General features: G+C 33.9%; 8 protein-coding genes and 1 pseudogene across 11 annotated transcripts; 7 read left to right on the top strand and 2 right to left on the bottom strand.

The window, feature by feature from the left end:
- The first annotated feature begins 430 nt into the window (after positions 1 to 430).
- LOC123881607 (putative disease resistance protein At5g47280) lies at positions 431 to 7,919 on the top strand. 2 transcript variants are annotated; one of them, XM_045930332.1, is made up of 6 exons: positions 431 to 674; positions 3,972 to 4,601; positions 5,139 to 5,542; positions 5,819 to 6,180; positions 6,298 to 6,569; positions 6,697 to 7,919. In XM_045930332.1, exons 2-6 carry the CDS (start codon positions 3,989 to 3,991, stop codon positions 7,509 to 7,511), a joined length of 2,466 nt encoding a protein of 821 aa, XP_045786288.1. In that variant the 5' UTR covers positions 431 to 674; positions 3,972 to 3,988; the 3' UTR covers positions 7,512 to 7,919. The 2 variants fall into 2 exon arrangements, with proteins under 2 accessions (XP_045786288.1, XP_045786286.1); XM_045930330.1 differs by having other exon boundaries at positions 501 to 747.
- Positions 7,920 to 10,715: 2,796 nt separating this feature from the next.
- On the top strand, positions 10,716 to 14,986 carry LOC123881608 (probable disease resistance protein At5g66900). The gene is made up of 5 exons (XM_045930333.1): positions 10,716 to 11,521; positions 12,361 to 12,764; positions 13,068 to 13,426; positions 13,550 to 13,812; positions 13,941 to 14,986. The coding sequence occupies exons 1-5, from the start codon at positions 10,936 to 10,938 to the stop codon at positions 14,753 to 14,755; spliced, it is 2,427 nt and encodes an 808-aa protein (XP_045786289.1). The 5' UTR covers positions 10,716 to 10,935; the 3' UTR covers positions 14,756 to 14,986.
- A 982-nt stretch (positions 14,987 to 15,968) lies between these two features.
- Positions 15,969 to 26,444, top strand: LOC123922788 (annotated as a pseudogene).
- On the bottom strand, positions 20,304 to 23,119 carry LOC123881605 (F-box/kelch-repeat protein At3g23880-like). Its single transcript, XM_045930328.1, has one exon. It carries the CDS (start codon positions 22,800 to 22,802, stop codon positions 21,627 to 21,629), a length of 1,176 nt encoding a protein of 391 aa, XP_045786284.1. The 5' UTR covers positions 22,803 to 23,119; the 3' UTR covers positions 20,304 to 21,626.
- Positions 26,445 to 27,442: 998 nt separating the features above from the next.
- Positions 27,443 to 31,372, top strand: LOC123881603 (probable disease resistance protein At5g66900). The gene is made up of 5 exons (XM_045930327.1): positions 27,443 to 28,531; positions 28,762 to 29,177; positions 29,305 to 29,669; positions 30,159 to 30,358; positions 30,451 to 31,372. The coding sequence occupies exons 1-5, from the start codon at positions 27,937 to 27,939 to the stop codon at positions 31,266 to 31,268; spliced, it is 2,394 nt and encodes a 797-aa protein (XP_045786283.1). The 5' UTR covers positions 27,443 to 27,936; the 3' UTR covers positions 31,269 to 31,372.
- A 1,067-nt stretch (positions 31,373 to 32,439) lies between these two features.
- LOC123881606 (serine/threonine-protein kinase SRK2I) lies at positions 32,440 to 37,008 on the bottom strand. The gene is made up of 9 exons (XM_045930329.1): positions 36,232 to 37,008; positions 35,147 to 35,221; positions 34,969 to 35,070; positions 34,804 to 34,857; positions 34,569 to 34,661; positions 34,087 to 34,179; positions 33,530 to 33,634; positions 33,347 to 33,445; positions 32,440 to 33,073 (listed from the first exon to the last, which is right to left on the bottom strand). Exons 1-9 carry the CDS (start codon positions 36,406 to 36,408, stop codon positions 32,780 to 32,782), a joined length of 1,092 nt encoding a protein of 363 aa, XP_045786285.1. The 5' UTR covers positions 36,409 to 37,008; the 3' UTR covers positions 32,440 to 32,779.
- A 5,864-nt stretch (positions 37,009 to 42,872) lies between these two features.
- Positions 42,873 to 46,080, top strand: LOC123881602 (50S ribosomal protein L25). The gene is made up of 3 exons (XM_045930326.1): positions 42,873 to 43,365; positions 43,456 to 43,585; positions 45,461 to 46,080. Exons 1-3 carry the CDS (start codon positions 42,982 to 42,984, stop codon positions 45,685 to 45,687), a joined length of 741 nt encoding a protein of 246 aa, XP_045786282.1. The 5' UTR covers positions 42,873 to 42,981; the 3' UTR covers positions 45,688 to 46,080.
- Positions 46,081 to 47,323: 1,243 nt separating this feature from the next.
- On the top strand, positions 47,324 to 51,547 carry LOC123881601 (peptidyl-prolyl cis-trans isomerase CYP40-like). Its single transcript, XM_045930325.1, has 7 exons — positions 47,324 to 48,169; positions 48,699 to 48,786; positions 48,909 to 48,961; positions 49,632 to 49,733; positions 50,373 to 50,448; positions 51,090 to 51,127; positions 51,222 to 51,547. Exons 1-7 carry the CDS (start codon positions 47,498 to 47,500, stop codon positions 51,273 to 51,275), a joined length of 1,083 nt encoding a protein of 360 aa, XP_045786281.1. The 5' UTR covers positions 47,324 to 47,497; the 3' UTR covers positions 51,276 to 51,547.
- Positions 51,548 to 57,362: 5,815 nt separating this feature from the next.
- On the top strand, positions 57,363 to 59,874 carry LOC123881600 (phosphoglycerate mutase-like protein 4). 3 transcript variants are annotated; one of them, XM_045930323.1, is made up of 8 exons: positions 57,363 to 57,436; positions 57,694 to 57,772; positions 57,894 to 57,944; positions 58,162 to 58,272; positions 58,449 to 58,580; positions 59,221 to 59,296; positions 59,496 to 59,710; positions 59,772 to 59,868. In XM_045930323.1, the coding sequence occupies exons 1-7, from the start codon at positions 57,429 to 57,431 to the stop codon at positions 59,675 to 59,677; spliced, it is 639 nt and encodes a 212-aa protein (XP_045786279.1). In that variant the 5' UTR covers positions 57,363 to 57,428; the 3' UTR covers positions 59,678 to 59,710; positions 59,772 to 59,868. The 3 variants fall into 3 exon arrangements, with proteins under 3 accessions (XP_045786279.1, XP_045786278.1, XP_045786280.1); XM_045930322.1 differs by having other exon boundaries at positions 59,496 to 59,874; XM_045930324.1 differs by lacking the exon at positions 57,363 to 57,436 and having other exon boundaries at positions 57,446 to 57,772; positions 59,496 to 59,855.
- Positions 59,875 to 60,948: the final 1,074 nt, after the last annotated feature.

Below are 60,948 nucleotides of genomic sequence, written 5' to 3'. Positions count from 1 at the left end.
GATAAGTAAATCCATTTAAAAAATTTTAGATAAGTAAATCCAAGTGAATAAAAAAATTTGTTATTTTTGAGCACCCCCTAAAGCCCAACATGTTTTGACGAGTGCTCATTTTGGCAAAATTGTTTAGAACATGGAATCGATTTTAACACGACCACAAGGGAAAAAAGGAAATAAATGATAAAGTTAATGATGAGAGAGAATAACTTTTCACATCATTAAAACATTGAATGCACAATTTACGAGATAAAACTTCTATATTTGTATCCTTAACTAATGCCCCCGGAGGCAGTGTTTAGCATTTTCCTTATAGTAAAAAATGAAATTGCGTTAACTTAAGTATCTTAAAAGTTAAAACAATGATGTATTTAATTAATTAATTTTTTTTTTATCAATTTTTAGTTATATTGTGGTAGTGTGGGAGGGAGCAGATAGAGATAAGAATCATACGGTCAAATATAAAATGACTATGACTACAGCGTGTTCCACATTTAATAAAGAAAGAAAGGTAAAGGTAAATAACAAGAAACTTCTCGCCAAAACAAAACATAGAAGTTTATCAGCAGCAAACCGGAAAGACAGAGGAAGTTCCTTTCCCGCCTAACATAACAATAAATACAGCTTGTCCCGCCCTTCCAAACTTTCAATTCATCATCTTATTACAGCAAGCAATAACTGTAAGTTTCACCTTCTTGCATAGCTAAACAACAAGGATATATACGCAGAAAAAACAGAATAACAAAATCAAAGGTTCGATATGCTACTACTATGTTATCATTGTGTCTCTTTTTCCATGTTCTAATTTTTTAATTCTAGACTAGATACTTGTTGTTTCCATAGACATGCCCACTACTCTAAGATTATAACTATAATCATACTTGTTCTTTGCATAGACATGCCCAATACTTTTAATTCTATGATAATAGCTCAATTGGTAGTGTGTATGAGTTGAACATGTACTTGAACCCAGGGTACGTGGTTCAATTTTTACAGAAGGCAAAAACTCTACTAAAAAGGGGTAGAGAAGATCGTGAGATACAACATTGAAATTACCTACTAAGATTATCTTTGGCCCAACTTATTTTGAATTTTTCTACTCCTTGGGCCAAACAGTTTTTCTTAGAAATACTTGTTAAAAAAAAGCAACTTATTTTATATGTGCAAAATACGCTAATAAGGAATTTTCAATAAAGTTATGGAAATTTTTCTTGGAAAAATCAACTTACTATATTTTTCTAACATAATGATATACTGTATATATCTTGCAAAAAAAAAAAAAAGTTGAAATACTATCCTGCGTAGTAATTGTTTTGTGAATTATCCATTTTTTTTTATAGTTTTTTTTTTTTTTTTTTTTATTCTTTGAAGAAACCAAAATGAATTATATTAATATTAACGGGATCCTCCCTGGCATAAGATGTGCCAGAGAGAATCTCAAAAGTTTACAAACAATATGGAGCCAAAACAAAGATTTAGTCGATGCCCAGACAAATGAGAGGGCTCGACCACCACGTGTGAGAGTTTATGCCAACACGAGCATTATAAGCCTTTATCCACCAAAACGAATTTAATTTAACCTTGTCGAACATTTGGTGAACTGTCGTTTCCTATGTCTCAAAAACTATATTATTCCCTCGTTCCACATTACCCAGATACAATATAACTATATGAGTCGCATAAAAGAGCGGCAGGCTCGTTGCCCTCCAAAAGAGTGGATGAACGGAACAAAGTGATCCTGCAGCAAGCTCAGGTCAACCGATGATATTCCAATCCAAGATATAAGCAAATACCACAACGGGGTAAAAACGGGGAAGGAGAGAAACAAATGGTGAGCTGTCTCCGTACCGCCGCAACTAGTCACACACAGCTGAGAATCGTGAGGAATAATGTTACGCATCGCCAAATTATCTTTCGTTGGGAGCCTATTGCGGAAAAACCTCCACGCGAAAACAGAGACCTTCACGGATACCTGTATGTGCAAAAGAAAGTATCCGCTCCATTACTAACCCGCGTCTCAACACTCTCCTCGAACCACCCCTCCTCCCCAGCCACACTCACGCCATCACGAATTTTCGAGATCTCCCTCCACCACGAAGAACCACCTCGGCCCCCTACCGCCAACCTCCCTGCCTCCTCACCATACCGAGATACCAACACTCTATACCACAACCCTCCTCTATCTACCAATAGCCTCCAACACCACTTCCCTAGTAAAGCAGTATATTGAACTCCCTCAGTTTCCTAACCCCCAAACCACCCTGATCCTTTCCTAAACAAACATTTTTCTAATTGATTCAGGAGATTTTTCTAGAGTCCTCACTCCCTCCAAAAAAAATTAATTTAGTAAAGATTCAATGGAAGAGATTATACTAACAGAGCTTTGAAGAAGGAAAGTGCGTAGACAGGCAGAGAAGTCATGACATACTTAAGCAACCATAAGAGAGAAATCGACTCTTCCAACCAGACAACCTACTACGAACACGATTCAAGACCAGATCCCAAAACGATAACCGACGGGGGTCATCCTAAATGGGTAGGCCCAAATATATGAAAGACACCTTACAACCCCAAACAGATGCCGTCTCCGCCAGCCAAGAATCGACAATATTTACCCCTGCCAACATATTTTTATGGAAGTTCACCTTCAACCCAAACACCACCTCAAACAGGACAAGGACCGCCCGAAGAGCTCGAACATTAGCCCAACTCTTGACACCAAGAAGAAGACTGTCATCCGCGAACTGAAGGTGGAAAACGACTATAGGATTGACTGAGCCAAATCTGTACCCATGAAAATCTGAGACTAAACCATAGTCTGCATCATAACATGCAGGCCTTCTTCTGTTAGTAAAAAGAGAAAAGGAGACAGGGGATCTCCTTGTCTGAGTCCCCTCTCAAAATCGACTTTAAATAATAGGACTGATGCTGTAGCAGTGCACACACATTCTTTGATCCATTTCCGCCATAATGTTGGGAAAGACATTTTGCTCATAACTTCATCCAAATACCCCCAATCCACTGAGTCATAAGCCTTCTTAAAATCGACTTTAAATAATAGTAACTCATTCCGAAGTTTTCTAGCATCATCCACCACCTCATTCACAATCAAGATCCCAGCAAGGATTTGTCTATCTTTGACGGAAGCTGTCTGAGCCTCCGGAATAACACTACCTACAACCAACCGAAGTCTATTTGCGAGAACCTTTGCCAAAATTTTATAAAGGCAGCCCACCAGATAAATAGGCCGAAAATCATTCAATTTGTATAAGAGATATAAAAGTAGAATTGATACCTTTGGCCAGCTTACCATTGTGATGAAACTCCGAGAGAAACCTCATTAAGTCGTCGTTCATCACATCCCAAAACTCTTTCAAAAAACCAAAAGTAATATCATACGGGTCAGGACTCTTGTAACTATCACAGTCTCATACCGTTGTTTTAACTTCTTTTTTATTTATTAACAAAAGAACTACTCATCTTAGTTTTTCTTATTTTATTGTTTATTTTAAATTTTCCACATTCTTATACTATTGTTTATTTTAATTTTTCCACGTTCCTATTTTATATTGTTTTTCCTATCTCAAAATCTGATGGTATGATGTTTTCAAACCATTTTAGATTTTTAACAAATTTATGTGAATAAACTATATGATATAAAATTTTAATCTAATATTTAATTTTGTAAAATTTGAACATCGGTACAATTTGATCTCTTTCTCTCATATCAATTAATTAATTGAATAATTAAGTATTAAAATAGAAATCTAATTAACTTTATCAATTGATTGGAATACTAATCAATCAAGGCTCCAAATAACTGGAATCCATTACTTGTCACTTTCGTAAAAACAATTTGTTCCTATTTGTTTGTCATTTTCAAATTTCAATGCAACATTTATTATTGTTTTGCCAATAATGCCCTTAAGTATTTATATGCCTTTCATAACTTGTGTTCCTTGTTTTGATTAAAACAGAGAAAAGAACCAAATTCATGAACAGCGCCACACAACTTATTGCCCTTACAACATTTCATGATGTCTTGAACAAGATATCGCAAATTGTTGAAAAAGCTCGAAAAAACCGAAGTACAAGGCGATTGTTGAAGTCAGTTTTAAAGGATTTAACTCCTGTGGTTCGAGACATAAAGCAATATAATGAACATTTGAATCATCCCAGAGAAGAAATAAAGACTCTAATCAATGAAAATGTTGCAGAAGAAAGTGCATGCAAATGCTCTTATGAGAATACTTGGTGGAACAAGTGTTTCTCTTGGTTCAGGAATGATTCATATGTTGTTGCTGATGATAAGGAATCTATTACTGTAAAGGATGTTAAAGACACACTTTATAAGGTCAGAGAAATTCTTGTGCTTCTTAACAATGAAAATTTTGAAGAGAAATTCAATGAAGCTGGACCAGCAATATTCAAGGGTCCTTTTGGTGTTCCTGAAAATCCAAAATTCAGTGTTGGGTTGGACATATCTTTTTGCAAGTTGAAAATGGAGCTTCTTAGGGATGATAGTTCCACTCTTGTGTTAACTGGTATGGGAGGTTTGGGAAAAACCACTTTGGCTACAAAGCTTTGTTGGGATGAACATGTTAAGGGTAAGTCATAAATCCTCTTTAGCTCTATCATACATTATAAAATTTGTCTTGAATACTATACCAGCCACCTTCTTTGAATTACGGACACCTTTGGGATTAGGCGTTGTCTCTATGTTTAACACATGTACGTCGGTGTCCAACATAAATACGACATCTGACAGTTCGACAACTCAAATAAGTATCCCAAAATAATGGATGGAAATAAGGACATTACTTAAGGAATATTTTATATAAATTTTTCTGATGTGTAGAGCAGCTTAAAGTCGTGTTCATGTTCACTAAATACAGATAGGTTGTCCTTTGAGAAATTATTATGTTTACAAAGAATTCATTATTCTCCAAATTACATCATTAGGAACTCAATATTGTAGGTATCTTATATTCTCTGCATATGCTGCTTTTACATATTAAAGAAGCATTTTCCTTTAACTTTGGATTTGTTAATTTTCTTTTCTGATATGTGTTCATTTAGTTGAGCATGTTAAATGAACAAAACATCAAATTTTCTGGTCTTACAATTGTCTTTGGTTTTTCTAGGTAAATTCAAGGAAAATATTATATTTGTTACCTTCTCAAAAACACCCATGTTGAAGACTATTGTAGAGAGAATATTTGAACACTGTAGATCTAAAGTGCCCGAGTTTCAAAGTGACGAAGATGCAGTCCATGGATTGGAAGTTTTGCTGAAGAAAGTTGAGGGAAATCCACTATTGTTGGTCCTGGATGATGTTTGGTCAAACTCAGAAACTCTTGTTGAGAAACTTCAATTCCAGATATCATATTTCAAAATTCTGGTGACTTCAAGAATTGCATTCACAAGACTAAGCACAACATGTATCTTACAACCTCTTGTTCATGAAGATGCTGTAAAACTTTTCTATCACTATGCTGATATGGAAAAAAATAGTTCAGATATTATCGACAAAGATCTTGTCGAACAGGTACTTGTTCATACTTTCTTACATATGGAAGCTGTATATTATGTAGCACAAACACTTTGGTGTCAACGTCGTGTAAGGTGTACATTTTTAGGTCTCGGTGTTTCATATACTTGGTTTTTTGTCTGAACTTGTTCATTTGAGATAGATAACACAATTGTACACAATCATTAGGAAATTATTTTTTATTTGACAAATCTATCATTGAACTCACATGAAAATGTACCTAAGTTATAATCCATTTATTTGTTGACCATATTTTCTTGCATTCACATGCAGGTTGTAAGAAGTTGCAAAGGCATACCGCTTACGATTAAAGTAATTGCTACATCACTCAGAAGTCGGCCCTATGACTTATGGCGAAAGATAGTGAAGGAACTGTCACAAGGTCATTCGATACTTGATTCTAATTCTGAATTATTTACTCGCCTCCAAAAGATCTTAGATGTTTTGGAAGATAATCAGATCAACAAGGAGTGCTTCATGGACCTAGCCTTATTTCCCGAAGACCATAGAATTCCTGTTTCTGCTCTCATTGATATGTGGACAGAGTTGTATGAATTAGATGACAATGGAATAGAAGCAATGGAAATCATCAACAAATTAGGATCCATGAATCTGGCAAATGTCATAATAGCAAGGTAGACGACTATTATATTTTCTTCTCGGCAACAAATACATAACAAGAGTGATATTATACAGAAATCTTGTGAGAGAATTTTTTATCTTTAAGCAATTAACCTCTGCTCATTTACTAGGAAATCTGCAAGTGACGCAGACAATTACAACTACAATAACCACTTCATCATCCTTCATGATCTTCTAAGAGATCTTGGAATTTACCAAAGTACCAAAGAATCAATTGAGAAGAGAAAAAGACTGATTATTGACATGAATGAAAACAAGCAAAAACAGTGTTTTGCGGAGAAGCAGCAATGCTTCATGTCCCGTATATTGTCAAAACTTCTGACACCGTGTGTTAAACAACATCCGCAACAGCTCGCTGCTCGTATATTGTCTGTATCAACTGGTTAGTTATATTTGTACCTTCATGTAAATTATATTCACTTACATAAAACTAAAAAATGTTATTAAAATGCTGTAATCTGTCATCCATTCCTTTTCCACGATTGATCTTGTATGTTTCGCGATTGCAGATCAAACTTTTACGTCAGATTGGTCTCAAATGCAACCAGCTCAGGTGGAGGTTCTGATATTAAACCTTCATACCAAGCAGTTCTTATTTTCCGAGTCGATGGAGAAAATGAGTATGCTAAAAGTTCTGATAATCACAAACTACACTTTCCATCCTGCTGAACTGAGCAACTTTGAGCTACTTGACTCTTTACACAACCTGAAAAGAATCAGACTCGAGCGAATTTCTGTTCCTTCCTTCGGCACATTGAAGAATCTGAAAAAACTATCCTTGTACATGTGTAATACAAGACTGGCTTTTGAAAAAGGTAGCATCCTAATTTCAGATGCATTTCCAAATCTAGAAGAATTGAACATTGATTACTGCAAAGATTTAGCGGTATTGCCTACTGGTATCTGTGAAATCACCCCATTGAAGAAGCTCAGTGTTACTAACTGCCACAAACTTTCTTCACTTCCCCAAGATATTGGGAAATTGGAGAATTTGGAACTTCTAAGGCTCAGTTCATGTACTGATTTGGAATTGATACCGAATTCCATTGGAATGCTTTCGAATCTAACAGTTCTTGACATCTCAAACTGCATAAGCCTTTCAAGTTTACCTGACGAATTTGGTAATCTGTGCAATCTAAGGAATCTTTACATGGCAGGCTGTGCAAGTTGTGAACTGCCATTCTCAGTCGTCAATCTTACGAATTTGAAGGTGATAACTTGCGATGAAGAGACGGCTGCTTCATGGGAAGCTTTCCAAGATATGCTTCCCAATATGAAGATAGAGGTTCCTCATGTTGATGTTAACTTAAATTGGCTTCAGTAAATGATAGCCCAAGGCCACTTCATTGAATGGCTTTGTATATAAACCTTCAATAACTTGAAATTTGAATTTAAACCTCCTCCTAGTGTTGTTTCTAAGTAGTATATGTATGTATTGGCGGTGAGTTTGGCGAAATTATGGTTGCATAGTGATTTTGTTGAAGTTCCAAAGTGTTGTTTTGCCAAAACCACAGTGGTATACCATGATTCTACCGAACTCACTGCCTGTCCAAACATGTACCAATATGTGTTTCTATAAGTTTATCTTAAAATAAGTAGGGTCTCTGCACTCTTTTTTCCTTGATAAGGTTTTTAATGAGGCAGAGGGATTCTTACACATTTGGTTTTGGTCTAGTCCCCCAAATTTCTTTGTATCCTTATTTTATGCCTTATATTTAATATTTTTCATTAAGATACTTCTTATGTGGCTTCTTTGAGGTGCCAATATAGTTGAGATATATTAGTTGTCACATTTGTATCCTTTTATCCTTTACAAACAAAAATGTATGTTAGACTATTTATTACTAATATTTAATAAAATAGTTTATAATAGCAGTTATGATAGGGATTGCGCAAGTTATTATGTAGTATGTAGTTATTAAGTTAGTTATGTAGTACTGTATGTGAATAAAAGGGAAACGACATGTTGTAAATTATTATGTAATAAGTTTGAAAGTGATTATTTGGGAGGGAGAGACCAAGCTCAATATGCTTTCCAAGATATGCTTCCCAATAAAAAACAACTATTACTATTAAATCTCTCTGTTTGGTACTGGTTCCTCTCAATATACAAATAAAGTTAGTTGATGATGTCCAATAAATTGTTGAAGTGATTTTTCTTAGTTTATCAACTTTGGATTTTATCTTTCTTCATTCCTATTGTGATTGGGTAATTTGAATCAAATACATTTGACTTTTTGTTTATAATTAAGACCACGAGGGAGTATATGTTATGACATCTTGCTAATTTTCTCTTGAAAAAACTTGCGTCGCAAGAAACTCAGTTCCTCAATTTGGTCTGCACGTTTTCTTTTCTTGCAGTGGTTTGATTTTCTTTGTTTTTTAGCTTTGACATCTTTCTTTACTAAAATTGAAAAAACAAAACTTGTACTGCAAAATACAACATATCTTATGTAAGATAAACATGGTCACTACTCACTACAATTTCATCTGTAATAAATTTGACCCAAAAATCTCAAGAAGGGTGCCATTAGATTGTAAGAAAGATTGTTTCTGGAGCACTACTAATCTGCCTAAGGATCCTTGTTAACCACTAATTTTATCAACAAACACTAGAGCTATATTATAATGTGTTGATTATTTTCATAAGGGTGGGAATCATGTCACAGAGTTCAGTGATGTTATAAAAGAATGTCATCCCGTGTATGATGTAAATTTTGAAAACTCTCTTGTTGAGTTTAATAGGAGACAAGCGAATGAGGTCGCTCACGCACTTGCAAGGGTAGCCACATCGAATTGATGTACCTACATGTATTCAACAATTGCTTATGAATGAAATACTATAAGCGCCATTTAGTATAAAAAATATATATATAAAATACATATAATTTAAATAAAATATTCGAGGATGAAGTCTATGCAGAACAAGGGATAAATTCCGTTCTTATTTCCAAATCTCTTTATTGAGACTTTCTCCTTCATCCCTATCTCGGCAAACCAAAAAAATTAAAATTTCTCCGCGAGCAACTTAGCATTGAATTTACAACATTAACTAATTAATGACTCTTCATTGATTCTAATTATTCATAGTTTGTACAAAGTCATAAGTCATTAGACCGTACGTGTCAAACAATTATTGTCAACTTGTTCATCAATTTTCCGTGTACGAGAATGACTTCCCAACATCTTGGAGCCCGAATATAAAAAGATTTATGACACTAAATTTTTTTTTATCCATATAAAAGCTCAAGTCTGCAACTTCAAACCGACTTAAGCATAATTGCTAGGAAAAATATTTGAAAGATAAAGTAGATGCATAGTAAAACACATTATAACCTCTTTCTGGTTCAACTTATGGAATAAAAAATCATGTGTTTGGCTTTTCCAAAGTGCCAAGTATTTGTAGAAAATGTATCCCCTAAGAATAATACTTCTTCGGTCACTATTATAAGCAAATATTACTTTTAAAATTTATTGTAAAATAGATGTAATCGATCACTATTATAAACAAAAAATCACTTTTTAAATTTATTATAAAAACTGTTGTATGTAGACTATAATATAAACTTTATACATCAGGTTTGCGATGAATTTAAAAAAAAAAAATTATAATAGTGACAAGAAAGAGTATATATTCTTGGTACATGACCAAAAACAATTACTCTTGTAAATAACTCCAGAAATTACTTGCAATTTTTATCTTCGATATTGTAGCAAGACTTGTTACCAAATTTCGGTAACATATCAACCACTCCACCGAACTTATAAGCTAGTCCACTGAGCTAGCTTATTGGACTTACCAAATTAACAAACCCTAAAGCATCTACGAAGGAATAAGGATGAGTTAATTTTTGTTGTTCTTTAAAATGAAGGTTAGTGGATTTGTTGATAAGATAGGGTATTAAGTTATACATTTGAATCAATTATTTTTTGGTTAAACAAAACATTTTTAAATCGGAATGTATCTAGTCTTATTCATATGAATTTTCAGAATGAAATAATATCACAGACGTTATGTAAATATAATAATGAAAAACAACCATGTCTAATAATCTAGATGATTAGATGATTTTTGTTTAAGTTTTCTTCTTATTTTCCTAGACTTAGAGGGAAAGTTTCAAAAAATTTCACAAAAAGAATAAACAAACACTTTTATCTATTTTAATAGAATTATATTCAGCAGTGTTAAATTTTTGAAGAAATTTTTTGCCATTGGGAGTAAATAATATCTAATTCACAAAAATAAATAATATAATTAATAAAAATATTTATTCACATAATAATATTAGAATATCGGAAGTTAATAAGTGTGCGGATGCTTTCGCTAATATCGGATGTTCGTTAAATTATAACATTGTTTTTTATGATAGTTGTCCATCTCAAATTAGGGACATGTATAATTTTGATCTATTGGGGGACTCCACCCCTAGATTGATGTCGATAATTAAGTTTGTCCTGCAAGTAAAAAAGACAGCCAACAGAATCCAATTTCATTTTTAATACCAAGTCGTTTTTGACCAAACAGCTTGCTCAATATTTTAAGCGAAAAAAAAGACAAGGAAACAAAAGCGAACACTACTACGCAATGACAAAGAAAGAGACAAAGAAGAAAACATTGTTATAAATATGTATGCATGTTATTCTACATCAAAGTTTCAATTTCATAAACATATATCATATACTAAGTTTCATTTCTTGCATAGCTAAAGATCACGCACACAATAAAAACAGAGGAATCATATTCATATATGAACAGCACCACACAACTTATTGCCTCAACAACACCATTTCATGATGATGTGTTGAACAAGATATCGCAAATTGTTGAAAAAGCTCGAAAGAATCAGAATACAAGGCGATTGTTGAAGTCAGTTTTAAAGGAATTAACTTCTTTGGTCCAAGATATAAAGCAATACAATGAACATTTGGATCACCCTAGAGAAGAAATTAAGACTCTATTTGACGAAAATTATGCAATAGAAAGTGCATGTGAATGCTCTTGGTTCAGGAATGATTCATATGTTGCTGATGATGATAAGGAATCTATTACTGTAAAGGATGTTAAAGAGACACTTTATAAGGTTAGAGAAATTCTTGTGCTTCTTAGCAATGAAAATTTTGAACAGAAGTTCAATGAAGCTGGACCACCAATATTCAAGGGTCCTTTTGGTGTTCCTGAAAATCCAAAATTCATTGTTGGATTGGATATACCTTTTAGCAAGTTGAAAATGGAGCTTCTTAGAGATGGTAGTTCAACTCTTGTGTTGACTGGTTTAGGAGGCTTGGGAAAAACCACTTTGGCTACAAAGATTTGTTGGGATGAACATCTTAAGGGTAAGTCATAAAATCTTCATTAATTCTCTCATGCATGATATATGTTTATAAAGCAGGGGCAATCCTCACCTTACAAGTCGGGTTTGTAAGGTTGAGTTAGGTCTAACTCTCAATTCTAAGATGGTATCAGAGCCTCATCCATGATCCGTTGGGCCGTCTGCTATCAGGTTTTTGATCGGGTTGTCCACCATTTATATCTGCGCCTCAATCCCATAGCGTTGGGCGCGAGATGGTGTGTTAAAAAATCTCACATCGGTTGCGAGATGGCTTAAATATATGTTTATAAAATAGAGTCAATCCTCAACTTACAAGCTGGTTTTGTATGATTGAGTTAGGCCAACTTTCAATTCTTAGCTAATTGTTTTTCTTAATGCATGATTTCAAATATGCTATTCATGAATTCTCTTGTTTCTATCTCCATTATAAAATACTAGTATGTCTACAAAGGGTCCATTTTTTGTCGATATTACATCAAAGGAACACATTGTAGGCATCTTATTATGATTTTAAAACTGAACTAAACGGGTGAACCTTGAACCAGCATTTACAAAGGTTCAGTTATTTTGGTGGTTCAATTGCGGTTTAGTCCATATTCAAACGGTTTAACGCAGTTGAGTCATGACCAACAAGTCTCACTGGTTCGATGTCTGATTCAATTTTAAAAACATGGCTTTATAACATGTTAAACAAGCATTCTCCTTTGACTTGGATTAATGAATTTTCTTTTCTGATAATCGTTCATTTAATTTAGCATGTTAAATGTAGTAGTAATATAATTTTTTGTGGTAGCACATGAACATCAAGTTCCCTGTTCTCACAATTGTCTTTGGTTTTATTAGGTAAATTCAAGGAAAATATTATATTTGTCACCTTCTCAAAAACACCCATGTTGAAGACTATTGTAGAGAGACTGTTTGAACATTGTGGATATCCAGTTCCTCAGTTTCAAAGTGAAGAAGATGCAGTTAATAGATTGGGACTTTTGTTGAAGAAAGTTGAGGGAGGTCCACTATTATTGGTGCTGGATGATGTTTGGACAAGCTCCGAAACCCTTGTTGAGAAACTTCAATTCCGAATATCAGATTTCAAAATTCTGGTGACTTCAAGGGTTGCATTACCAAGGTTTAGCACAACATGTATCTTAAAACCTCTTGTTCATGAAGATGCAGTAATACTTTTCCAACACTATGCTCAGATGGAAAAAAATAGTTCAGATTTTATCGACCAAGATCTTGTCGAAAAGGTACTTGTTCTTACTTTCTTACAAATGTGTGTTATCTATTACTTAGTATCGATACATTTCAGATTGAACTTAACACATGAGGTTACATTCAATTATTCAATTTTCTCAAATTATTATCGGTATTGATGTGCCGATGTTGCATGTTTGTGTTTTTCTGTCTCAAGTTGTTCATTTGATATAGACACCTACATGATCATTGGGAACTTCTTTTTTGTTTAAAAAAGCTATCATTGAACTCACACAAAAAGTTGCATAAGTTATAATCCTTTGTTACCGATCATGTTTGCTTTCTCTCAAATGCAGGTTGTAACAAGTTGCAAAGGTTTACCTCTTGCGATTAAAGTGATTGCTACATCACTCAGAAATCGACCTTATGACTTGTGGCGAAAGATAGTGAAGGAACTGTCACAAGGTCATTCTATACTTGATTCTGCTAAATTACTTACTTGCCTCCAAAAGATCTTAGATGTTTTGGAAGATAATCCTATAATCAAGGAGTGTTTCATGGACCTAGTCCTATTTCCCGAAGACCATAGAATTCCTGTTGCTGCTCTCATTGATATGTGGACAGAGTCGTATGATCTAGATGACAACGGAATAGAAGCAATGGAAATCCTCAACAAATTAGGATCCATGAATCTGGCTAACGTCTTAATACCAAGGTAAATTTACTACTACATTTTCATGTAGGCTACTAAAATCGTTTAATTATCTAACATGAATGATACTATACAGAAAGGTTTGGAGATTTTTTTTTTATCTTTTATTAACATCTTATTTACCAGGAAAAGTGCAAGTGACACAGATAATTACAACTACAATAACCACTTCGTCGTTCTTCATGATTTTCTAAGAGATCTTGGGATTTACCAAAGTACCAAGGAACCAATTGAGCTGAGAAAAAGACTGATTTTTGACATGAATGAAAATAAGTGTTTCGGGGAAAAGAAGCAAGGCTTGATGCCCCGTATATTGTCAAAACTTCTGACATTGTGTGTTAAACAAAATCCACTACAGCTCGCAACCCGGATATTGTCTGTATCAACTGGTTAGTAATATTTGTACTTGCATCTAAATTATATTCACTTACATAAAACTAAAAAATGCTATTAGAAAACATGTAATCTGTCATTCATTCCTTTTCCACGATTAATGTTGTATGTTTCGTGTTTGCAGATGAAACTTGTGCATCAGATTGGTCTCAAATGCAACCAGATCAAGCTGAGGTTCTGATTTTAAATCTTCATACAAAGCAGTACTTATTTCCCGATTCAATGGAGAAAATGATTATGCTCAAAGTTCTGATAATCACAAACTACGGTTTCCATCCTTCTGAATTGAATAATTTTGTGCTACTTGATTCTTTACACAACCTGAAAAGAATCAGACTCGAGCGAATTTCTGTTCCTTCCTTCGGGACATTGAAGAATCTGAAAAAACTATCGCTCTACATGTGTACTACTAGAATGGCTTTTGAAAACGGCAGCATCCTAATTTCAGACGCATTTCCAAATCTAGAAGAATTGAACATTGATTACTGCAAAGATTTGGTGGTATTGCCTACTGGTATCTGTGATATCACGCCTTTAAAGAAGCTCAGTGTTACTAATTGCCACAAGCTTTCTTCACTTCCCCAAGATATTGGAAAATTGGAGAATTTGGAACTTCTGAGGCTCAGTTCATGTACTGATTTGGAACTGATACCGAAATCCATTGGAAAGCTTTCGAATCTAACACTTCTTGACATCTCAAACTGCATAAGCCTTTCAAGTTTACCTGACGAATTTGGTAATCTGTGCAATCTAAGAAATCTTTACATGGCAGGCTGTGCAAGTTGTGAACTTCCATTCTCAGTCGTCAATCTTAAGAATTTGAAGGTGATAACATGCGATGAAGAGACGGCTGCTTCATGCGAAGCTTTCCAATCTATGCTTCCCAATATGAAGATAGAGGTTCCTCATGTTGATGTTAACTTAAATTGGCTTCATTAAATGATACCCTAAGGCCTCTTCTTTGAATGGTTGTTGTATCACCGGTTGTGTATAGTGTTTGCCAAAACCACGGTGGTATACCGTGATTCTACCAAACTCATTGTCAATCCAAACATTACCAATACATGTTTTCTATAAGTTGATCTTGTAAAATAATTTGCTACTTTGTTGCTTAAAATAAGTAGTAAATTTAGTTTTACCTTTATATAGATTTTATTGTTTATGCTTGAATTTGTTGTTTATGCTTGAATCCTTGTTTGTTATATCTCTCCACTCTTTCTTTTTTTTCATCAAGGTTTTATCCCATTGAATTTTCCTCGGTAAGGTTTTTAATGAGGCAGAGAGATTCTTACACATTTGGTTTGTCTAGTCCCCCTAATTCCTTTGTATCGACTTAATTGTTTTATTTAACATATTTTAGCGTTAATTATGTTTCATTTAATATATTTTAGGGTTCCTTTGGTCTAGGTTCCCTTCATGTTGGTGTAAGTTATTATGTACTAATAAGTTAGAAAGTGGTTATTTTGGAGGGCGAGACCGAGCTTTCAAATTCTTCAGAATTCATCATGTAAATTCTAGTCTATCATCAATAAAACTCAATTATTACTATTAAATTTCTATGTTTTGCTTTACCAAAAAAAAAAAAAAAAATTTCTATGTTTTGTACCCATAAATTTAGAGAATCAATTTGATAGACATATATTTCTAGTCTTTGTTTTTAGAGTATCTTTTGCACGCAACTGCAAAATGTTGGAATTAATCTAAAGATTAATCACATACAAGACATGCTTAGTGCAAATATTAAAATTATAACCATGCTTTAATGAAAAGAAAGAAAAAAAAACAAAATAAACATGTGGTGAGCATGCTACATGCATATAGTAATATAGACATGTTGATTATCAAAGATATTAAGAATACTGGAAGATGAATTATTGGCTGCAGTCTCTCAATTGTAATTCTTAAACAAGGATGACGAACACTCGTTGATATGCGATTCTTCCACAATCGGAACTTCCATATATTACTATATCCTATATATACTTGTTTGTTTTTCTGTATGAAGTTGTTCATTTGATATAGACACCACAAGATATATTCTACATGATCATTTAGAACCTCTTTTTAGTTTAACAAGTCTATCATTGAACTCACACAAAAAGGTACATAAGTTGTAATCCATTGATGGCACCCCATACTTTCTTGCTCTCAAATGCAGGTTGTAAAGGTTTCTGCTTATGATTAAAGTGATTACCACATCACTCAGAAATCGACCTTATAACTTGTGGCGAAAGATAGTGAAGGAACTGTCACAAGGTCATTCTACTGAATTATTTACTCCCCTCCAAAATATCTTAGATGTTTTGGAAAATAATCCTATAATCAAGGAGCATGAGTTATAATCCTTTGATTACTGATCGTATTTGCTTGCTCTCAAAAACAGGTTGTAACAAGTTGCAAAGGTTTACCGCTTTGCAATTAAAGTGATTGCTACATCACTCAGAAATCGACCTTATGACTTGTGGCGAAAGATAGTGAAGGAACTCTCACAAGGTCATTCTATACTTGATTCTACTAAATTACTTACTTGCCTCGAAAAGATCTTAGATGCTTTGGATGATAATCCTATAATCAAGGAGTGCTTCATAGACCTGGCCTTAATTCCCTTAGACTATAAAATTCCTGTTGCTGCTCTCATTGAGATGTGGCTTTTGTATGGCTTTTGTATCAACAGAATAGAAGCAATGGAAATCATCAACAAATTGGCCTCTTCTTTGAATGACTTTTGTATCACTGGTTGTTTATAAAATTAGAATCTAAATCTCCTCTTTGTGTTGTTTCTAAGCAGTATATGTATGTATTGGCAGTGAATTTGGCAAAATCATGTTGGCATTGTGATTTTATTTAAGTTTCAACCATTGCATGAACCTACAAGAAAACAACGGTCGTTTTCAAAACCGTTGAATCTATCTGGTATAACACGGGTTGATGGGTTTTCGAATAATGAATTCAAAGGGTAAGAACAATCGCAATAGGCCAATCGTTGGTGAGTCAGGCTAGGATCCGCAGCTGAGATGAGAAAATGTTTCTTTGCGAAATTGGGATCTGAAATTAGGGTTTTCCATAATTTACACACGCGTCTGAATTGAATGAGAGACCTCGCCGGAAGCCTGAGGAGAATGTCGACGACGAGTTCAGAAGGCAAGAACGACAATCGGTGATTATTGGTGTTGAGTTTGAACACCGGTTGAGTGCAGACGGTGTCGTTTTGAAGGTTGCAGAGATACATAATTGAAAGGACGATGCGAGTTAGTTATTTAGTCTTAGGGTTTTGCAAATGAGTTCAGTTGCTGTTGCTTCAATCTCATCGTAACGTAATCAAAAAAATCTGATCGTAAAATATATATATGATGCACTACTAGTGGATATAAAGTTGTTTTCTCTCCCAAAAATCTCATTTTGACTCTTGCGATTTGAAAAAAATTTGACAACATATTTCGGTTTTTACGAACCGACCAAATAAGACTTCGGTTTATATAAACCACTCGCTAAAATGTTTCGGTTTATGTAAACCGAAGTGATACTTTATATCAGTGACACTCTTGTCACTTCTTATTATTTCATCAACACACAATCAAAAATCCACATCGAAGGTGGATGGTTTTCACACGCATTCAAAGCTTGAAATCAAGATTAGGACATCATCTAAGGATTCAACCCGCATATAAGCTCTAATCCCATGTAAACATCGTTTTTATTTGATTTGTTTTAGGTATCATAGGGCTAGTTTTCGTAGGTGTTCTGGTGTTCTGACAGGAACGACTTCGGTTAAGAGAAACCGAAGTTAGTATAGATGACCTTCGGTTTATACGAACCGAAGTACTAGGAGTTTTAATTTTCCTGCGCAGGCTACTGCATTTGGCTTGACTTGGCTTGCTAGTGACTTATAAATTGTTGTCCAAATTGCATATTACTATTCTATGTGTTTAATTAGTTTTCTACTAGAATTGTAACTATTATATGTGGTTGATTGATTTTTTTTGCATTTGCTTATTTTGTAGTTATGGAAGACGAAGTTGCCGAATTTAAACCAAAACAACCTGTTCTGCTTGGCATTTTTGCAACGGGCAATGTTGAAGCTGAAGCTCAACCAAGTAATCCTCCTATTAAGCCTCCACCGATAGAAATTGACACGGCGTGTCACTTTGCGACTGATAGGAAAGAAAGTGATAGAGATGGATTGATCTAATTGGCTCGAAGCGTGGCAAAAAAGTTAAGGTTCGTCATTATAGTTAGGAGATCCGATTTGGGCGAAAAGAGAAAGGCTGAATTAGTGTTGGAGTCTGAACGTGGTGGTAAATATGTGCCACCCAAAAAGAAGTTGAAATTTGATTCGTCCGGAACGAGAAAATGTGAATGTTCATTCCGACTTCGTGGTTATTACAACAAGGAAACAAAGCTATGGCTTGATTCTACTATGCACCTTATTTAATCAATGATTCAAATTGATGAAATATAAGTTTAGGTCCATGCTATAGGGACCCTATCTTATGTAAGATAAACTTGGTCGCTACAATTTGAAATATGAGAAATTTCGTATATAAAAAGTTTGACCCAAGAATCTAAAGGAGGATGCCATTAGATTGCACTCAACATGATCAAGTTTTACGACCATTTGAAATAGATTCTGCCAAATACTCTTGTGAGAATCCACAATGCAACAAATATATTATTACTTAACCGTAGATGGAGGTCAGGTTGATTAAAGAAAGAATCACTTGACTTTAGGCCGGATAGCAAGGTACAATGACTATTATATTTTCTTTTAGGCCACTAAAATCCTTTAGTATCTAACATGAATGAGATATTCTATAGAAATGTTTTGAGAATTTTTTACATTTAATTAACCTCAGCTTATTTACCAGGAAAAGTGCAAGTGACGCAGACAATTACAACTACAATAACCACTTCGTCGTCCTTCAGGGTCTTCTAAGAGATCTTGGGATTTACCAAAGCACAAAGGAACCAATTGAGCGGAGAAAAAGATTGATTATTGACACGAATGGAAATAAGTGTTTCGAAGAGAAGCAGCAAGGCTTCATGACTTGTATATTGTCAAAACTTCTGAACTTATGTGTTAAACAAAATCTGCAACAGCTCGTTGCCCGTATATTGTCTGTGTCAACTAGTTAGAGTTAGTAATATTTGTACCTGCATCTAAATTATGTTCACTTATTAAAAACATGTTGTAATCTGTCATTCATTCCTTTTCCACGATTAATCTTGTGTGATCTGCGTTTGCAGGCAAAACTTGCGCGTCAGATTGGTCTCAAATGCAGCCAGCTCAGGCCGAGGTTCTGATTTTAAATCTTCATGCAAAGCAGTACTAATTTACTGATTCAATGGAGAAAATGATTATGCTCAAAGTTCTGATAATCACCAACTACGGTCTACGGTTTTCATCCTTCTTAAAAAAATAACTTTGAGCTACTTGACTCTTTACACAACCTGGCTTTTGGAAAGGGCAGCGTCCTAATTTCAGATGCATTTCCAAATCTAGAAGAATTGAACGTCGATTACTGCAAAGATTTGGTGGTATTGCCTATACTGGTATCTGTGATATCACGCCTTTAAAGAAGCTCAGTTCATGTACTGATTTGGAAGTGATACCAAATTCCATTGGAATGCTTTCAAACCTAACAGTTTTTTACATCTCAAACTGCATAAGCCATTCAAGTTTACCCGAGGAATTTGGTGATCTGTGCAATCTAAGGAATCTATACATGGCCTCATTGTGTTGTTTCTAAGCAGTATATGTATGAATTGGCAGTGAATTTGGAGAAATCATGTTGACATCGTGATTTTAGTGAAGTTCAAAGTGTTGTTTTCGTCAAAACCATTGTGGTATACGGGGATTCTACCGAACTCACTACCAAACCAAAGAATAGCCATGACTTGTTTTTGGTTCAAGTAAAGTAACATTCCTAAATGCATTTGGAAAAATGCTGAGTGGATTTTCAGGATTTTTCCACTCGGACTATAAATGATCAACCACCGATTTAATAAAACTTTTTTAAGAAACATAAATTACATTAGAATGAAACCATTTTTTATTTATGCAGCTTTTGGGTATTCTCTACAACTTAAAAACAATGAACACAATATGTAGAAACATAAATTCTACACACAACCAACAATCACTACTACATTGGTTTTGTGGCTCCAAAGCCAAGAAAATGCCATAGCCGATCAGGAGAATATAATGAAACTATCATATAAGAGATAATTGAAAAGGAAAATAAAAGTTATAGTATGGTACAGTTCAATATTACTGATTGTTGTAACTTAGTTTAAAATATTAATTAATATTATATTACTACACAACACACCAACTAGGAGGGCTAATCATATTTGACAGAAACGAATAGCATATATAATTAAATGAAACTAAAATGGTTTCAAAAGAATGAAGCATTTGAGAGGCTTCATGAAATAAAGAATCCTGTGAAGGTTCTTGTGTCTCTCCATGGTATTATCAAGAATCATGGATTCAATAAAAGCATTTTATATTTAGCAGCAATAATATATTATATTCAAAGACCCACCAAAACATAAGGTATGTTAAGGGGCCAAGCAAACAGTACTACAGGGAGAAAACGAAAAATAAGCGAAAGTGCTAGCCAACAGTTATAACATAACAGAAAAACAAAAACCAACCACAGCCGCATAAATCAGTCCCACAAGCACCAAAACGTCGACTGAGGACCTCTGTTAATAAAACTTGAAACCACAGTTGAAATTGACTGCTCACACCAGCCCACTGTCATCTTCTCAAGCAATCAATCGGACTCCACCTCCATTCATACAAAAGACACGGCCCCTTCGCCATTCTCCCAATAAACCATTGCCAAGACACTAACCTAACTTGATTCACCACCCTATTGTTGAAGACACAATCATTCCGCACCTTCCACAAGACCCACATAATCGCATTCCAAATTAAACCCATCCCTGCCTTTTATTTCTTATTTTGCACACTAGAAATCCACATAGCAAACGATATAACAAGACTAGGGGGAATGATCAAATTAAAACCCAGCCACCTTGTTAATTCATACCATACCTTAGCCGCACAGTTGCAATGAAGAAAGAGATGTACTGCTGTTTCCGTCCTCCATCCACACAAAACACGGTGTTATTGGTTCTCTTGTAACATATTGCACTTTCGTGGATTATCCTTAGTTTGGACCCGATCTAGCAACAACTGCCAAGAGAATGCACGAACCTTCAATGGCGCTGCACACTTCCAAAGATTTTAGAATACAAACTCCTCCATAGGTTCCAAAATTAGACGATTAGTCACATGTTCTACAATAAAAGGTAAGCCGATTTAGCTGTAAACCCTTGAATACCATCCAAAGCCACAACCACCTGTCATGATTATCCACTAGGGCAAAAGGAGCAATAATCTCAGCAAACTCACATATTGATCCTCCTCCGACTCAAATCGGTTTCTTCCCCAAGCTAAATCCCACCGCCACCACTAACCCATCAAACAGCCCATATCTTGAATTACCTCATCTTTTTTAATAATAATACCATACAGCCGAGGGAATCTAGTCCTTAGTGATTGATTACCAACCCACACCTCATTCCAAAATGACGTTGAATCACCTCTACCCACCTTCTTCCCTACTGCCGAACTAAACCAACTAAAATCCCTATCTAAATGAATTGAATGTCTAAAACAAAACAAAGCAAATGTTTTCCCTCTTTTGTTAACAAAAACAAAAAAACTCACCACATATTTCTATGTTGTTCTGAGTACAACCAAAACAAGGAAGACTCCACTGTACACAGGTGTGATATATCATTGCGGAGATATTAGATTCTCACGATAAATATGTAGATCACACGCACTCAACTTGTCCATACTTATAAAGGGATGATCCAACACACCACTATTTAAGTTATATAGGAAAAGTTGGGAAGACGCCATTAGAAGAACAACACCATTTTCTGAAATGAACAATAGTTCAATAATAGAATATGTATTTATAGGATTCAAGAAGGTTAACTTCTCACGAGGGGTGTTTATCAATTCAGTCCAGGACTCAACAACTCCATACTCTTCCATCGACCACACAACCAAATGAGTTTTGTTCACAAAACATAAACAAAGATGGTCATTCAAAACGCAAAGTGAAGGTATGCACATGTAGTCGGCGTCAGGAACATTTTGAGGCAGCAACACATCCCGGTAAGTCTCCTTATCCAGATCAAAAGAGATAATAACATATCGTGTTGGGTAACCCCATCTACGAGCAACCCAATTCAGAGTGCCACTCACATATTTTCCGGACATCTGGATAGGAGGAGGATGGGGTAAATCCTGAATTGTCCTCCAAGAATCTTCACCAAAGGTATAAATTTTGGTCAATAATTCACCAACATCTTCATCGTTAATATCGTCACCGCCATTTTCCACAACTGCTAATACCTTATACTTGTCATTAACATGATCATAGCCAAAGCCATTACAAGGCATCCCCCAATTAGGCGAAGGTTTAACTTGGGGAGAACTATTGGATTTCAAATGGATAGAAGGGTTATACATTATTATTTTATTTTGATCTGGATGAGGATCATAAAGACACAAGAAACCGTTGCATGAACCTAAAATAAAATTCTGGTCGTTTTCCAAGCCTTTGAATCTATCTGGTATAGCAAGGGCTGATGGGTTTTCGAATAATGACTTTAAAGGGTAAGAGCGATCCTGATATGCCAATCGGTGATGAGACATGCTTGGATCCGCAATTGAGATGAGAAAATGTTTTTTGGCGAAATTGGGATCTGAAATTAGGGTTTTCCATAATTTACAAACGCACCTGAATTGAAGGAGAATCCTCGCCGGAAGCCTCAGAAGAATCTCGACGATGAGTTCAGAAGGCAAGAACGGGTGATTATTGTTGGTGTTGGGGTCGAACACCGGTTGAGTGCAGACGATGTCGTTTTGACAGTTTCGCTTTGAAGGCTGATTATACATACTTGAAAAGACGGTGCGAGTTATTCAGTATTAGGGTTTTGCAAATGAGTTCAGTTGTTGTTGCCTTCAAACTGATCGTGATGGAGAATTTAGGGTTTCTTTGCGAAGGAGAATGAGAATGTGTTTGTGGATTTTCGTGAGAAGGAAATTTGAATGTATTTTGAAAAATTCACAGAAAAAGAAATTTAGTGGATATATAATGAAATTCTACACTATATTCGCAGAAAAAGAAATTTAGCGGAGATAAAGAAATTACAATGTACTAACAAAACAAAAACAATAAGAAATTACAATGTATTTTGCCTAAAAAAGTTCAACCATTAAAATCTACTACTCCCTCTTTTTTTTATATAGTATCTACTGCTCCCTCTATATATATATATATAGAGTCAGGATCCGTTGACACCAACTAGTTTGACACCAATTGTTACACCTCTAAATAACGTTTTAACCGATATAAATTTTATAAAATCCACCGTTGGATTGAAAGTTTATATCATATAGATCATTTGTGTAAAATTTTAGACAAATCCAAAATCATTTGATATGCTAATGAGACACATAAAGATCAACGGCATTTAAAAAAGAACAAAAACCGTTAATTTTGATGTATCTCATTAGCATATCAAATGATTTTAGATTTGTCTAAAATTTTACACAAATGATCTATATGATATAAACTTTCAATCCAACGGTGGATTTTATAAAATTTATATCGGTTAAAACGTTATTTAGAGGTGTAACAATTGGTGTCAAACTAGTTGGTGTCAACGGATCCTGACTCATATATATATATATATATTAGATTTATGGTAAAATTGTTGTATTTATACTATAATAAATCTAAAAAGTAAAAAATTCTCATATATGAAATTGGAGAGAGTACTATTTTTATTTTTAAAATTAACTTTTTTTTAGAGACATACTACAAAATAATTTTTCTTTAAGCCCCAAAAGATGGAGGTCTGGATGGATAGCATCCACGCTTGCAAAAATTTTTAGATTTGACACCGTCAATTGCTCAATTTGGTCGTCTCATCGTCTTGTTTTGTAGACAAACTTGGTCGCTACTAGGTTTGAGCAATGTTGAATTATCCAAAAAAAAATCGATCAATAATAAATTCACAACCAATTGTTATAGCCGAATATTCAAGCCAATTGTCATAACCGGTTTTGTAACTAGTTATATTTATAGGGTCTTGCTAACGAGTGCCCCCGGGGCACTCTTTAAGCATTCTATTTAAAGAAACTTTTTATTCAAAAAGTTAAACACTACAATTTCCAATGCGTTGACTTTACGCATTCCGATAAAAATTCTATAAAAAGTTTACTATTTATGGGCTTAAAGAGTGCCTCGGGGGCACTATTTAGCATTTGCCATATTTATAACCAGTTTTTTGGTTTATTCGATTTTAGCTTAGTTAGTTTATTTGAAAAGAAAAAAAAAATCATATTTTTAAAATTCTGGAAATAAAATTTCAAATTTTTTTAGAAAAGAAATTTTCCATCATTTTTCTCGGAAAAAAATTTCCAAAATTTTTATGGAAAAACATTCTCAAAAGTTTTGACGAAAAAACAAATTTTGATTTTTTTAAAAAAAAAACACACTTGTCTCTAATAGATTTGGTTTTGTCTATCGGATATGGATATCCAATGTGCGGCCTAGTCTAAATCAGTTTAATTGGTTTATTAGTTCATTAGTGTATTTAAAAATAAATAAATAAAATTATTTAGTTAAATATGTTTATATAAAATAGACTTTTAAACCGACTATCATATTACTCTAAAAAAAAAAACATAAACCTATGATAGACTATATGTCAGAGCATTCACAATGGAGATACTCATTTTTTAGTACTTAACTGGACCCCATTGGTACACATCACTCTTTATAATTTTTTAATAATAGTACCTAATAAGTACTCAATCCCTCCAACCCTACATCTCTTTAAAAGTTCTAAATAGGTTATATCAATAACATATCTCACCAATAAATATACATCTTTATAAATGAGACCCACAAAAACAAAATAAGTACTAATGCTTATAGTAGAACCAGTACCTATTAAGTACTCAAATGGATATTGCTCAGATGGTAATACCTAATAAGTACCATGAGTACCTAATACGTACTACACCATTGGAGACGGTATCCGGACCAACCTTCATTTTTTTGTTGACGTTAGTACCTAGTTACCTACATGGAAACCTACGTGGAAGGAGACACAACCAGTTGTCACGAAATTGAATTTTGGTCGCAGGAATATTCTGACTTGCTTAATATTTACTCGGTTAGGAAAAAGAGCACAACACAGCGTTGAAACACGGTAAAGAATAGCGAAGAACCGAGGAGGGGGACAGTGTTAGTTCCTTAATAACGGTAAATTTCCAAACTCTATATATAATATACATACAAAGACATGTTTAGCACTTCATTCAAACTTTCAATTTCATATCATCGTACGTTCTACAACAATAACTCTTAAGTTTCACCTTCTTGCATAGCTAAACAACACCAACACAGCACAAAATCAAATTCATGATGAGAAGCGTCACACAACTTAATCATGTTTGTTTCGCATTTGCAGACGAAACTTATGCATCAGATATGTCTCAAATGCACTCAACTCAACCTGAGGTTCTCATTCTAAAACTAAATACCAAGCACTACTCATTTCCCGATTCAATCGAGAAAATGAGTCTGCTCAAAGTTCTCATAATCACAAACTACGCTTTCCATCTTTCTGAATTCACTAACTTTGAGCTACTTAACTCTTTACACAACCTGAAAACAATCAGACTAGAGCGAATTTCTGTTCCTTCCTTCGGTACATTGAAGAATCTGAGAAAACTATCGCTCTACATGTGTACTACTAAAATGGCTTGTGAAAAGAGCAGCGTCCTAATTTCAGACGCATTTCCAAATCTAGAAGAATTGAACATTGATTACTGCAAAGATTTGGTGGTATTGCCTACTGGTATATGTGATATCGCGCCTTTAAAGAAGCTCAGTGTTACTAATTGCCACAAGCTTTCTTCACTTCCCCAAGATATTGGAAAATTGGAGAATTTGGAACTTCTAAGGCTCAGTTCATGTACTGATTTGGAACTGATACCGAACTCCGTGGGAAAGCTTTCAAATCTAACAGTTCTTGACATTTCAAATTGCATAAGCCTTTCAAGTTTACCTGACGAATTTGGTAATCTGTGCGACCTAAGAAATATTTACATGGCAGGCTGTGCAAGTTGTGAATTGCCATTCTCAGTCGTCAATCTTACGAATTTGAAGGTGATAACATGTGATGAAGAGACGGCTTATTCATGGGAAGCTTTCCAACCTATGCTTCCCAATATGAAGATAGAGGTTCCTCATGTTGATGTTAACTTAAACTGGCTTCATTAAATGATTGGTGGTGAGTTTGGCGAAATCATGATGGCACCATGATTTTGCTGAAACTCCAAAATGTTGCTTTTGCCAATATGACAGTGGCATACTATATAGTTCTACAAACTCGCCGTCAATCCAAACAAGCACTACTATACATGGTTCTTATATATATTGTGTATTATTTGTCATGTAATGCCATTGATGTACACAAATAAAATTAGTTGATATCCAATAATTTCTTAAATGTTTTTTTCGTAGTTGGGGTTACCGGTTACTGCAAGTCTGCAATAATTTGAAAAACTTTTCACTAATAAATAATTTATTTATGAATGATTTACAATCTATTTATTCAAGATGTTATCTTCAGTATGTGTAGGATTAGTTAGAATTAGTTAATTAGTTGTTTCAAATCTGACTTTCAAAGGTCATTTTTACTCATTGAATATGCTTACTTTTCTTCATGCAGCAAAGAATGAGAACATATATATATAGCAATTAGATAATTACCTTAGTCTTAGTAGAATGAAAAGGTTGGCATTAGAAAGGTATTACCAATCAACATCACACTTGTGGAGGAAAGTTATGTTGGGTCACGAGAGCCGGTCGGGGATCATCCACATTGGGCTCGGTTAAAGTGTGGTGTCCAACAAACTTGTATTGTTGTTCTTCAACCCAATGTGGTTGATTCCTTGGTTGCCCCCTCGTGATGACCCAACAGTTGTATCAGAGGCGATGGTACGACGAAGGGTTCGACCAGCTCCTTGTATCGAAAGTCTTCCTAACAAAGGTGGTCAGACGGTGTCCCGTTGAGCAGCGGCAATGGTGGCGCAAGTGTAGTGTAGCTGAAAAAGCTTCCGCTTGAGGGGGAGCATAATGAATTGAATGACTCACACTTGAGGGGAAGATTGTTGTGACAAGTGTGAGTTAAGTCACACATTGCTTAGAAAAGTTGAGAGGACCCATAAACCTAACACCTTAAGGTTTTGGGTAAAAGTGTGGTGTCCAACTCACTTGTAGAGTTGTTCTTAAGCCCAATGTGGATGATCCCTGGTTGCCCCCTCTGATGACCAACAAGTTATCAGGATAATCTGAGTTGGAATCCTGAATGGTACAATTTTTTATGAGATTTTACTTACCTTTCAATTGAATCGCTAATACCACCTAAACTCACACCAGGGCAATCTAATAATATCTTAACAAAATCGATATTGTCAGTTGAGCTAGAAATTATAGACATTTGGGTCATAAAACTTACGGGATTTATAGTGTTTTGTATTTGTAGAAATTATATGAGATACATATTTCTAAAGGTAAATGTTAACATGTGCACCTAAGGCACATGTTAAGAATACAAATATAGAAATATTTACTAGTACATTACAATCATTTTGTCCTACATGCAGTTTCCGAGTCATATCTTATGGAATTTGGAAAGTTATCAAATAAGTACTTTGCACATACGCGGAAACTTTTGGTCAGTTGAGTTGACTATGTTTTAAGCTCTCACACTTGAGGTTTCTTTTTCCACAAGTCTTATTTAATCTTTCGCTAGTTACAATAACAAATTAAGTACCAATAGATCTTTCACTATACAGAATTTCCTGGAAGCCACTTCTCTATATTATATTGTGGTTTCTTTGAGCTTGAGAAATCAAAAGACCAATATCCAAACCTAAAGACAACACTGAACTGCAAAGTTTCTTCATCAGAATCACAAGAGTTGTTGATTTCATTTCATATCCAATTATGACAGGAGGGTTGGTTGAAGGAGCTGTTCTTGGTGCAGTGTTTCAAGAAGGGACAAAACCAATCACAAATCAAATATACAAATCTTTAAAGTTCAAAACTACGCGCAAAAAACTCGCCTCCCTTGTGCATCGCATGATGCCAGTTGCTAAACAGATTAAACTGTTAAACGAGAAATTGGATCGTCCAAAAGAAGAGGCAGAGAGGTCAATAGAAGAACTTGAACAAGCGAAAGAGATTGTTAACAAATACGCCAAAGTTCCATGGTGGAAATGTTGTTGTTTACCTTGTTACCAAGGAAAGCTTCATGCTATGGAAGAGCAAATTGGATCCAGTAGTATTGTTACTCTGATGAACACGGCGAGAGATGGTAAAGAGACACTTTCCTTAGTGAGAGATTTGAAAAGGAGACAATTCAAGAGGTTATTAGATGCTCCTGTAAAACCCGATTTCACTGTTGGGTTGGATTTTCATTTGAATCAGTTGAAGAGTTGGTTACTCAGTAGTGGTGTGTCTGTCCGTGTGTTAACCGGCTTGGGTGGATCCGGGAAAACAACTTTGGCTACCTTGCTATGTTGGGATGACCAAGTTAGAGGTAACATATATAACTTCATCAACACTTTTATTACCTGTTTTTACTTATCAGTGTTGTATTTCATGTTAAAATATGTGTCCGTGTTTCATAAATAGTAGTATCTCTTAACTAACTGCCGAACGAACCTCATTCATAAGGTTTTAAAACAAGGTTGGTTGCAGTAATTGCTGCGCCCGTGTCATGATATTTAAGAAAACATGATATTTAAGAACCCTGTTTGTTTTTCCTAGGAAAATTTGGGGAAAATTTATTGTTCATTACTGTGTCGGAAACTCCAAATTTGAAGAACATTGTGCAAAAAATGTTTCAAGATTGTGAATATGAAGTGCCTTGCCTTGAAGATGATGACGATGATGATGCGATTAGAAACTTGAGAAGTTTGCTTAAGAAAATTGCGGAAAGTCGTCCGGTGATGTTGGTTCTAGATAATGTTTGCCAAGGCTCGGAATCCTTTGTTGAGGCCTTCAAGGTTCAAGTTCCAGATTGTAAAATTTTGATAACTACTAGAGTTAAGTTTCCACGGTTTAGAACTTCAGTCGTAAAGCCTCTTAGACCTGATGACGCAGTTACCCTTTTCCGTCACTTTGCTCTACCAAATGATGGAGAAAGGAGAACTTATGTTCCTGATGAAGAATATGTGCAACAGGTTTGTTATATTTATTCTATTAGTCATAACATTTTTATCAAATGCGTCTTGTGTGTAAAATTGTGGCAAGATATCAATATGATCAAAACCAAAGTAGCTAACTTAATTTGCTTGCACTCAATTGCAGGTAGCAAAGGGTTGTTGGGGTTCTCCACTGGCCCTTAAATTGATTGGTGGATCACTCTGTGGACAAGATATCGCGGTGTGGAAAAAAATGGTGAAATTGTTGTCCAAAGGTCGTTCTATTGTTCATTCTAATAAGAAATTGCTTAATCGCCTGCAAAAAGTCTTGGAGGATGCATTGGAAGATAATCCTATCATCAAGGAGTGCTTCATGGACCTTGGATTATTTTTTGAAGACAAAGAAATACCTGTGGCAGCCCTCATTGACATGTGGACAGAATTGTATAACCTAGACGACGACAACATAGAAGGAATGAACTTTGTTCATGACTTAGACAACCTGCATTTGGTCAATCTTGCAATTTCAAGGTACATTGCTTATTTTCATTCTTTTAATTATAGTTACAATTTTAAATTGCTATTGTGAATCTTGATATCGAGGAGAATCACAGTTAAATGTTGTTGATTGTTTAGCTGTTATGACAATCATGTCGATAAAGAAACAGAAAATGTTAATATAGAGAAAATATTTTAGGTCTGTATGTAGTTATTGTTGAGTTTGACTCATAGTTACTGATTAGTGTATAGGTCGACCAAGCAGAGTGACTATATACAAGGAGAAATCTTGTAAATTAGCCCGTAGTACTTGTATACAGATTGTAATCTCATAAACCCTAAGTTTGAAATCATAATACAAAGGAACTGCAGTCGCTCTGTAGTTGGAGGCGTAGGCACAATTGGCCGAACTTCGGGTGTTTCTCTGTTTGCATTTTCGTATCTTTATTCTTTTTGAACTGTGGTTGCTGTTCTAACAGTTATATGCCCGCATATATATTATAACATTTGTTCGTTGACCAGGGAAGCGGCAAGTCATATTGACAATTACTACAACCACCATTTTGTTACTCAACATGACCTTCTTAAGGAGATAGCTATCCATCAAGCCAGACAGGAACCATATGAACAAAGGACGAGGTTGATTTTTGACGTGAATGAAAATAGTTGGGATCAACAGAACCAGCAAAATACCGTTGCACGCACATTGTCCATATCAACTGGTCTGTTAACTTCTCCTCTCTAAAATGTATACACAATTTCACACACATGTATATTATTTTCACTGTTGACACCAAATGAAATGTTCTTGCAGACAAAATGTTGGCCCCAGATTGGAGCAATGTTGTAAAAGCTGAAAAAGTTGAGGTTCTGATCTTGAATCTCCATACTGATAAGTTCATCTTACCGGAGTGCATAAAGAAAATGACTAACCTCAAAGTTTTGATAATCACCAATTATAATGGTTTTCACTTTGCTGAGTTAGAAAATTTTGAGATACTAGGTTGTCTACCCAACCTTAAAAGAATCAGGTTGCAACAGGTATCTGTTCCTTCTCTTTGCAAGTTGGAGAATCTGCGAAAATTGTCCCTTTACAATTGCAAAACGACACTTGATTTTCAAAGTGACGCCGTATCAATTTCGGAGCTGCTTCCAAAACTAGAAGAATTAAGTGTTGATTATTGCAAATATTTAGAATCACTTCCTGCCGGGCTCGGTGATATTACTTCCCTCAAGAAACTCAGTATCACAAGATGCATAAATTTTCTTGTGTTGCCGCAAGAAATTGGAAACCTTGAGAATCTGAAAGTATTACGACTTGGTTCCTGTGCCGAGTTGGAACAGATACCAACTTCAATTGGAAAGCTCGTTGAGCTACATTTTCTTGATATATCAGGTTGCCCAAGTCTTCACACTTTACCAGAAGAAATTGGAAACCTGCATAATCTAAAAGAGCTTCACATGACTGATTTCTCACCAGACACATTGCCAGAGTCCGTCACAAAACTCCAGAATTTAAAGCATTTAATATGTGACCAAGAAACTGCTGAATATTGGGAACAACATTTCAAGCCTAGTCTTCCCAATCTGAAAATAGAGAAGGCTAAAATTAAATTATTCATCGCTGTATAATACTATTATATATTACTGCATTTGTTTGTTGCCACGGCAATATCTGTAATGAACTCAATGATTTTCAATTATCATATATACAAATATATCCCTGTGCACGATTATATTAGGCGTGTTTTATTTGAAACTTTGTCATTTTGTGTAGGCTAACTATATGTCTTATATATGTTACATGGCTTCAACAAGACAAAGTAATGGGAAAAAGAGAAAATGCTTAAAGAAAATTACATTACCGAAGTTTACAGACAAATTGCAGGTTCCATCCTTCAGAACTAGACAAATTTGAGATACCTTGTTGCTTCCTAGCCTATATAAATTGAAGAATCTACCAAAAAAAATAGCCATTTATATGTGTAATAATACTACAAAGAAAGCTTTTGGAACCAGTTCTATCAAAATATCAGAGACACGACCAAATCTAGTAGAGTTGAACATTGACTATTGTAATGATCTATTGGAATTACCTTCTGATATCTGCAAAGTTGCCACATTGAAGAAGCTTAGCATTACCACAACTGTCACAAGCTTTCTACATTGTCACAAGAAATTGGAAATCTAGAGAATTTGATAGTGCCAAGGCTTAGTTCATGTTCTGATTTTTAAGGGTGCTTTTGTTACAGATTTTTTTAGAAATAAATTAGTTTTTCTAAAAAAAATCACCTTCATCTTTTTAATAGTGTTTGTTTTAGATTTCTTACAAAATCATTTTGTTAAAAGTCAATATAAAAACAATTAAACATGAGTTTAAGTCATTATAAAAGTCCTTACATTTTTCTTTACTAACAAAGCAAAAAAGAAGTTTGATTATCTCTCAATCCCCAACTCTATCTTGCCTCTTTCCCTGAACTTTGCTGTTTGGCAAATGGCAAATAGTACTACTGACAACTTCCATCTCAGTCATATACTAAATTACTAATAACTTCAGTGAATTTAAAGAGGAATGGTATGGAAGAGCTACTACATCTAATAGAATGGAGCAAAACGTTGAAACAGTATACATGAATAAAATATGCTTCAACACAAGATACACAAATGCATACACTTAGTAACTTAATAAGGGTCTAATAAAACTTAAGTGATTACATGGAGTAGGTGCATATAATATAAGCACAGAAATGAAATACGACTTCACCTAATGCAAATTTAACTGACCAGGTTAAAACAAAAATGCTAGTGTAAATAATATATAATATATAAGCAAGTATTCACCAAGAAGTGAGTAAAGTATAACAATCATTTCTTCCCTAAACCAGCAAGATAACATCCAACCCCCACTTCTATAAAGGTGATACTCGTAAATGATGTGGACGTAGAAACCTCCAAGAAGCACGCGCACACATAAAAATTAACATGTACTTCTTTGTATTTTCCATACTATAATATAATCTACAGAAAATGCAGGCACCACATATTTATCTTCCCCTGAGGCTGAAAATGCTATAAAAGCCCAATATTAAGATACTCTCCTTTTAACATGCTGTATTTCAAGTACTGTCAATGATATGATTAAATTAGTACATAGCATACACTATCTCCCCACTGCTATCTATATCAAGCTCGGATTCATATTCCAAATCATCAAAGTCATCATCCATATCAATGTTATCTGCCATAAACTGGTCTAAAGAACAGGTTCCAGCTGGTGGTATAGTAGCTTCTGAAATTATCTGCATGATTGTATCAATGCTCTGCATTGGTTGTTCAGGCTCTTCAAATTGGTTGCCCATTATCTTCTCGTCCATCAGGTCCATGGGAAGATTCTTCAGAAACCATTTATGTTTCCAGATTTCAGGCATGGTAATTCTCTGTCACGTACACGTCCAACGGCATAAGATTCACATTAAAGTATTTTACTAGCAAAAGAAGTTAAATCCATATATTGCAGTTAATAGGGCATAGGCCCAAGTCACTATGCATTCAACATTATGCCCAGTTTTCTACTATCACACTTTATATTTTATAATAACAGAAGCAGCTATACTTTCTAATATATTAATGTGCTATGATGATAGCCAAACAAACAATAGTCTCAAATTTATGCATGCAAAATTAGGTCAGTTATTTGAAATAGATATTACCTCTGCAGGGTCAAAAACAAAGATCCTTGAGATAAGGTGGCGACACTCTGGAGATATTTGAACATTATCTGGAATGGAATACTGGACGCTGAGTACTCTCTGCAAGGAAAAAACCACAAGTGCTCTATCAATCAGATACTGCTCATGAAGAAAATGAATAAATATCTTAAGATCTTATGTTACCTGTATTGTCTTCCGGAAATCCTTTGGCTCATTAGGATCTTCAAAGGGATAGGATCCCACTAGCATCACGTATAAGGTTACTCCACAAGACCAAACATCTGCAATCTGATATTAAATGCAAGATAACATAAACATTTTATTAATACTAATTACACTTTGATCTACCAAAAGGATACTACTAGAATAAGAACCTTTAACAACTTTTCAAACACTAAAAGATTAGGATACAACTTACCTCTCATTCCCTTAATATTAAATAATTAATAATATAAGACAATACTGTAAACAGTCAACAAAGTTCGGACTATCAACTAGTGCCAAGAAGACCTAAACTGTATGAGAATGAGATGACATGGCAAGCATAAAGGAAGAATGGTCTTTGTCTAGAATACAGACCAAAATGACCATTGGATTACATGAAAACAGATTGGCTATCAAAATATCATGGTTTAAGTTTATTATTACTGCTTTATTAGAGCAAACAAACTATGAAGTCATCAAATGTGACTGTAAAGTTCTACAGAAAAAGAATAATTCCATGAAATTAAACATTGTACCTTTCCATCATACTCTTGTCTGAGTAATACTTCTGGAGCAATATATGCCGGAGTTCCCACAGTTGACTTTGGTTGTGAATGAAGCACTGAAGACTGAAAATAACACCATCAATCAGATTGCAAGATATAACAATAACGTATAAAACTCCATTAAAGTAATTGGCAATTTGGCATTTCAAGAGAAGGAAATCGAAAAAATAATTCAAAGAATGACAGTAAAACTCAAGTAAATCACAAGTGTTTAGATTTGCTTATTTTAGGAAAATGTTTTTTCCCAGCTTCCTGAAAAGGTCTTTTTAAAAAGCAATTATTTACATCAGAAGAACATAAGCGACAAAAAACAGAAGGAAAAAAAAAACACTCAAATGCAGGAAGTGGTTGGAGGTAAACAACTAAACACTACTCAACCAAACACATTACAGTAAAATGTATAAACACAGAACACACACCATGAAGTACTGGTGAGATAAGTATATGCTTACCTTGGAGTAACCAAAATCACATATCTTCAGACGAGGAGTTGGGCTTCCATCCAACAAAGTATTTTCCAACTTCAGGTCCCGGTGACATACTTGCTTCATGAAGAGGCGCATTAAACATAAGACCCATGCGTCAGGCATAATATTTAGAAAATTGACTCAATACATATACTACATTTTGGAGCACAGTTAACATGGTTTAGATCAGATGACGGAAAATAGAAAAAAGTTTAATTACCATTGCATGGCAGTAGCTGACCCCAGATATGAGTTGTTGAAAGAAGAAACGAGCCTGCATCATGTCAGGAGATTACCATGTTGTATAGGGAACATATTATAAATACAAATTCATGCTCTCTATGAATAAACAGGTGCTGAAAAAGTAAGAAAATTAAATGAGAACCTCGTCCTCAGAAAAATGCCCAGCATTACTGATTCGCTCGAAAAGTTCCCCTCCAGATGCATACTCCATTACAATAGCAAGATGAGTAGGTGTTAAAATGACCTGAGTAAAATTTTATAGAACGTTATACATATATGTTGACTACCCTTCTGCTTATAGGAATATAAAATATACTAACCTCCTTAAACCTAACAATGTTGGGGTGTCTCAAAGACCTGTGATTAATGATTTCTCTTTTGACATTTTCATCAATCTGTGTCACACACAATATATAACATGATAGGAAAAAAGAGAGTCCATCAGTCAGAACATAAAGTTAACATAGACAACAAAAATTGCATATTAAAATTGAGAAAAGGGCATTGGCATTGTCGGTGTAAACTAGTTATACGCGGATGATAATTAGAATTCAGTAATTTGCAATTATTTTTATTAGATGTCAGCATAACTATAAAGCACTAATACCAGACAAACACGTCGACATCGACAATAATTTGAGAAAATGACACAATTCAACGTAATTATAAGTGTATTTGACACCGGGGACACACCTAATCTGATGAGTGTTTGTGCTTCATAGCAGTATAAAACTAATTTAAACCGAAAGTGCATCTCATTAAACTCATAAAGTTTCATCTTTTAAATACAATTTTCAGTGTTCAACAATTAGGCTCTGAGTCTTAGTCAAAAAAAAAACAATTAGGCTCTGAGTCTCTAAACAAAAAAATACACCTAAACCAAACTAGTATCATTCTCATAAAATAAAAGGCAAATTTAGCAAATCACAAACAAATCTTAAACAAAAGGAAAAATTCACAAAATCAAAAGTAATATCCATAACTTAAATCATCTTAATTTAATGACCATTAATTAACCCCTCATAAACAAAACTCATCTATAAAAAGAAAAAACGAAACTTAAAAAAAATATAGTAATTCATAATCCAGAAGTACTTAAACAAAAATGGAAACACAAAACATGTTATAAATAGCATTCCACGTCAATTAAACAACAACCAAAAAACTCACCCAACAAAACAATTAAAGCAAAAACGATAATCATGTGATAAAAAGAAACACGTGAAAAAGATAAAAATTTCCAAAATAAAAACCAACAAATAGAACAACAACACAATAAAAATCACCAAAAAATCAAAATAAAAATCAAAAACAAATTATTTTTTAAAAAAAAATCAAATTTAATTTAATTTTCTTTTAATTAGAATCATAATAAAAAGTAAAGTAAAGTATAAAATTGAAAAACCTTATCACCACGTTCGATATATTTAACAGCAACAAGTTCCTTAGTCTGTTTATCTTGCATCAATCTAGCAATACCGAAATTTCCGGAGCCGATATCACGAACAAGATCGTAACGGTCACTATCATGCATGATCGGCATATCCATACCCGGTCCAACAGTCATCGCAGCCCGATCCATCAGGAAAAAACCCGAACCGGAAGAAAGAGAGAGTTGTTTGTGTTGAGATTGATTTGAATTTAGGGAAATGAAAACGGCATCGTTTTGTTTGTTGGTGAATGAAAGGGAATGGAATAGATAAAATATTTGGAGGATGAGATTGGGTTGGAACGAAAGCAAAGCAACTCAGAATTTTGGTGAAAAATGAACTAGACAATAAAACGGCGCCGTTTTGGGTTGTGTTTTAGAAGATGACGTACTTTTTGCTTGTTTACTCGTAAGCAATCTTGTCTTCTTCCTAGTACTAGTACTATTTTTTCTCTCCATTTTTTTCTTATATAAAATTAAAAAAATATTATTAGAAGTATGAACAGTGAAGGAGGAAAAAGAAATTATTTGTGAAAGAAGGTTTTGGTGATATGGATCATCAATAAAAAAAATGTCGATATTGTTAGATCGATTGTTGAAATTCGAATATGAACATTTTTAATTATATGTATACCACTTCGTTGTAAACAAAGAAAAGATTCAAATAGCTTCTAGAAAATGACGTGCATTTTTTTTTTTTGTTGACTCCTATATAGTCTTGTCTTTTTTCTATTTTCTTTTTTCTTTTTCTTTCCTATCTTTGCTTCTTCTTCTTCTTTTTTCTAGTGGCTAAAAATTTCAGATAAAGAGGATGATCGTGATTCGAACTCCAATCTCATGTACATATAATGTAATATCCTATAGTTTCTTTGACTTCTTCAAAAAAAAAAATGTAATATCTTATCACTGAGTTAAGTTTACGGGACTTTACGATAAATTTCTTATCTAGTATATTTGAATTACTTATTAGTACTTGTCATCGTAAAATTTGTTAGTGCAATAATCGAGGGAGGGTCGAGCGAGGAGCATTCACTTTTGTGGCACTTGTTCTTTTGAGCAACACACCTATGGGAGACACGCCACTTGTTCACCCAAAACCTTAAGGTGATAGGTGAGTGGGTTCTCCCACTTATAAATGCTCAAGTCACCACATTCCTATCCAATGTGAGACTATTTCCACAAACTCACACTTGCTATATTTTCAACACTCCCCCTCAAGTATGAGTCCACAATGCTCCCCCTCAAGTGGAGCTCTTTCTTCCACATACACTTTGTACCGCTGTTGACTCACTTCAACGCGACACTCTTTTACCCACATGTGGGACACTTACCTATGACCATGTGGGATACTTTTCGATACAAGTAAGCCGGTCCCTTTTTTTGAAACCGGGCTCTGATACCATTTGTTAGCGCAACAATCGGAGGAGGGTTGAGCGAGGAGCATTCACTTTTGTGGCACTTGTTCTTTTGAGCAACACACCTTTGTGAGAGACACACCACTTGTTCACCCAAAACCTTAAGATAATAGATGAGTGAGTTCTTCCACTTATAAATGCTTAAGTCACCACATTCGTATCCAATGTGAGACTATTTCCACGAACTCACACTTGTTACATTCTCAACAAAATTATGCGGAATAATTTGTACTTGTGTACTGTTGGAAGTTAACTACTACAAGTAATTAGATTAGATTTGATTTTGGTTAATTGAGAAGATGGTGTGGAATAATTATAGATTGGGAATGGGTTGGGTGGGTGTTACTGTCAAGGTACGGCAACAAGCCAACCAGTTAATGGATAGGGAGAAGAAAAAGGGGCTTTTTAGCTTTGGCTTTTTTAAGTTTTAATTGAAAAGATAAGAGGACGGTCTCGTGGTCAACGTGGAAAATTGGTAGTAATATAGTGTCACGCAGCAGCAATGAGATTACGGTCGGTGCAACATAGTTAGCGGAATTATTTAAGTAATTTCTTTTGTCGGGTGACTTGAAATATCAATTTTAAAGATGGATAAATGAAAGTATTTTATGTACCAAAAAAAAAATGAAAGTATTTTGGTTTGAATCTCGGTTCCTGCATATAAAATGCTAATGTTCTTAACAATTGAATTAAGCTCACATAGACTATTTAAGTAATTTTTATAGCGAGGTTTCATAAAATAAATAAAGGCAAAATTACACTACAGGTTATTCATCTTATTTATTTGTAACATTTTAGTCATTTATCTTTTATTTGTAACATATACGTCTTTATCTTTTATATTTGTAACACTTCGATCTTTTTTCTCGTTTTTTATTAAAAAAATACTGATTTGGTTTGCTCATCATATAATTTTATTTTATTTTAAATATATTTTTTAAAAAAATTAAAAAAATCACAATTAATTTATTTTTAAAACAATTTTTTCTTTTTAAAATAACAAAATCTCAAATTAATTAAATTGTATATTGAATTCTTCACTCCTTTAACTTTCTGGGTTTCAAACCCAAAAAAGCATCCTTTCATTTAGGAGGTGAGGGGAGGGGAGGTAATATTTTAATTTTTTTGTGTTTGGTTCAATTTTTAGGAGGGGATATGAGGGGAGGGGAGGTGAGCAGAATCCCTCCTAAACTCAATTTTTGCTTCCCCCCAAATTGGGGGGATTTGGAGGGGAGGGGAGGGAAGTTTTTTTAAAGTTTATTAAACTGACAAAATTATCCTCAATATATTTTAAAATTCCAATATTATCCTTATTACTATTTTTATTATTAAGTTTTTGTTGTCTGTACTCTATATTGCCTATACTCCTTGTCTACCTCTTTTTGTTCGTGTGATGTCATCACTGCTCGTTAATCAAGTATGTATTTGTTTGTTTTTTATGATTACTTGCCGTCGCTGCTCGTCACATGCATATATAAGATGTTTCTATCTGTTATTGCTTTTCGTGTGAGGCGGATTCTAGCATGGGAGAGTGAAACATGTCTCCTACTAGTGGGAAACCAAGTTTTAACCGTGTGATGGGTTGAAAAACAGTTAAACGGCTGCGATGAAGTATAGAGAACCTGTTGCTACAGTATATTAGCAGGTTTTCAATGTTTAATAACTTCGATAAAAAAAAAAGGAAAATATCTTCCAGAAAAATAAAAAGAAAAATATATAAAACTTCACATTTTCTCTATCATAAATCTGTCTTTTTTACCTTTGGAGCTTTTATTCTCACTTGGCTCCTCCTCCTCCACCACCACAACCACCGTCTCTTCTACCTTCAATTTTTTCTCTTCCAGCTTCAACCCATCTTCATCTCCCTCACAGCAACATCATCACCTTAAAACTTAAATCCAGAAAAACTCATTCCAAATAAAAGTATCCAAACAAGATGGAGAGAGATAGAAAGGAGAATGAAAACAATCAGATCTGAAAAAAATCAACTATTGAAAAACCCATTTCAAATCTGCATTTTTTTCTTTATTTTTCACTGTTCTTAATCATTCCACGCTTCAGAAATCAACATCCCTTTGCCGCACCTTTCATCTTCATCATCAAACTCATCATTAAATGAAATCAAAATCCAAAAAAATACAACTATTTTCTAGAAAATGTAACAAAATCATTTTCCAAATCATTATCCTAAAAAAAAGATAACAATAATTTTCCAGAAAAATCAATGACGGTAACAATGGGTGTTCGTGTTTCTTCAATTTTCAAGTTTTCTTCTTACAATAATAATAATAATAATAAGGTTGTAACAGTAACAGTAGTATTGCAGACGAAGTTATAAATTTCTGGACTTGAATGATGAAGTTATGAATGATGAAGGTATGGAGGAAGAAGATAATGAAATAGAAATAAAAATTAATTGGTGATGGTGCACTAATTCGGTGAACATGCAAAATCTGATGGTTTTTGGATTTGTGTTTAAAACCGTTAAACTAGTGTTTAGGAAGAATTTGGAATTTTTCTGGATGGTTTTTAAGTTTCCGTCGCGGTGGTGCCACCGCCAATATCCGGCTCGGCTTGCAGAATTCTGAGCACGGATGAAGTTCCCGGCGGAACTCATGAGTGTTCTTGAGAAAGAAAGTATTGAATATAAGGTAACCTTTCTAGAATATTTGTAAATAATAATTTTAACTTTAATAAATTATGTTTTTTATTTAAAAAAAAGATAAATAAATAATATTATTTTTAATGACCGACTCCACCTGCTATAACAGGTATTTTAGCTCTCCCACTTGTAGGAGATATGTTTCACTCTCCCATGCTAGAATCCCCCTTCGTGTGATACATACATATATATTATGTTTTCCTGTACATACATTATTGCTTTTCTTGTGACACATACATATATATTATGTTTTGCTGGACATACATATATATCACGTACTCAAATTTGCCTTTATATATGTGTGTATTACTTTTCTCTTTTTTTGAGAAAAAAATATATACATATGCCTGTACATACATATGTCAATTTGTCAATTTGGAGTATTGATAGTTTGTTAAATTATTATATGTGAAATTTATTTTTTTTAAAAATATTTTATTGAATTAGATGGATCATTAAGAATGAGAAATTGCTATTAATAGATGGTTTGATTTGCGCCGAAGAGCTGTAGCTCAACTTATGTGTGCAATTGTTTATTGTTATGTTCGGATGTCTCGTAAGAGAAAATTAAGTTATAGTATGAGCTCTGAGAGAGAAAGGGTGCGTGAAGAAATAATGTATCGAATTAGTAATTGTGAAACTATTACTTTTTAAAATATGAGTGTTATAAGATTTTAAGGGTAAAAAAGTAAATTGTTTTTAAAATACCTCCCCTCCCCTTGTGAACCAAACATATATTTAATTAAAATACCTCACCTCCCCTCCTCTTCCCTCTTTTGAACCAAACACATATGTAATTAAAAAATTTCCCTTCCCTCCCCTCCCCTCTGTAAAAATAGCTCACCTCCCCTCAGGGACGGACTGAAGGGGGGGCAAGCAGGGGCTTCAACCCCCCCTCCCACATGCATATAGTTGCTAATGACACCTCTTAATTTACCCACTTTTATTTTAGGTGCTTGTAAATAAATTATTGTGATTTTATTTAATAATTTTGAGTTAAATATATTTTTAGTCTTTATAAAATTATGAGTTTTTAAGTTTTGTCCTTCAAAAAATTTACTTTTAGTCCATATTTGTATTTTATAGGAACTATTTTGAGGACTAAAAGTATCAATTTTTTGTAAGAATATTTCAAAATGGGAACTATTTTTATTAAACTGCAATATTTTAAAGGATATTTTAAGTTAAAATTTAATAGGACTAGACATAAAAATTCGTTATTTTATAAGAATAAAAAATATATTTAACTCTATTATTTATTGTTAAAAAAGAAATTCAGCCCCCGTATGATTGATTTCTAGATCCGTCCCTGCCTCCCCTCCCCCTATTTTGAACCAAACAGACCTAGCAACAAACCTCAACTCTTTCTTCTCCTCTCTCAATTTTGGTAGATCTAACAAAAATAAACAAAATAAAATTCATAGTTTTCATATCTCTAATTCCCAAAAATTGAAAAACTTCATAGGAAAAAAAGAAGAGACAAAGACAGAGGCCGTAAATGATGTATGTACCAGGACGTGAGATGAGTTTGGGAACCCAAAACACTATTGTTTCTATTTCTTGTTTTATGAAATCGACAAACAAAACAAATCATACACCAACAACCGCGTTGCAACAACAACAATCACATTCCTTCTTGGTTTATTTTCAGAAAATATAAATTTTTAGAGAGAGGAGGTTACATGGAATATCTGGTTTGGGGATATGGTTAAGGTGATGTTTGGTTTTGTTTGCAATTAGTGTGTGACCATATTCTTTAATGGGGATTCAAGTTTCGTAAGCATGAGTTTTTTTGGGTTGAAGATGAACATGAAGAAGGAAGAAGATGAACATTATTACGTTTTTGTTTTTGTTTCTTGTTTTTATTTTATTTTATTTTTTTATAAAATTCAAGGTTTCTTTTAAATAAGTAGTGGAAAAAAAATTAAAAGAATTCTGACATTACCGCTAACTTATCGACACATCAACATTTTCTTAACAAAAAGGATTGAAACGTTAATAGTATACAAGATAAAGGACCTATATGTTACCAATAAAAAATAAAGAACTAAAGTATAAAATAAAAGACTTTTAGTCTAATTTTGCTTATATATATATATATATATAATTTATGGAAAAATATATTAAAAAATTAAATACTATTAAGGTCAAGAGCTAAATTTACGTGTAAAAATATTTGAGCCTTTTTTTTTTTGCTACATAATACTTGAGCCTTTAACTTTATCAATTTAACTATAGAAATACTTGAAATTTAAATGTCGTATTGTATACTTACAACTAAATAAAAATTTTAAGGACTTTTTTTTAGAGGTGATCATATCTGAACCAATCCAAAAAAACCAAACCAAACCAAAAACCGCAAAAATCGCATTTGATTTTGATGTATTTGGAAGACTTTCTTCCTGAACGGCAAATCACAAAAACCACAAACCATAATAACCGCAAAATACTTTTTAAAATTCAGAGGACATGCGAGAAAGTTAGGAGCCGCAAAAGAAAATATCCATAAAATTTTCAGGAATCCAAATTGCGGTTAAGCCTAGGTCCAAACAATAAGAAACGAGTAAGCCCAAATAGGCCCATAACCTAAAACCCCAAATCTCAAAACCCCCATTTTGCATTACAACGAAACGGACAGACAAAACAATCATGGCGCAGTGGTGGCGCTCCGCCGTCAACCACCTCCGATCAACGGAGGTAAATCATAGCTCATTATCCTCACTCCGTCGTAGTCATTCTTACCACACTATCCAAGCAATCCCGAGAGAAAGCACCGGCAGTAAAGTCGCCGCCAGAGACAGAATGCAAGGTCGAATTCCGGCCGTCGTTTTCTTCCAGAACCTTCTCGAAAAGAACCCTGAATCACGATGTTCTTCAAGGAAGCATTTGCTCACCGTCGAGAAGAAGCAGATTAAGGCAGTACTCAATTCGATTGAAGCTCCGTTCTTCTGTTCCACCCGTTTTCCGATTCAGATTCGTGCTGGTTCCGGATCTACTCATTTGCTTGAAAGTGGAACTGTTCTACCTATCAAGGTTTAAAATTTGTGATTTTTTTTTTATAAATATTTTTTGTTAGTTATAATTTGGAAATGTGATTTTAGGTTTTGTGTGTTTGGTGTGTAGATTCATAGGGATGAAGAGAGTGGGAATATTTTGAATTTGGTGTTTGTTTGGGCTGAAGATGGTATGGATTTGAAGGTTGATGTGCCTGTTGTTTTCAAAGGTGAAGATGATTGTCCTGGTCTAAAGAAAGGTAACTTCAATTTTTATTTTGAATTTGTTAATGAAATATGAAATGTAGAGTAATTTTAATGCCTTATTTAGAAATTTTTTAACAGGGTGATTCTAGTTTACTGACTTATGTCACAATACAACAATACTTGTGTCTGGTTATTTGGATAAACAACTTATTTGTAGCTTATGGCACAAGCGCTTATCATAATAAGCACTTACATATAAGCTTACAAAAGCAGTTCTATAGCAAAAGACTATAAATTTAAATTGTTTTTATATATGCTGTAAGCTATTTTCATAAGCTATCTTGGAGGACTTATGAAAATAAGTTTAAATAACCATATGAAAAATGCCAGTTTTCCCAAACAGTATCACAAAACTTATGTGAGTGGATAAACTCAAATAAGCCAATCCAAACAGACCCTTATTCCGAATCAAATTAGTTTTCTCTTGTCTCCTTCTTGTGTATTTTACTTAAAATGTGGCATGCGGCACATTGCTCGGAAAAAAAATAGAAACTAAAACTAGGACAAAATATTTTCATTTAAAGAGGTGAATTTTTATTGAGACGTGGATTTCAGTGGTTTATCTTTAGACATTTCCATATTATATGATATTGTCATGTGAACCACATAGCTAATGTCACCTAGGACTAAAACTAGGACAAAATATTTTCATTTAAAGAGATAAATTTAAGCCAAACTATTGAGATGTGGATTTCAATGGTTTATCTTTAGACATTTCCATTACATGGTATTGTTGCGTGAAGCCGTGAACCACATAGCTAATGTCACCTAGTAAGAGGTAAATATTTGTCCTCAGGTGCAAAAGGGACTACTAAGTGGTTATGGGATAGGTGATTTGAAATATGCCTTGTCATCTTTTAAGATTGGCAACAATAAGTTGTTTTTTTTATAAGATGCAGTTGTAGCTGGTGTGTTGTAATTTCTAAGATTGTATGAAATTTTGCTTGTCATGGAGTTTCTTGTAGATTGGCTTTCATCGCTTCTATTATTTTTCACAAATGTAGACCTCAGCCAGATAACAGCGTAGGCGACTGAACCCATTGCTTACTATCGTAGTTTTAGACAAGTCCTTTTTTCGTCCAGGCCTCACCCCTGCACATATTGGCGCTATTACTTCACATCAGCTGTTCTTCTTTCTGAGTTGTCATGCATGTTCCCTGCCCTTCATGTTTCTGTTCTATACTTTCTGTTTATTTGGCTTTTTTATACACTACTCTCCCTCTTTGTTATACTCCTCTCCTCCTCACTGGTCAGCATTCATGGCATTATCCACTTAGACCCAAAACACCCCTGCTATAGTCTCCTCTCTTCTTTTGCGTTGGTAAAACAACTGTGGGATTATTGGCATTCCATGGTTGTGGAATAATTTGAAATATATTATGAATTGACTGTCCTGAGAAGAGTATATCTTCTCTCAGTTTTTATATTCTTTTCTTGTCTTGCTCTTCTGTTTTAGCTATTGATTCCTCAAAATGCAATGAAACATCATTAGGTTAAACAAACGGTTCAATTCAAGGGAGTTGTGGAAGTCAAGAAATCACGAATAAGTAATTTCAATTAAGAAAACACGGAAAGTAAATGCAAAAAAGTAGCTAAACTAAATGAATTTTTTACAATGTTTATTGAAGATATATTCAACTTTCCAACTTTCAGTCATTCATGACTGTGTGTGTTGTTGTTATATGCCTTATCTATTATTATGCTTTGGTAAAATGTGCCAGTCTCTTAAAATATCAACATTCATAATTCAAGCCAGATGATTTTTTTTGGGTAGAGCAAAATGAAATGGTTTACAAATTGAATATCAGTGAGAGTTTAATGTGGTTCTACTGTTAATATAGTCTAAATTTTTTATGCCATTATTACAGGTGGATTTTTGAATAAGATCAGAACTAGTCTAAGATATCTTGGTCCCTCTGAGCACATTCCTTCAAAAGTTGAGGTGGATATCAGCAACTTAGATATTGAAGATAGGATATTCATGCGTGATATTGAGGTTCATCCATCCTTGAAGCTTCTCAATAAGAATGAAAACATGCCCATATGTAAAATAGTTCCAACAAGTTTGGGAAACCAAGAACCAGTTGCTGCGTGATCACTGAAACAACTTATGAGAATCGACAGTGTGCATTCATAGAGAGAAATGCAGAGGCTTCCAAATAAACAGGGTTAACTCCCTGATTTGATGGTAGGTAGTGACGAGTGCAACACCTGAGATTTCTAGAACTGTTTTGTATTAGACTTCATTGGTGAATCCGTATAGGTGGCTGTTGATTTACAATGGATTGATTATTTTCATTCAATCTTCGATTGCATAAAGTTGTTTTTCACCTTGTTTAATTCTTGAGAAAATAGGTCATGCACAATCAGTGTAAACGTCCAATGAGAATCAAGTATGTGTTTGTTATCTCTAGAAAGTTGAATATTGGTGCAAAACTAATTAACACCAACATTGCATCACACCATTAAACTGTTATTCTTTTTTCAATGTTTCTTCACTTTTAATATCTATATTTTTTGTTTGGAAAGAAGGTCAAGTTTATGGTGCAACATGTTTGGTCTTGCACAGTGCAACGCCATATTACACCATTAGATTAAAAAGTTCCACCACTCTTAATGGATACCATCCACACTAAACTACTACAAAACCTTGAAGTTAAACAATTGGAATAACAACAAACCATATAATACAGAGTCATCGGTGCTGCAAGATGCCGTGTGGTGTAGGATCCAACTGAGAAATCCAATTACTGACCCAATGAGGTTTGAGTTTGATGCAAGCCCCTGCGAGATGATTCTACGGTTTATCAACTTGCGGTTGACGAGCCTATTGCAGGAGGCATCATTTGTGGCACCAGTGAGATTGTGAGAGCAAAGATTAAGCACATCGTTGAATGTGAGGGTGTTGCAGAGGGAAACTACATACTATGCAGAGGGAATGAGAGTGATATGGAAAGTTCCGGTGTAGTCGATGCACCAATTCTATGTTGCACATGTGAGACCATATCTTGTATCATATACAAATTGATTTCTACTATTTGATCGATAAGTCACATCATTAAATCAAATAAGATGTGATGTGTATGGTACAAAACAATGCTTGTCAAATATCTTGAAAGAACGTTACTATTGTTCGGTCAACTATCTCAATCGTTTAGATCACTTTACCTTTTTTTATACATTTTTCCAGTGAAATATGACAATTATCGTGAGATATAAATATTAATAATCTCACCTACATATCCTTAAAATCCTTTTAACCTTTGATTTAAATTAAAAGTGACAAATTCAGATATCTACGTTCACAATTTTTTTCTTTATTAGTTTTCCTTTTCTTTTTTTGTCTGTTTTTTATCCTTTTTTTAATTAAAAGTAGATGTGCAATGCAAACAATTGTTTCTTGTCTCTGTATTTTGGTTTCTCAGACCATAAAATATACTCCCTCCGTCCCAAAAAGAATGACCCAGTTGACCGAAACACGCATGCCAATGCATAACTTTGGCGACTAATATCTTTAATTGTATAATAGTAAAAATTATAAAAAATTGATATTTTGAAAATACTCATCGAGACGAATCTAACAACATCTTATATGTTAATATTTATTTTTATTTATTAGTAGAAAAATATGGTCAAAACAATATATATGAATAGTGCATATATTCAAAATGAATCATTCTTTTTGGGACGGAGGGAGTATAAATAAATGCAACATTAATTAACAACGACTCTTGGCGTGGCTAATCGTAAACGTTTTTGTCACAGCACGGTAAAAAAAACGTTTTTGAAAGAAAAAAAAATAGCGGGATTAGGGTTTTAGAGCGTAGTAGTTTCTTCATTTATACTTCGCTTCTTCATCTTCTTCTTCTTCACTCTTTCACCGCGTTTTTTCACCTTCCCCAAAAATGGTGAACCCTAGAGTCTACTTCGACATCAGTATCGGAGGCGAATTAGAGGGTAGAATCGTCATTGAACTCTTCAACGACGTCGTTCCCAAAACCGCCGAAAATTTCCGAGCACTATGCACCGGCGAAAAAGGAATCGGTCCAAACACCGGCGTTCCCCTTCATTTCAAGGGTTCATGTTTCCATCGTGTCGTCAAAGGCTTCATGATTCAAGGAGGTGACATTTCCGCTGGTGATGGAACCGGCGGTGAATCAATTTACGGTACGAATTTCGATGATGAAAATTTTGACCTAAAACATGAACGTAAAGGGATTTTATCTATGGCGAATACTGGTCCTAATACGAATGGTTCTCAGTTTTTTATTACTACTACTAGAACTCCTCATTTGGATGGAAAGCATGTGGTTTTTGGGAAGGTTATTAAAGGAATTGGGGTTGTTAGGTCTGTTGAACTTGGTGCTACCGGAGAGGATGATCGTCCGGAACAAGATGTTGTTATTGTTGATTGTGGTGAACTTGCTGAAGGAGAGGATGAAGGTGTTATTAACTTTTTTAAAGATGGTGATACTTTTGCTGATTGGCCTGTTGATCTTGATACCAAATCGGAGGAGCTTGAATGGTGGATGAATGCTGTTGATTCTATCAAAAGTTTCGGAAATGAGCATTATAAGGTTAATATCAATGAAAAGTTTTGATTTTTGTTCTTTCTGGTGATAGTTTTCAATAATATATATTATGCATGCTGTTTATTGCTGTACAAGTATGAAGTATCTATCTCGATTCAATAGAAAAATGAACCCAATTGATATGAATCGCTAGTGTGTATCTGTTTTGGACATGAATTCCCATATTGAATCCTTAGTGTGTGTGTGTGTGTGTGCGCGCGCGCGCGAGTGTTTTCTTTGGTTGTTGGATTCATGACTTGAATTTTGATTTATCTTGAGGTTTGTAGATGAACATATATTTGCTTATAGTTTTTCTATATTACATATTTTTACTCATAAATGTCATTTTTATCGGCGATGTACCTTACAATTCATAATGAGATTCGATTTGCTATTTGATAACCATGTATTCACACACTGCCTTAAAGCTTAATGTTTTACCTTTTATTTAGGATTTTAGTGATTAGTCTCGGTCATTCTTCTGATCTGATGATTTCCTTTGTGGTATGCTGATGCATTGTCTTCTGTGAAACAGAAGCAAGATTATAAGATGGCTATCAAAAAGTATCGCAAGGCTTTGCGCTATTTGGACATGTGTTGGGAGAAGGATGGCGTTGACCAAGGTTGATTCTCGTTATTTTGTTGCTCTTAATCGGTGCTGTTCTGTTTTTGGTTGTTGCCGTGGTTACTTACTGCTTTGCTTATTTGGTATCTCATCTCTTGGTTTGTTTTCCTGACTTTGCAGATAAGAGCACTGCTTTAAGGAAGACAAAATCGCAAATCTTTACCAACAGTTCAGTAAGTATATCATGTTGTCATTATTTTATGCGACTAGAACTAGAGCACACTTGTCCTATCAGATATTATTAGTTGAGACAAAACTTCATTGTTTGTTGTCGTGGACTAACTCTGTGACAAACTTGAGTTGTTTAGTTAGAGGCCTGAAAATGTTATTATGTGTAAAACTCTTAACATAATTTTGCTTTTACAGAATCACTAACCAACCAATTTTTAATAATTAATTGCTACATTGAGTATCAGGCTATCAGCATTTAGAATGCTTAGCTCCCTGAAAGGATCAGTTTTAAAAATTGGAAGTTGGAACAAACAGATGCATGTTTTCCAAAATAAACCCAAATTGCACATTTGATTGGCTCTTGTTTTCTTGTCCTACACCCGTTTTCTCTAGTGGCCAGCCACCTTGTGAATGATTATTTTATTAAAGACCCCCATTTCCCATGTGTTCTACACAAATACTTACTCTCTTAGGCCCAAACTAACAAGGTGGGAAGAGGTGATAATTGATATAGTATTATAGTCATGATAATTGCTATAGTATTATAGGTCTGCTGCTCGATTCAACATGGAAGCTTTTACATTTTTTCTTCTCTGTTATATTTGTCACATTCTGTTGTGATTTATTTTTGTCAATCAGTTCATTTAAACTAACTGTGGTATGAATTTTCAGGCCTGTAAATTGAAATTAGGTGACCTGAATGGAGCTTTACTGGACGCAGACTTTGCAATGCATGATGGAGATAATGCAAAAGCTCTGTTTCGCAAAGGCCAGGTTGGCATCTTTCAATAATCTTTCAATAAAGAAAATAGGAGATGTTGAACATGTTTGATAATTGCTAGTAAATCATGTCATCTATCTGTCAGCCCTTTTACTCGGTCACTGTACTTTTGAATTTGATGCAGCACTTCCTATATTATGTTCTTTTCCTTGCTAATATTTATTAGTCCTATGCTAGTTGGTTCTGGACCTGTGTTTGCTTCCTCATATTGTATGCCTATATGAATTGTTTATTATCTTTGTTCGTGTGTGGGAATTTAGAGGGAAAGGAACTGTAAGTGGATAGGGCGGAAAGGCTAAGTAAAAGAAGGGTAAAACCCTATCCTTGTTAGGATGTTCCAAATTGGCAAAAGGTTAAGGAGAAGGAAATTTAGAGTTGGTATAATTTTGAATTTTAATTATATAATAAATGTACACCTTTTCCTTCTAAAGTACAACATTGGGTAAACCAGGACACTTTAGTTTTCTTCCAAAACTATCAAAGTTATATCTTCATCACCATTCACCACCCTCCAAAGTCCCAGACTTGGGAAAGGGTAACTATAACTACATAGGAGATGTATGCACTTTGCAAGCTGAACCATAGTCATGTATTATATATAGTAATTTGTGTTTTTGTCTGCTTGATTTCAGGTGTATATGTTACTCAATGACCTAGATGCCGCTCTTGAAAGCTTCAAGAAAGCATTAGAATTGGAGCCAAATGATGGTTGGTGACTTATTTAAATTTTCATGAATTTTTATTGCATTCCTTCATTTTCTTGCTTGTGGTCATAGATGATTTTCAGAAATTTCCGTTCTTAAAAAGTCAATTATTTTCTTATAATTCTGGGGTCCTGAGGGAGGCTGCTGTTGTGTAATGAACTTCCTGGGTTCTTGATGAAACTGAGATGATATTTTTTTTTTCCCAATAGAAACATATGTTTAGCTTACCATGATTGAAGAAGTCTATTCACGAAGACACAATGCTGAAACATGAAATAGTGTAGTGTTTATTCTGGCTAATGAATTGTCCTCTCCCTTTCATTATTGTCTTTAATCCCCTTTTCATTGTTTTAAATCATCCTGTTTGGGTAAACAAATCTAAAAAGTCACATACTCACATGATTTCTACAATCACTTCAATAATCAACATGAAATCTCTAAATCTAATATTAACATCTCAAAGTGTAAATGTAATTAGGTGCTTTTAAAAACAGAATCTTCCTCTGTATATGAAACAGGCGTGAATATATTTAGATCCAACAACTATTTAGATTATGACTCTTGGATAGTTAAGTTTTACTGTTTTTTCATGGTTAACTTGATATTTCTCGTAAAGTTTAACACATACCTTGCTCTGTTCTTCAGGAGGGATCAAAAAAGAGTATGCAATTGTCAGGAAGAAGGTCAATAATTCACCTTTTTTTTTAATTCCTTCCATTGCAAATGCGATTAGTTCATTGAAATGAAGTTTATTCTGTTTATTGCTTTTGGTTACAGGTTGCTGATAGACATGATAAAGAGAAGAAAGCCTATTCTAAGATGTTCAATTAGCTTTCATTCGGATATGGTGTTTTTGACTCTATGGTCTGAAAAAATCAGATTTTTGTGGAGAGAATATCTGATTACATAGTAAACAATTTCTGATTTTTCTTTAGTGATAGTCTGAAAATATCAGATATAGTGTATGTTTTTTGAATTTATGCTTTCTCGACTATGAAATTGTGATAAAGATATTCTGATTACCATTTTGTTAAACTCTTTGAGCATCAAACATTGATTTTCTATAAGAGAGATAGGTAGATTGATTGAGACATATGACAGAATGAGAATTGTCAACTCGTTCGCCCAGATGTTCTTTGCGACGCGTATCTTTCAATGGTATTTGGTCCAGTCACCACTCATGTTTTCTTACAGCAAGTTAATATTAGGCCTTAACAAATCAGTGAAACTAAAACCAACTTCAATTATTTGGATCTAAATGTTATCAATATTATTAAAATTAAACAAGCCATATTCCTGTCTGTAACATGATTCTTGTGTTATAGATTTATGTAATATGTATATGTGAAGTCATCCGTTCATTTTCCTTATCATCCGTTGAAGACATTTTCTCATTTTGTTAAAAATGGATGACTTCTTTGTTGTTTTTATATTATTACTTGCTGATCTTTTGGAGTGTTGTGATTTTCCCCCTTCAGACTTGACTAATGATTTGGCATGGGATTCAGGTGAAGCGCTGTTTATGTTAGTTGTTACTTCCTCTTGAACAATTGCATCTTGGATTTTTGTATCCTTTTCCTTGTGACATTGTTCCGCTATATCTCTTCTGTTCCTACTCGACGATCTACTTGAATAAAAGTGGTTCAATCTTGATAATGCTAATTCACGGGTAGCCTCTGCCGCAAGCTTTTGTTCCATGGGAACAGAAACACGCCAGTTTGCCTGTGATATTCTTTCTTCAGCTCTTCGTCTTAGGGCATAGTAGTCTTTGTGATTAAGCTGGACATCAGGTATGTTATTTTCTGAATGATTGATCTGTTGAAAAGCTTCTGCTTTAGATAGTTCCAAAGCATCCGACTCAAGTAGCACAGCTTGAAGGGTGAGCTGCAACGTTTGAATTGTCCGTCTCTTTAGATGCAGCTTTTGCTTCAGTTTTGCCCTTGTTTGCTTTCCTTTCTTTATGTTGAGCATGAGCCTTTCCATGTCATTGCGCATTTGATCCAAAGCATGGTTGATTTCATAAATCATGTTTTCCGTCTTGAGATGTTCCTCCCTTTTGGATTTGATGCTCGTGTGGGAGATCTCTAGTTGTGATTCCAACTCCGTAATGGCAGTTTTTGGTGGATTTGAATTTGAATTCTGTTGAGCATTAGCAAGATTTTCCTTCTGCTTTTCGAGTTCATCTATGAGAGGCTTGGAGTCAAGCCATGATTGTATGGCATTCTCTTTAGCTCTATTGATCTCTTTCTTTGTCTCATCAAGTTCTGCTTTTGCATCCTCTAGTATAATTCTATTGTTGTCTTCCACACCTCCTTTGTACATGACTCTCTAAAGTTTCCTCTATGGACTTATTTTTGTTCAAAGTTCATGCATTGCTAGCATTTAAATTGGTACCTCTCGTGATATTTTTCTTTTGTGTTGCATCAGTGAGAAGTTAAATACAAAACGGACACAGTTATCTGTTGATATTGCAATTTGATTTGAGATTTCTTTCTTATGGATAATGGTCATTTAAAGTTAAATAGTATATGAGATACCAATGAAGCAATAGTTTTAACCGATTTCATTTGTCTTGTATGTATGTAAATACATGGTCATGGAATGTGCTATGCGACTCATAATCGTGTGTGAGTGTTCTTTTCGTAGCTTTTGTATTTTGGTCGAATGATATGATGCATGACCATGTTATATTCCTTTTTTTATTTTTTACGTAAGCCATGATACATATCTGACGTATGCTATATTATCATCGGAAAAGAAATCGTGCCATGTTATTATTATTATTTGCTGATGTTTTCTCTTCCCACCCCCGTGAATCTTTTATCCCCTGAATTTCTAATTTTGCCCTTGAAAAAACTTCGGTTCGTAGAAACCGAAGTTTTTTTTTGACTTGAAAACAAATTTCGGTTTCTAAAAACCAAAATTTACTCTGAATTTGCACTAGTAAAAATTCGGTTTCTGCGAACCGAATTTTCTTGCAAGGGCAAAATTGGAATATTGGGGGGTATAAAAGATTCACGGGAGATGGGAAGAGAAAACATCTTATTCGCTCTAGTCCTATATATTATTAGAGAAAAAAAACCCTATTTAGGTAGCGATAAAATTAATGTATTTAGACTATATTATAAATTAGATACATTAATTTTATAATGTATTTAAAAGGTAATATTTTTCTTATATATAGGATCGGAAGGAGTATTATCATCGTAAAAAATATATTGCTCTTTTTTTTTTCTTCAAAAAAAAAAATATTGCTCTCTTTTTATTTATTTTTTATAATATTAGCTTTTTAATGTTATTTTTATTAAATTTTTTAAAAAATCTAGTTTATTATTTTTTTCTTATATTAATAATTTTTGGGTGTGTTTGCCATTTTATCTAGATATCAAAATAACTAAAAAATCATTGACAAAAGTTAGTGTAGTTTTATTTTTGTATTGAGCAGAGTAATTTACTTGTTTTAGTGAAGTGACAAACATCACCTAAATTCAAAGACACATTTGTGATGTTTTGAGTCAAACTTAGATGAAGTGTTCAATCTAATAATATTACTATATATAGTCGGTTGAATTAGGTCTATTTACCGAAACAAATATAGAGTAAAGAAAATAAAATGTTAGTATATATTATTGAGTATGTGTCTCTTAACCCTTGATATAGAGTAAAGAAAATTTAGTTACCTTGACCCTTGACATATCGGTAAAGGCGATGTGTCTCGTTGATATGATAACCGACTTAATCATGGTTTTCTTTGTATTGGAGTTTCATACGTCTATATCATTGAGTCTCACATTTTATTGAAGGATATCTATGACCGGGGCAATTGGTTGTTTAACACTTTAACTACACAAATCCCCAACAATCTCAAGTTGCATATTCAGACTATCTTTATTGACAATGACTCACCAGACATTCTCATATGAGGACGTTCAAATTTTGGAGTTTATTCAGCCAAGTCCGGTTATGATTGGCTCTCGCAATGTTATGTTCCACCCCTTCCCTAACTCATCATTATGGGTGGAAATGGTTATGGAAAATGAAGATGCCAGAGAATATCAAACACTTTTGCCGGCTTATAATGCATGAGAGTCTTCCCACTAATGCTTTTGGCCTCATACATCATTTGACTTTCGACTCCACTTGTAAAAGGCGTCATGCACCTGAGGAGAGTTTGATTCATTTGTTTAGAGATTGTCCTTTCTCTGTGGCAATTTGAGATGTTGTTTCCTTCTCTGCAGGAAATGTCCACAATACAATTCCTTGATTGGTTTATTGACGAGAATGGATTATCTCAATTTTATTTTCCTCAATCTCTACCTTTTAATTCACCTTTTTCCTCTTTTTCTTTTCTCTCTCCTCACAAATCAATGACTAAGATTCTACTATTTTTCTCATGTAATGGAGAGAATTCATTCCCGTTTATTGACAATGACACATCTTTTAATGAGATTATGTTTGTTGGGTTATTTGGCTAGTTCGAACTGACATGGTTTTTAATGATGGTAAGTGGACTATATGGCAATGTCTTAATAAAATCCATTCTTATATAGCTATTTTCTTACAGGTCCCAGGTATTTCTACCATCCAGAAACTGATGCGTGCGGTCATTTGGATCTCCCCTCTTGAAGGCACTATTAAAGTTAATGTGGATTGAAACTCTTTCGATAATCTTGGAAGATCGTTCTTTGGTGGTATTGTGCGTAATAGTAATGACAATTGGTTGCTTGAATGATAAGTGCCCAATTTAAGTTAAAAAACATTATAAATTATGGGCACTTGACAACTTATTTATAAAGAATTTGTGATTAAAACCCCCTATTTGATGTAAATATTGTCATGATCAAAGAAATAATTAATCCTAAGACATTTTGTTAGGAATTGCTAGAAAAAGGCAAGATTTGAAGCCTTCGCTCAGCAAAGCCTCAGCGAGCTGCAACGAACCAAACCAGTGGGCTAAGGGTCTTTGGCGAGAAGTAGCGAGCCTCAGCGAATAGAACATCAAATGAAGGTTCGCTTAGCGAAGCTTAGCGAGAATCAGCGAACAGAGGCAGAGAGCTATGGTCTGGTGGCGAGAGATGACGAGCTTCAGCGAAGAAATGATGAGTCAGGTTATTTGCTACGTGTCAAGAAACCCCTTCCTTAAGTAACCTGTTCGCTTAGCGAACATCACTTCGCTTAGCGAACACATCTGTTTTGAAAATCTATAAATAGCTATCAGATGCCATTTTCTTATATCATTCACTTTGTGATAGATAAAAATACGAGAGTAAACACTAATCTAGGGTTCTTGAAGAGTTTTAGAGGTGGATTCATCACAACACTTGGGAAATCAAGAGATGATCTTCATTTCTTCTTCTTTTCACTTTTGTAAGTTGATTATAGCCATGTGTGGCTAAATTTCTTGTTGTTGGGATTAGATGTAGCTATCTTGTGATCATGTACTCAAGTTAATCATGATATATATGTTTTTATTTATCAATCATTATGAGTGTTATCTTGTTTTAATTGTTTATTTCAAGATTTGAATGATATAGACATATATTGTTTAAAATCAAGAGTTAAGATAATCACTTATTAAATTTCAAAGTTTAGACATAGATTTTGAGTTTAATAATCACTTCAAATATCAGAACTTAAAGCTATTATGTCGATTAATGATTCGAGACATCGAAGGTTAATAGATATAATAGATTTCACGGCGTAATTCGGATACAGATACGTTCGACGCGTGATATGTGGTAATAATGGTTGGTAAATGAAATATATATATTAGTGGTTGATTTGTACATGTTAACCAGATATCGAGTCTAGTCCCGACAACTCTTTTTATCTAAAAGTTTTAATCTTTATAATATCTCACACGTTTTTACATTCCGAAACAAAAACCACTTAAAACCCGCACTTAAAATCATGGAAATTGCGAATCAACGTTTGATATCACACTAGTCCCTGTGGATACGATATAACGAAAATACTTGCTTTTGTACTTTCATCATTGAATTCTCTGGTTTTATTGGAATCTCTACTTCCTTATATGTTGAACTATATGCAATTTTAAATGGTCCCAAAATTGATCAAGTTGAAGGATTTAGAAATATTATCATTGAATCAGATTTCACTCTAGTAGTTAATTTTGCTTCTCATGAAAATTCTCAACTTCATCTTTATGCACCTCTTATCCAATAAATTCGTCATATGCGGCAGGGGATTGGAACATTTGTTTTCACTATACTCTTGGAGAGGGAATGAATGTGTTAATTGACTTGCGAAGACTAGAGCTTCCTCCAATGATACTTTGAAGATTTGGAATAGTTGTCATCCTCAACTCAATCTTGTGTTGCTAGCTGATGTTGTGGGTGTTACTCGTCCGCAAGCTCAATTTATTTTCATGTTCATGATTTTTCTTTTCTTTTCCATCTTATAAAAAAAAAGTGGGGATTGAACAATCCGCTTCTTTGTAATTTCTCACTTTAACCCCTTGCTCTAAGTCTCCAACCATCAAATCAACAAAATAATATTATTTTTATCAGCTTGTTAATTAATAAATGAAAAAAAAAATTGGAAAAAGATCATTACAATTCTATATCCAATATCTCCAGAAATATTTTGATTTTAATATTCATGACAATAACCATACCATTTTCCAAGCAATAACTATATAATATCACCCCACTTTCTAAATTTCAACAAGCATTGAATATTGAACTACATGATGATACATGAGTGGTTAGGGTAGGAGTATAGGTATATCATAAAGTTTCCTAATAAGGTCAACCCAAAAAATATAGATTATGTAGCAAGGTTCCGTTCAATTATTGTTAGATAAAAATGAAAGAAATTAAAACGAAGCAACGAGGAAATGAAACAACATCAACATCAAAGTTCACAAGTTACATATATCATCCTTATCATTTGTGGAATTTGTTAGTTGTGGTGACTATATATATATATAGTTCAATTCGTCATCCCATTAACTCACTCAAAATGGCTAATAAGTTAGTTCAATTCCTCAACTTTTCATTTGAGTTTTTCATATGTATCATTATATTTTGATATTTATTGTTTATTATGAATTTATGGATGTGTGTCTAAAAATGAAATATGCATGCATAGTGAAATTAAATTACTACATTGAATGAAATTCTTGTCATGATCATGATTGCTATAATTTTTTTTTTTTTTTGCTTTTCTATAATTATAAATTTCTTATTAATCAAACTAATTGAAAGATGATGTTGGTTATATATAGCTATCTCCATCCAGATTTTGTTGAGATTGTTGTGGTGCGACATGGTGAAACAACTTGGAACAGTTTAAAAAAATGCCAGGTACAATTTTATTTTATTTTATTATATTCAAAAATCAGCTTCAATTTTGTTTCTTAGAGTTTTCTTCTATATTATGTTATTCCATTTTGATCAATATAATAATACTTACATATATAAACAGGGACAATTGGATATTGAATTGAATGAATTAGGAAAACAGCAAGCAGCTGAAGTATGTATTTGTTTATTGATGCATTAATTCTCTTACTTGTTTATATATCATGCCAATTGGTCCAACAAATATAGTATCATATTAGATTTTAATTTTTTTTTTAAAAAAGATTTTAAATATTATTTTTTATAAGAATTTAATTATTATTTTTAGTTTGCTTTAAAATAATATTTAAGCAACTTTTAAAATAATTGCTTTAAAATATTTTATAATGCAGGTGGCTGATAGACTATCCAAGGAACCTAAGATCTCTGCTGTGTATTCTTCTGACTTGAAAAGAGCTTTAGAAACAGCACAAACTATTGCATCCAAATGTGGAGGACTAGAGGTCTGAACCAAAAAATTAATCTTTAATCTCCATGCCTATGACATGGAAATCCAAAAAAAAAAAAATCCATTTTTTATTTTTGTCTAACAAATTTTTATTAATTTTTTGTCTCACGACCTTTTAAAATATTTTTTGTTTTAGTAATGTTTAACTTACTTTGATTAAAACCACTTCAGGTTGTGAAGGATTTGGACCTGCGAGAAAGACACATGGGGAATCTTCAAGGACTTGTTTTTAGTGAATTAGAAAAGACTAATCCCATAGGTTACAATATTTTGATAACCGAGAATCAAAATCAAGAAATCCCAGTAAGTACTTAAAAAGCTAATTTGCTAATTAACATATTCACAACAAGTAAAATAAGTAGTAAAATTCTAAGTAAGCTGTGTGTACTTTTTGTTCAGGTAGTTTAGGGGTTAGAATATAAATTTCACTTTTAAGGTGGGTAAGTAGGATGTTCGGAGTTTGAATCCCGACTCCTTCATATAAAATGTGATGTCCATACCAATTGAACAAAACTCACAAAGACACTCGATCACTTGCTTTAACAAAACAATTATGATTTAATATAAATTATAAAATCTAATATATAATAATAATAGTAACAAAACCCCACTTGGGTTGGTCTAGTGGTATTAATTTAGGACTTGAGAGTATGCTCCTCTTGAGGTCTGAGGAGCACACATCACCACAAGATAACTTTTTGTTCTCTATATAAGTTGTCTAAAATACAAAAATAACATTTTGTCCACCAAACATCGTACAAAACAAAGTTTGTTTAATACCTTAAATTTGTATTTTCCTGTACCGTTCTGTCTAGGACTTATATTTTGCAGATTAAATGGACTCATAGTTTGATTTTTTTATTTATTTTTTACTAAATATGCTTCTAAAAGGAGATCATTCTTTTTTCATATACATGGCTGACGTGCATGCATATATGTGCAGGGTGGTGGTGAGAGTCTTGATCAACTATTTGAACGCTGCAAATCTTCATTGCTGAGAATTGGCAGAAAACATAAAGGTTAGTAGTTATCTTATCAATAAAATGGTGTCTTTCCATACCAAAATTCATTTGTGTTTGGTAAATGTCAAAACTAATTTTGAATTTGAAAATTTGATTATAGTTGATAATTAGGATGTTAATTGTAAAGTCACACTTATTATATTGTTAATGGTTTGAATCAAAATTGCTTTTAACACTAACTAATTAATTGTTGCAGGGCAGCGTGTAGTAGTTGTTTCTCATGGAGCATCCATTCAAGTGCTTTACAAATGGGCCTGCCCAGATTCCAAGTTTGTGAAGAATATATACAATGCATCTGTCACTATTTTTCACTTGTATAGTGATGACAAATTGACCTTAAAATTGAGGGCTGATATTAGCCATCTCACCCAAAATTGATTTATGTACTCTAGTTTGAAGGGTAACACAATGATATCTACTGTTATATTGTTATTATACTTATGCCAATCCAAAAGGTTGGGGGAATGGGGCGGTAACAACAAGAAGGAAGAGACAAATTATTTGTATTTTGTATCTTTGTTATTTGACCCAAAAAAATAATAATAATGTGTTTAAAATTTGCATCTTTATTTAAAGAATGATACATTAGTTTTTTTTTTTTTTGGACAATCTTCTTTTTGTAAAGGAGGTGTTCGCTGCTCTGTAAAATCAGTATCACGCAGTGCCCTCCTGTCTAAGAGACAAGAGACCCGAACTTTCGCCCAAGGAACAGGCCAATATGGTGCACCCACCAGACCAACCTGACAAGCCAAACCTGTGTTCCATCACTTTGTTGCCTCCACTTGGGTTACAAGTTGGAGCTACCCAACTCGGCAAATGATACATTAGCTTAAACTTTTATTATTTGTGTATGTGAGTCTTTGGTTTTTTCGGTTGTTCAAGTCCTTAACCACTTATTTAATAGTTATAAAATGAATGAAGTATGCATATATCTCATTAGCCATTTTAAGCATTGCGTTAATTAACCACGGACCAAGTTGAATAAAAAAAAATGAACCTCGTTCCCTTGATTCAAGCTGCAGGTGAGGAAGATCAAACACTCACCAAAATTAAGAAGCAATACTCTACAGGATTGCTTCAACCATTTCCTATTCTAAATATAGCTTTCTGCGTCTAAAATCCGATCATAGCATTAGAGTTGGAATATTGTTTATGCGGAACATTTGTCAAATTGAATGGCTTTCTCAATTAGATTTTTTTCGATTGTAAGTCATGATAGTGTGTTCACAAGTCATTTTTGGCAACATATTTTCAAATTTAGAGTACGTTTGATCTGATAAAAATAAGAAACTATACAAGACAACTCCAATTACCTACTCTATTAGATTTTAAAACCGAGGTTGGCAACATATTCTTCCTAGAACATAAGTTAACAGATCCTATAAAAAGTTAACACAAGTATAAAAATGTTCCTTTAATGTTTCAATCTTAATTCCAAACAATATTCCTTTCATAAAAATAACATTCAATTCTAACAACCATTTTTGACCTAATGTGATAGTTGTTATAGTCTTTTAATATTATTTGTGTTTGGAAAAGAATTGTTATATAGTCTTTTTTTTTTAATTTCAAATTGCTATATTATAGTCTATACTCTCATAGACTATAATATACTATAGAGTAACGTCAACTGAAAAAAAATATACTAT

This window comes from Trifolium pratense, linkage group LG4, assembly GCF_020283565.1.
Source record: "Trifolium pratense cultivar HEN17-A07 linkage group LG4, ARS_RC_1.1, whole genome shotgun sequence".
Classification (NCBI taxonomy): domain Eukaryota; kingdom Viridiplantae; phylum Streptophyta; class Magnoliopsida; order Fabales; family Fabaceae; genus Trifolium; species Trifolium pratense.
Note: the sequence above shows the minus strand (reverse complement) of the source record. Positions and strands in the feature narration are given on the sequence as shown.

Bases quoted from the DNA above. Each gene is read 5' to 3' on its own strand.
- LOC123881607 (XM_045930332.1), top strand. From the start codon at position 3,989: ATGAACAGCGCCACACAACTTATTGCCCTTACAACATTTCATGATGTC. The intron at 5,543-5,818 runs GTACTTGTTCAT...ATTCACATGCAG, and splicing joins ACAAAGATCTTGTCGAACAG to GTTGTAAGAAGTTGCAAAGG. The intron at 6,181-6,297 runs GTAGACGACTAT...CTCATTTACTAG, and splicing joins GCAAATGTCATAATAGCAAG to GAAATCTGCAAGTGACGCAG.
- LOC123881608 (XM_045930333.1), top strand. From the start codon at position 10,936: ATGAACAGCACCACACAACTTATTGCCTCAACAACACCATTTCATGAT. The intron at 11,522-12,360 runs GTAAGTCATAAA...TGGTTTTATTAG, and splicing joins TTGGGATGAACATCTTAAGG to GTAAATTCAAGGAAAATATT. The intron at 13,813-13,940 runs GTTAGTAATATT...TCGTGTTTGCAG, and splicing joins GATATTGTCTGTATCAACTG to ATGAAACTTGTGCATCAGAT.
- LOC123881605 (XM_045930328.1), bottom strand. From the start codon at position 22,802: ATGTATAATCAGCCTTCAAAGCGAAACTGTCAAAACGACATCGTCTGC.
- LOC123881603 (XM_045930327.1), top strand. From the start codon at position 27,937: ATGACAGGAGGGTTGGTTGAAGGAGCTGTTCTTGGTGCAGTGTTTCAA. The intron at 29,178-29,304 runs GTTTGTTATATT...ACTCAATTGCAG, and splicing joins ATGAAGAATATGTGCAACAG to GTAGCAAAGGGTTGTTGGGG. The intron at 30,359-30,450 runs GTCTGTTAACTT...ATGTTCTTGCAG, and splicing joins CACATTGTCCATATCAACTG to ACAAAATGTTGGCCCCAGAT.
- LOC123881606 (XM_045930329.1), bottom strand. From the start codon at position 36,408: ATGGATCGGGCTGCGATGACTGTTGGACCGGGTATGGATATGCCGATC. The intron at 34,180-34,568 runs GTAAGCATATAC...TGTTATTTTCAG, and splicing joins GTGATTTTGGTTACTCCAAG to TCTTCAGTGCTTCATTCACA. The intron at 33,635-34,086 runs GTACAATGTTTA...ATTTAATATCAG, and splicing joins GACAAGAGTATGATGGAAAG to ATTGCAGATGTTTGGTCTTG.
- LOC123881602 (XM_045930326.1), top strand. From the start codon at position 42,982: ATGGCGCAGTGGTGGCGCTCCGCCGTCAACCACCTCCGATCAACGGAG. The intron at 43,366-43,455 runs GTTTAAAATTTG...TTTGGTGTGTAG, and splicing joins GAACTGTTCTACCTATCAAG to ATTCATAGGGATGAAGAGAG. The intron at 43,586-45,460 runs GTAACTTCAATT...CCATTATTACAG, and splicing joins TTGTCCTGGTCTAAAGAAAG to GTGGATTTTTGAATAAGATC.
- LOC123881601 (XM_045930325.1), top strand. From the start codon at position 47,498: ATGGTGAACCCTAGAGTCTACTTCGACATCAGTATCGGAGGCGAATTA. The intron at 50,449-51,089 runs GTTGGTGACTTA...TCTGTTCTTCAG, and splicing joins AGAATTGGAGCCAAATGATG to GAGGGATCAAAAAAGAGTAT. The intron at 51,128-51,221 runs GTCAATAATTCA...TTTTGGTTACAG, and splicing joins ATGCAATTGTCAGGAAGAAG to GTTGCTGATAGACATGATAA.
- LOC123881600 (XM_045930324.1), top strand. From the start codon at position 57,674: ATGATGTTGGTTATATATAGCTATCTCCATCCAGATTTTGTTGAGATT. The intron at 58,273-58,448 runs GTCTGAACCAAA...AAACCACTTCAG, and splicing joins CCAAATGTGGAGGACTAGAG to GTTGTGAAGGATTTGGACCT. The intron at 59,297-59,495 runs GTTAGTAGTTAT...TAATTGTTGCAG, and splicing joins AATTGGCAGAAAACATAAAG to GGCAGCGTGTAGTAGTTGTT.